A 72089-nucleotide genomic window follows, 5' to 3' on the forward strand; every position below is an offset into this window, starting at 1 on the left:
AGTTTATAATATATATATATATATATGAATAAGAAATAAAAGTAACAAGTAATTAAAGAGCAGCAGTAAAATAACAATAGTGAGACTATATACATGGGGGTACCGGTACAGAGTCAATGTGTGGGGGCACCGGTTAGTTGAGGTAATATGTACATGTAGGTAGAGTTATTAAAGTGACTATGCATAGATGATAACAACAGAGAGTAGCAGAAGTGTAAAAGAGGGGGGGGGGGGTGCAAATAGTCTGGGTAGCCATTTGATTAGATGTTCAGGAATCTTATAGCTTAGGTGGGTAGAAGCTGTTTAGAAGCCTCTTGGACCTAGACTTGGCACTCCGTTACCGTTTGCCGTGCAGTAGCAGAGAGAACAGTCTATGACTTGGGTAGCTAGCGTCTTTGACAATTTTTAGGGCTCTCCTATGACACCGTCTGGTATAGAGGTCCTGGATGACAGGAAGCTTGGCCCCAGTGATGTACTGGGCCGTATGCACTACCCTCCGTAGTGCCTTGCGGTCGGAGGCCGAGTAGTTGCCATACCAGGCAGTGATGCAACCAGTCAGGATGGTCTCGATTGTGCAGCTGTAAAACCTTTTGAGGATCTGAGGACCCATGGACCCAGTCCATGGGTCTCAGTCTCCTGAGGGGGAATAGGTTTTGTCGTGCCCTCTTCACGACGTTGAGGGAGAGGTTGTTGTCCTGGCACCACAAGGCCAGGTCTCTGACCTCCTCCATATAGGCTGTCTCATCTTTGTCGGTGATCAGGCCTACCACTATTGTGTCATCGGCAAACTTAATGATGGTGTTGGAGTCATGCCCGGCCGTGCAGTCATGAGTGATCAGGGAGTACAGGAGGGGACTGAGCACACACCCCTGAGGGGCCCCTGTGTTGAGGGTCAGCGTGGCGGATGTGTTGTAACCTACCCTTACCACCTAGGGGCGGCCCCTCAGGAAGTCCAGGATCCAGTTGCAGAGGGAGGTTTTTAGTCCAAGGGTCCTTAGCTTATTGATGAGCTTTGAGGGCACTATGGCGTTGAACGCTGAGCACAAGTTGGCCCATTGTCTGGCATGATCGGCAACATCTGTATTTTTACAGGGGCTAGTTTGTTCTTTGAACCTTCCACACTTGTGACCTTTAATTCAATAAGTTGCCTCATTCCTGTCACAACATCCATCATAATTTCACTCAATGCAGATACCTCTACTATTAGGGTAAGACTAAACATTAGTCCATTTACGTGACAGCTGATGTGTGAGATGTGAGATGTGAACCCAGTCTGCCTCTCCTCTCCTCTACAGGGATCAGGGTGGGTGATGACATGTTAAACCTGATGGCTCTGCGCTACGGTGGATGTTCTGGAATCATCAGCCTGGAGACTTTCATCAGCCTCGTCCTACGCATGGACTGCATGGCCAGTAAGTCCACAACTAAAGAATAGTTCACAATACATCTTTGTGCATGCACACAAGACACATTCCTCATTATGTCTGTCATGGCACTCACAGGTTTGATCTTAGTTAGTTTGCTATATCAGTGTCCCGTCCCCCCATCCGTCCTTCAGTGCACGTTTTGGTTTTTACCATAGCACTACACCGTTTATTTCAATAATCAACTCATGATCAAGCTTGGATTATTTCAATAAGCTGTGAAGTGCTATGGCAAAATCTAAAACGTGCACAGAGGGGGGAGGGGGGGGACCGAGTTTGGAAAAACCCTGATCTAGAAAACTAATTAGGATCACCCTGTGAGTGCCATGGCAGACATCATGAGGAATGTGGAAACCCTATGCTAGATGAGGGTTTGAAGCCATGGTACTGTGTTTATCTACATTGTATTATAATGTAATTTGTGTCCTTCTCAACAGAAATATTCAGACAACTCAATGATGGAGGGGTCATATCTCTTCAAGAGAATGAGGTAATGAACAGTTAATAAAGCTACTTCATCACCAGGGGGTTTTCAACTCCAGTCCTACAGTACGTTTTGAACTCCAGTCCTACAGTACGTTATGAGATGGCACACCTTTCTAGTTGTCAAGACAACGGAGAACAGCGCAATTTTTTTTTATTGCATTTCATTTGGGGACATTTCTTATTGGAAGAGGTCCACTCAGAGGTCAAACCCAACTTGATACTATTATATACACTTAATATACACTACATGACTACATGATTTGTCTTTTCTTCCAGTGGATGTACATCTCTATGTATACGTAAACCGAGGACCAAATAGGACGGACAGAAGACTGCAGTTGGAATCGTGAGATTTGGAAGAGGGGGAGGGGGGGGGGGAAGCGTGCTGAGGTGATGCTTTGCTGGACAAACCATTCCTTTGCACTGCAGCAGTTTCAGGGGGATTTGTTGCACTTTGAGATGTGATGCTCCTGCAGTTCAAAGAGAACAGTCAAAAGATTGGGTGCTTAGCAAGTGACTGTACTCTTCAAAAGATTGGGTGCTTAGCAAGTGACTGTACTCTTCAAAAGATTGGGTGCTTAGCAAGTGACTGTACTCTTCAAAAGATTGGGTGCTTAGCAAGTGACTGTACTCTTCAAAAGATGGGGTGCTTAGCAAGTGACTGTACTCTTTAAAAGATTGGGTGCTTAGCAAGTGACTGTACTCTTCAAAAGATTGGGTGCTTAGCAAGTGACTGTACTCTTCAAAAGATTGGGTGCTTAGCAAGTGACTGTACTCTTCAAAAGATTGGGTGCTTAGCAAGTGACTGTACTCTTGAAATTGATGGGTTCATAGGCTATAAAACATAATGGGTTACATTCTGGTACATTATATTTTATATCTGTTAATGTGGTAGTTTGTGTTTCTGGGTATATACTGTAAGGGTTAGTAAGGTCCTAACTGTAGTATGAGTAGGGCAGTGGTGTCCATCTCTAATAGTTCTGGAGAGCTACTTAAAAAATAAAACATTTCAAATGTAACCTTTTATTTAACTAGGCAAGTCAGTTAAAGAACAAATTCTTATTTACAATGACAGCCAACACCGGCCAAACCCGGAGGACGCTGGGTCAATTGAGCGCCGCACTTTTGGACTCCCAATCAGAGCCGGTTGTGATACAGCCTGGATTCGAACCAGGGTGTCTGTAGTGCCTTAAACTACTGCGCCACTCGGGAGCCCACTTGGGAGCCCACTACTGTAGGTGTTCCGTCTTTTGGTCCAGCCCTGCACTAACACAACTGATTAGACTGACGATGGTCCAGACTGGGGATCACCTGGAAACAGGTGTGTTAGTGCAACAAAATACAACATAGAATAACTAGACTATTAACTATTCAAAACTCAAAACTTTTTGTCTATACTAGCAACTAACATCCATTCGATTTTATAATTGCCTAGTAGTGTATTCTCTGCATATTTAGATTGTCTACTACCTTTCATTATCCATGTAACCGTGGTGATATATCGGTTGTTGGGTTTTATATTCGTTTTTTTTTGTTAAATAGAAATGCAGTCAAACACAACTTCTCCTATGATGGTTTGAAGCAATGTTCTATTGTCTACACAAGTATTGGATTAGTAATGTGAATAAAAACTAAAGGGGGGGGACTCGTTGTTCCACTCTTTATAACACCTTCATTATATTGCCTTGTATTCATTAAACAAGGTTACATGCTCTTCAATGATTATGTCATCCAGGGAGATTCTAAATGGACACAAGCTTTGACAACAGACTTTAATCAAATGATCCCTGCTGTGCTTTGTTGCTCGAAACCAGAGAGCGAGAGGCAAAACGAGTGTTCACTCTGGCCAAAATCTGTCCATGTTAAGTAGATCATTAATTATTATCCGGTTGCGGATTTTCTGGAAACTGATTTGCCGATGCTATTGATATGGTGATTTGTGCGCATGTGCAGGATATTTGTTTACGTTTCTGCTGCCTACAGAGCTGCTGCTTCGTGCTCCAGCCTAAGCTAAATAAAGTCTTCATGTTCGACCTATGCGTACCATGCCTCAGGTGCGATTTCACGTTGTAGCCTACACAAAAGACATGATCGTCATGTTTGTACACACGTTGTTGTAACATATTTTGGCAAGCATATCAAACATGAGCCGCTCCTACACGCCCTTCCTGAACGCGCACGCCACAGCTCGTGCAGGGCTACATATATCAAACACAAGCGAGACACATCCAGGCAGTGAAAATGACGATTATTTTCTCATTGTCATTGCAAATACAAGTATTTTTCTTCCCAGCAACTCTCGCTACGATATGGCAGCATAACTATGAACAATATCATCACAGATAGTAGGCAGTCTAAAGCGGTAGTTGACAAATGACATAAGGAATAATAACGCGCCAGGTTCGGCGTGGTGAGATAATAGAGCCATGTGATGATAGGACCGTTTTACTTCAGAGCTCTCTATAAACGACGCCCCATTGGGCAGAGCTTGGCATTTTGCACTGGGACAGTTTTAATAGGAGAAAAATAAACTCTAATTTTACAATGGGGTCCACCGTGGTTCTGTGTAGCCTAGTCATGCTAATATATTTGAGACCAGTTCATTTCGTAGTTGACTTAAATAAGTACAATATTTTGAATAGTAAACAGAGAAACAACAATGATTCTAGACAGTTACAATTTACTACCGACATTATTGGGATCATCTAGTTAGCACCAGTGTTTGGAATATAGAAACACAGAGAAATAAATGGTGTTTTGTTTGAAAATATGGGCCTTTCTGAGAATAGAAAATCCAGTTTTCTGCCTGAGTGTGGCGCTGTTTGTATAATTTCTCTGGAAAATGTACTTACAGGTACACAGCTCTTGATCTGTTATCCTACCTACTACTGCAACAACTTGTCACTTATTTTCCCTTTGAGAGAATACCCTTTTTTTTTTAAACTAATGACTCAATGGTGACCATTAACATTAGCTCTATATCCAATGGTGACCATTAACATTGGCTCTATATCCAATGGTGACCATTAACATTAGCTCTATATCCAATGTGACCATTAACATTGGCTCTATATCCAATGGCGACCATTAACATTAGCTCTATATCCAATGGTGACCATTAACATTGGCTCTATATCCAATGGTGACCATTAACATTAGCTCTATATCCAATGTGACCATTAACATTAGCTCTATATCCAATGGTGACCATTAACATTGGCTCTATATCCAATGGTGACCATTAACATTAGCTCTATATCCAATGGTGACCATTAACATTAGCTCTATATCCAATGTGACCATTAACATTAGCTCTATTTCCAATGTGACCATTAACATTAGCTCTATATCCAATGGTGACCATTAACATTAGCTCTATATCCATGGTGACCATTAACATTAGCTCTATATCCATGGTGACCATTAACATTAGCTCTATATCCAATGGTGACCATTAACATTGGCTCTATATCCAATGGTGACCATTAACATTAGCTCTATATCCAATGGTGACCATTAACATTAGCTCTATATCCAATGGTGACCATTAACATTAGCTCTATATCCAATGTGACCATTAACATTAGCTCTATATCCAATGGTGACCATTAACATTAGCTCTATATCCAATGTGACCATTAACATTAGCTCTATTTCCAATGTGACCATTAACATTGGCTCTCTATCCAATGGTGACCATTAACATTAGCTCTATATCCAATGGTGACCATTAACATTGGCTCTATATCCAATGGTGACCATTAACATTAGCTCTATATCCAATGGTGACCATTAACATTGGCTCTATATCCAATGGTGACCATTAACATTGGCTCTATATCCAATGTGACCATTAACATTAGCTCTATATCCAATGTGACCATTAACATTAGCTCTATATCCAATGTGACCATTAACATTAGCTCTATATCCAATGTGACCATTAACATTAGCTCTATATCCAATGTGACCATTAACATTAGCTCTATATCCAATGGTGACCATTAACATTAGCTCTATATCCAATGTGACCATTAACATTAGCTCTATATCCAATGTGACCATTAACATTGGCTCTATATCCAATGGTGAACATTAACATTAGCTCTATATCCAATGGTGACCATTAACATTAGCTCTATATCCAATGTGACCATTAACATTAGCTCTATATCCAATGTGACCATTAACATTAGCTCTATATCCAATGTGACCATTAACATTAGCTCTATATCCAATGTGACCATTAACATTAGCTCTATTTCCAATGTGACCATTAACATTAGCTCTATATCCAATGGTGACCATTAACATTAGCTCTATATCCATGGTGACCATTAACATTAGCTCTATATCCATGGTGACCATTAACATTAGCTCTATATCCAATGGTGACCATTAACATTGGCTCTATATCCAATGGTGACCATTAACATTAGCTCTATATCCAATGGTGACCATTAACATTAGCTCTATATCCAATGGTGACCATTAACATTAGCTCTATATCCAATGTGACCATTAACATTAGCTCTATATCCAATGGTGACCATTAACATTAGCTCTATATCCAATGTGACCATTAACATTAGCTCTATTTCCAATGTGACCATTAACATTGGCTCTCTATCCAATGGTGACCATTAACATTAGCTCTATATCCAATGGTGACCATTAACATTGGCTCTATATCCAATGGTGACCATTAACATTAGCTCTATATCCAATGGTGACCATTAACATTGGCTCTATATCCAATGGTGACCATTAACATTGGCTCTATATCCAATGTGACCATTAACATTAGCTCTATATCCAATGTGACCATTAACATTAGCTCTATATCCAATGTGACCATTAACATTAGCTCTATATCCAATGTGACCATTAACATTAGCTCTATATCCAATGTGACCATTAACATTAGCTCTATATCCAATGGTGACCATTAACATTAGCTCTATATCCAATGTGACCATTAACATTAGCTCTATATCCAATGTGACCATTAACATTGGCTCTATATCCAATGGTGAACATTAACATTAGCTCTATATCCAATGGTGACCATTAACATTAGCTCTATATCCAATGTGACCATTAACATTAGCTCTATATCCAATGTGACCATTAACATTAGCTCTATATCCAATGTGACCATTAACATTAGCTCTATATCCAATGTGACCATTAACATTAGCTCTATATCCAATGGTGACCATTAACATTAGCTCTATATCCAATGTGACCATTAACATTAGCTCTATATCCAATGTGACCATTAACATTGGCTCTATATCCAATGGTGACCATTAACATTAGCTCTATATCCAATGTGACCATTAACATTGGCTCTATATCCAATGGTGACCATTAACATTAGCTCTATATCCAATGTGACCATTAACATTGGCTCTATATCCAATGGTGACCATTAACATTAGCTCTATATCCAATGTGACCATTAACATTAGCTCTATATCCATGGTGACCATTAACATTGGCTCTATATCCAATGGTGACCATTAACATTAGCTCTATATCCAATGTGACCATTAACATTAGCTCTATATCCAATGGTGACCATTAACATTGGCTCTATATCCAATGTGACCATTAACATTGGCTCTATATCCAATGGTGACCATTAACATTAGTTCTATATCCAATGGTGACCATTAACATTGGCTCTATATCCAATGGTGACCATTAACATTGGCTCTATATCCAATTGTGACCATTAACATTAGCTCTATATCCAATGGTGACCATTAACATTGGCTCTATATCCAATGTGACCATTAACATTAGCTCTATATCCAATGGTGACCATTAACATTAGCTCTATATCCAATGTGACCATTAACATTGGCTCTATATCCAATGGTGACCATTAACATTAGCTCTATATCCAATGTGACCATTAACATTAGCTCTATATCCAATGTGACCATTAACATTGGCTCTATATCCAATGGTGACCATTAACATTAGCTCTATATCCAATGTGACCATTAACATTAGCTCTATATCCAATGTGACCATTAACATTAGCTCTATATCCAATGGTGACCATTAACATTAGCTCTATATCCAATGTGACCATTAACATTGGCTCTATATCCAATGGTGACCATTAACATTAGCTCTATATCCAATGTGACCATTAACATTAGCTCTATATCCAATGTGACCATTAACATTGGCTCTATATCCAATGGTGACCATTAACATTAGCTCTATATCCAATGTGACCATTAACATTAGCTCTATATCCAATGTGACCATTAACATTAGCTCTATATCCAATGGTGACCATTAACATTAGCTCTATATCCAATGTGACCATTAACATTGGCTCTATATCCAATGTGACCATTAACATTGGCTCTATATCCATTGTCCTTCTCCCAAAGTATGGATTTACACATTTCTTCTCATCTCAGGGATTTAACCACGGTATAAAATATTGAAGCCAATGCTTACACCCATCTAATGCTTGGATATCGACGAGGAGAGGGATGGACAATTGGTATGCAGCCATTGATTTCAGGTGGCTTCATCAACAGTTTAAATTGTGTCCCAAATGGTGCCCTATTCCATGTACATAGTACACTAATGTAGAGCTCTGGTCAAAAGTAGTGCATTATTCAGGGAAACGTTATATACACATGCAATCTGTTGATCCCTACTCTGCCTATTGTAAACCATTTCTCCATTCCATTCACCCTGTTACACAAATGAAGGGGAGCGGTTGTGACTATAATTGATGTAGTAAATTACTTTTCCTGTCAATGACTTTATTTGATAAACTTCCTTTATTGTGTGTGTGTGTGTCCCTTTTGAAGGTTTAATAAAACCCTCATTCAGCCAAGAAATCAATCTTTTCATTGATGGAATATTCAACAGACTGAACAGTCTTGTACCAATGAGATTAATTGTGGGGCTTGCGAAGCAAGAGCCCCAGCTTAGATATTCGACATACTTCTTCTTCTTCTGCACGCCAGAAACGCCGCTCGATATTCAAAACGTCCGGAATGGTCTCTGTTAAACTTTTTTACATTATTAATCTTCTTTTTTGTTGTTGGCCTAAATCCGCTTTCATTTCATCAACATTCTAAAGATCCCCATTGTGACATCATCACTTCCAACTTGTCATTGTCTTTGAGAAATCACACAAATCAGCTAATTTTTCCACAACTCAGACAAAAAGCAAAAAATGTATATTCGGATGAAAAGTTACAACAGTTTATGTAACCGCACACAGCATGGAACAGCCTTCATTTCTCAGAACAAGAATAGACTGACAAGTTTCAGAAGAAAGGTCTTTGTTTCTGGCAATTTTGAGCTTGTAATCAAACCTACAATTGCTGATGCTCCAGATACTCAACTAGTCTAAAGAAGGCCCGTTTTATTGCTTCTTTAATCAGAACATAATTGCAAAGGAGTTTTCTAATGATCAATTGGCCTTTTAAAATGATAAACTTAGATTAGCTAACAAAACGTGCCATTGGAACACAGGTGTGATGGTTTCTGATAATGGGCCTCTGTACGCCTATGTAGATATTGTAGACAGTCACTTACAACATTAATAATGTCTACACTGTATTTCTGATCAAGTTGATGTTATTTTAATGGACGGGAAAAAAAGGTTTTCTTTCGAAAACAAGGACATTTCTAAGTGACCCCAAACTTTTGAACGGTAGTGTATATATACAAGCCCTTAAACAACAATGAAGTTTTAAGAAAAATACGAGTTAAGAAAATGTAAAATAGCAATAACGAGGCTATATACTGGGGTCAATGTTTACTACAGGTTAGTAGAGGTAATTGAGGTAATATGTACAGTACATGTAGGTAGGGGTACAGTGACTATAAAATAGACAGTGAGTAGCAGCAGTGTAAAAAAGGTGGGGGTGGGGTCAATGCAAATAGCCCAAGTAGCCATTAGATTGACTGTTCAGCAGTCAATGATTATGATAAAAATGTCAGACAAGCCAGCAGAATTACTGGCGGCGGCCAATTGTCTGTCTCTGAGCTCTACACAAACCTGATGGACGATGTATCAGCTACACTAAAAGGAGGACCCAGCCTTCTGCAGCTCAAAATCCACACCATGGGAGTTCCTTTAACCAAAAGACATGGGAGTTCCTTAAAACCAGTTGAGCTGACAGACGTTTTGCACTGTTTCGCTATGGTTTTAGTCATCAGTCTAGCAAGAGACTAATATTTGATTAATGTAGTGGTGATCATATGCAATGTTTCTGCTAGCAACGTAAAACAAATGTTTGATATCCACACACAATTACTTCTTTACTTATTTTAGGTTTAGGGAAGTGTGTAGGTCACATTGTTTATCGAAGAGCTATGAAAGTTATGTATTAAGACCCACCTGCTTGAGACAAATTCAGCGATTATTTTGCCAAGTCTGTGCCATGAAGCAGTAGAGCTGGTTAAGTGTTTTTCTAAGGACCGCCCCTGTGACGTAACGTTGAAGTGACGTGATATAAACTGATGTAATTGATGCAGCCGACCACCAGAGGGAGGCAAATACAAGTTTATTCGACAGAGGACGGTTAAATGGTGTTTTGACAAATAAAATGGTGAGAAATCAATAATATAATCATGAAAGCATATTTTTTAAGTAATTCTTGGGCCGTTTTGGGGGGACTGTCAAGACATGGGAGTTCCTTTAACCAAAATACATGGGAGTTCCTTTAACCAAAGAACATGGGAGTTCCTTTAACCAAAGAACATATGAGGTCCTTTAACCCAGCAACTATAAAACAATGACATATTACTAAGCAAGTCAGATACTGTATACTCACTTCAGGCGGTCTGATGTAATGGTCATCAGCATGTAAACGTCCAGAGAACACTGATTAGAGACAATGGCATTTAACGCAGAGATTCCATAATTACACAAGATTTTCCATTAGAATAGCCTAACCAATGGAAAGCTGTGGTGATAAGGGACACGGCTCACAGCCAAAGCAATGTGTGTGTGTACTGTGGGTGGTGCCTGTCCACACAGGCACCACCCAAAACGGCAGCAATCAAGTATATAAGAAGACTATTACGTCATAGCCTACTGTACAGTGCAAAACGGCAGCAATCAAGTATATAAGAAGACTATTACTTGAATTGGTTGACAGAAGACGAAAACCCTGGTTAAAATAGTGATATTCTGAGGTAAGTAACTTTAACCAACTTTGATAGTTAATGTCCTTGGGGGAGTAAGATTTCAATACCGTAGTACATCTTACTACTGCTTTGTTATGCATCAGAAGTGATCATGTTTCCATTTGCAATTATTGAATAAATTATAATTGATTAAAGACCAATTTAATTAATCTAGATAGCACGAAAAAGGATCATTTTTATATTTATTTAACTAGGCAAGTCAGTTAAGAACAAATTCTTATTTTCAATGACGGCCTAGGAACAGTGGGTTAACTGCCTGTTCAGGGGCAGAACGACAGATTACAATGACGGCCTAGGAACAGTGGGTTAAATGCCTGTTCAGGGGCAGAACGACAGATTACAATGACGGCCTAGGAACAGTGGGTTAACTGCCTGTTCAGGGGCAGAACGACAGATTACAATGACGGCCTAGGAACAGTGGGTTAACTGCCTGTTCAGGGGCAGAACGACAGATTACAATGACGGCCGAGGAACAGTGGGTTAACTGCCTGTTCAGGGGCAGAACGACAGATTACAATGACGGCCTAGGAACAGTGGGTTAAATGCCTGTTCAGGGGCAGAACGACAGATTACAATGACGGCCTAGGAACAGTGGGTTAACTGCCTGTTCAGGGGCAGAACGACAGATTACAATGACGGCCTAGGAACAGTGGGTTAACTGGTCTAGGAACAGTGGGTTAACTGGTCTAGGAACAGTGGGTTAACTGGTCTAGGAACAGTGGGTTAACTGGTCTAGGAACAGTGGGTTAACTGGCCTAGGAACAGTGGGTTAACTGGTCTAGGAACAGTGGGTTAACTGGTCTAGGAACAGTGGGTTAACTGGTCTAGGAACAGTGTTAACTGGCCTAGGAACAGTGGGTTAACTGCCTTGTTCAGGGGCAGAATGACAGATTTGTAACTTGTCGGCTCGGGGATATGAACTTGCATCCTTCCAGTTACTAGTCCAACTCTCTAACCACTAGGCTACATGCTGGTTACTAGTCCAACTCTCTAACCACTAGTCTACCTGCTGGTTACTAGTCCAACTCTCTAACCACTAGTCTACCTGCTGGTTACTAGTCCAACTCTCTAACCACTAGGCTACCTGCTGGTTACTAGTCCAACTCTCTAACCACTAGGCTACATGCTGGTTACTAGTCCAACTCTCTAACCACTAGGCTACATGCTGGTTACTAGTCCAACTCTCTAACCACTAGGCTACATGCTGGTTACTAGTCCAACTCTCTAACCACTAGTCTACCTGCTGGTTACTAGTCCAACTCTCTAACCACTAGTCTACCTGCTGGTTACTAGTCCAACTCTCTAACCACTAGGCTACCCTGCCGGTTACTAGTCCAACACTCTAACCACTAGTCTACCTGCTGGTTACTAGTCCAACTCTCTAACCACTAGTCTACCTGCTGGTTACTAGTCCAACTCTCTAACCACTAGGCTACCCTGCCGGTTACTAGTCCAACACTCTAACCACTAGTCTACCTGCTGGTTACTAGTCCAACTCTCTAACCACTAGTCTACCTGCTGGTTACTAGTCCAACTCTCTAACCACTAGGCTACCCTGCCGTTTACTAGTCCAACTCTCTAACCACTAGTCTACCTGCTGGTTACTAGTCCAACTCTCTAACCACTAGGCTACCCTGCCGGTTACTAGTCCAACTCTCTAACCACTAGGCTACCTGCCTCTAACCACTAGGCTACCTGCTGGTTACTAGTCCAACTCTCTAACCACTAGGCTACCCTGCAAGTTACTAGTCCAACACTCTAACCACTAGGCTACCTGCCGGTTACTAGTCCAACTCTCTAACCACTAGGCTACCCTGCTGGTTACTAGTCCAACTCTCTAACCACTAGGCTACCTGCTGGTTACTAGTCCAACGCTCTAACCACTAGGCTACCTGCTGGTTACTAGTCCAACGCTCTAACCACTAGGCTACCCTGCTGGTTACTAGTCCAACTCTCTAACCACTAGGCTACCTGCCGGTTACTAGTCCAACACTCTAACCACTAGGCTACCTGCCGGTTACTAGTCCAACTCTCTAACCACTAGGCTACCTGCCTCTAACCACTAGGCTACCTGCTGGTTACTAGTCCAACTCTCTAACCACTAGGCTACCCTGCCAGTTACTAGTCCAACACTCTAACCACTAGGCTACCTGCCGGTTACTAGTCCAACTCTCTAACCACTAGGCTACCCTGCCGGTTACTAGTCCAACTCTCTAACCACTAGTCTACCTGCTGGTTACTAGTCCAACTCTCTAACCACTAGGCTACCCTGCCGGTTACTAGTCCAACACTCTAACCACTAGTCTACCTGCTGGTTACTAGTCCAACTCTCTAACCACTAGTCTACCTGCTGGTTACTAGTCCAACTCTCTAACCACTAGGCTACCCTGCCATTTACTAGTCCAACTCTCTAACCACTAGTCTACCTGCTGGTTACTAGTCCAACTCTCTAACCACTAGGCTACCCTGCCGGTTACTAGTCCAACTCTCTAACCACTAGGCTACCTGCCTCTAACCACTAGGCTACCTGCTGGTTACTAGTCCAACTCTCTAACCACTAGGCTACCCTGCAAGTTACTAGTCCAACACTCTAACCACTAGGCTACCTGCCGGTTACTAGTCCAACTCTCTAACCACTAGGCTACCCTGCTGGTTACTAGTCCAACTCTCTAACCACTAGGCTACCTGCTGGTTACTAGTCCAACGCTCTAACCACTAGGCTACCCTGCTGGTTACTAGTCCAACTCTCTAACCACTAGGCTACCTGCCGGTTACTAGTCCAACACTCTAACCACTAGGCTACCTGCCGGTTACTAGTCCAACTCTCTAACCACTAGGCTACCTGCCTCTAACCACTAGGCTACCTGCTGGTTACTAGTCCAACTCTCTAACCACTAGGCTACCCTGCCAGTTACTAGTCCAACACTCTAACCACTAGGCTACCTGCCGGTTACTAGTCCAACTCTCTAACCACTAGGCTACTCTGCCGGTTACTAGTCCAACTCTCTAACCACTAGTCTACCTGCTGGTTACTAGTCCAACTATCTAACCACTAGGCTACCCTGCCGGTTACTAGTCCAACACTCTAACCACTAGGCTACCTGCTGGTTACTAGTCCAACACTCTAACCACTAGGCTACCCTGCCGGATACTAGTCCAACACTCTAACCACTAGTCTACATGCTGGTTACTAGTCCAACTCTCTAACCACTAGGCTACCCTGCCGGTTACTAGTCCAACACTCTAACCACTAGTCTACCTGCTGGTTACTAGTCCAACTCTCTAACCACTAGGCGACCCTGCCGGTTGCTAGTCCAACTCTCTAACCACTAGTCTACCTGCTGGTTACTAGTCCAACTCTCCAACCACTAGGCTACCCTGCCGGTTACTAGTCCAACTCTCTAACCACTAGGCTACCTGCCTCTAACCACTAGGCTACCTGCTGGTTACTAGTCCAACTCTCTAACCACTAGGCTACCCTGCCGGTTACTAGTCCAACACTCTAACCACTAGGCTACCTGCCGGTTACTAGTCCAACTCTCTAACCACTAGGCTACCCTGCTGGTTACTAGTCCAACTCTCTAACCACTAGGCTACCTGCTGGTTACTAGTCCAACGCTCTAACCACTAGGCTACCTGCTGGTTACTAGTCCAACTCTCTAACCACTAGGCTACATGCTGGTTACTAGTCCAACTCTCTAACCACTAGGCTACCTGCTGGTTACTAGTCCAACGCTCTAACCAATAGGCTACCCTGCTGGTTACTAGTCCAACTCTCTAACCACTAGGCTACCTGCCGGTTACTAGTCCAACACTCTAACCACTAGGCTACCTGCCGGTTACTAGTCCAACTCTCTAACCACTAGTCTACCTGCCTCTAACCACTAGGCTACCTGCTGGTTACTAGTCCAACTCTCTAACCACTAGGCTACCCTGCCAGTTACTAGTCCAACACTCTAACCACTAGGCTACCTGCCGGTTACTAGTCCAACTCTCTAACCACTAGGCTACCCTGCTGGTTAATAGTCCAACTCTCTAACCACTAGGCTACCTGCTTGTTACTAGTCCAACGCTCTAACCACTAGGCTACCTGCTGGTTACTAGTCCAACTCTCTAACCACTAGGCTACATGCTGGTTACATTTACATTTACATTTAAGTCATTTAGCAGACGCTCTTATCCAGAGCGACTAGTCCAACTCTCTAACCACTAGGCTACCTGCTGGTTACTAGTCCAACGCTCTAACCACTAGGCTACCCTGCTGGTTACTAGTCCAACTCTCTAACCACTAGGCTACCTGCCGGTTACTAGTCCAACACTCTAACCACTAGGCTACCCTGCCGGTTACTAGTCCAACTCTCTAACCACTAGGCTACCCTGCTGGTTACTAGTCCAACTCTCTAACCACTAGGCTACCTGCTGGTTACTAGTCCAACGCTCTAACCACTAGGCTACCTGCTGGTTACTAGTCCAACTCTCTAACCACTAGGCTACATGCTGGTTACTAGTCCAACTCTCTAACCACTAGGCTACCTGCTGGTTACTAGTCCAACGCTCTAACCACTAGGCTACCCTGCTGGTTACTAGTCCAACTCTCTAACAACTAGGCTACCTGCTGGTTACTAGTCCAACGCTCTAACCACTAGGCTACCTGCTGGTTACTAGTCCAACTCTCTAACCACTAGGCTACCTGCCGGTTACTAGTCCAACTCTCTAACCACTAGGCTACCTGCTGGTTACTAGTCCAACTCTCTATCCACTAGGCTACATGCTGGTTACTAGTCCAACACTCTAACCACTAGGCTACCTGCTGGTTACTAGTCCAACTCTCTAACCACTAGGCTACATGCTGGTTACTAGTCCAACACTCTAACCACTAGGCTACATGCTGGTTACTAGTCCAACTCTCTAACCACTAGGCTACCTGCTGGTTACTAGTCCAACACTCTAACCACTAGGCTACCTGCCGGTTACTAGTCCAACTCTCTAACCACTAGGCTACATGCTGGTTACTAGTCCAACTCTCTAACCACTAGGCTACCTGCTGGTTACTAGTCCAACACTCTAACCATTAGGCTACCAGCTGGTTACTGGTCCAACTCTCTAACCACTAGGCTACCCTGCCGCCCAGTGGGTAACATTACCTAGTTAGTATGATAGAGAATCATGTGGGTAACATTACCTAGTTAGTATGATAGAGGCTCATGTGGGTAACATTACCTAGTAAGTATGATAGAGAATCATGTGGGTAACATTACCTAGTTAGTATGCTAGAGGCTCATGTGGGTAACATTACCTAGTTAGTATGATAGAGGCTCATGGGGGTAACATTACCTAGTTAGTATGATAGAGAATCATGTGGGTAACATTACCTAGTTAGTATGATAGAGGCTCATGTGGGTAACATTACCTAGTTAGTATGATAGAGGCTCATATGGGTAACATTACCTAGTTAGTATGATAGAGGCTCACATGGGTAACATTACCTAGTTAGTATGATAGAGGCTCATGTGGGTAACATTACCTAGTTAGTATGATAGAGGCTCATATGGGTAACATTACCTAGTTAGTATGATAGAGGCTCACATGGGTAACATTACCTAGTTAGTATGATAGAGGCTCATGTGGGTAACATTACCTAGTTAGTATGATAGAGGCTCATGTGGGTAACATTACCTAGTTAGTATGATAGAGGCTCATGTGGGTAACATGACCTAGTTAGTATGATAGAGGCTCATGTGCGTAACATTACCTAGTTAGTATGATAGAGGCTCATGTGGGTAACATGACCTAGTTAGTATGATAGAGGCTCATGTGGGTAACATTACCTAGTTAGTATGATAGAGGATCATGTGGGTAACATTACCTAGTTAGTATGATAGAGGCTAATGTGGGTAACATTACCTAGTTAGTATGATAGAGGCTCATGTGGGTAACATTACCTAGTTAGTATGATAGAGGATCATGTGGGTAACATTACCTAGTTAGTATGATAGAGGATCATGTGGGTAACATTACCTAGTTAGTATGATAGAGGATCATGTGGGTAACATTACCTAGTTAGTATGATAGAGGCTCATGTGGGTAACATTACCTAGTTAGTATGATAGAGGCTCATGTGGGTAACATTACCTAGTTAGTAAGATAGAGGATCATGTGGGTAACATAGTTCCTAGTTAGTATGATAGAGGCTCATGTGGGTAACATTACCTAGTTAGTATGATAGAGGTTCATGGGGGTAACATTACCTAGTTAGTATGATAGAGGCTCATGGGGGTAACATTACCTAGTTAGTATGATAGAGAATCATGTGGGTAACATTACCTAGTTAGTATGATAGAGGCTCATGTGGGTAACATTACCTAGTTAGTATGATAGAGGCTCATATGGGTAACATTACCTAGTTAGTATGATAGAGGCTCATATGGGTAACATTACCTAGTTAGTATGATAGAGGCTCATGTGGGTAACATTACCTAGTTAGTATGATATAGGATCATGTGGGTAACATTACCTAGTTAGTATGATAGAGGCTCATGTGGGTAACATTACCTAGTTAGTATGATAGAGGCTCTTGTGGGTAACATTACCTAGTTAGTATGATAGAGGCTCATGTGGGTAACATTACCTAGTTAGTATGATAGAGGATCATGTGGGTAACATTACCTAGTTAGTATGATAGAGGCTCATGTGGGTAACATTACCTAGTTAGTATGATAGAGGCTCATGTGGGTAACATTACCTAGTTAGTATGATAGAAGCTCATGTGGGTAACATTACCTAGTTAGTATGATAGAGGCTCATGTGGGTAACATGACCTAGTTAGTATGATAGAGGCTCATGTGGGTAACATTACCTAGTTAGTATGATAGAGGATCATGTGGGTAACATTACCTAGTTAGTATGATAGAGGCTAATGTGGGTAACATTACCTAGTTAGTATGATAGAGGCTCATGTGGGTAACATTACCTAGTTAGTATGATAGAGGCTCATGTGGGTAACATAGTTCCTAGTTAGTATGATAGAGGCTCATGTGGGTAACATTACCTAGTTAGTATGATAGAGGTTCATGGGGGTAACATTACCTAGTTAGTATGATAGAGGCTCATGGGGGTAACATTACCTAGTTAGTATGATAGAGAATCATGTGGGTAACATTACCTAGTTAGTATGATAGAGGCTCATGTGGGTAACATTACCTAGTTAGTATGATAGAGGCTCATATGGGTAACATTACCTAGTTAGTATGATAGAGGCTCATATGGGTAACATTACCTAGTTAGTATGATAGAGGCTCATGTGGGTAACATTACCTAGTTAGTATGATATAGGATCATGTGGGTAACATTACCTAGTTAGTATGATAGAGGCTCATGTGGGTAACATTACCTAGTTAGTATGATAGAGGCTCTTGTGGGTAACATTACCTAGTTAGTATGATAGAGGCTCATGTGGGTAACATTACCTAGTTAGTATGATAGAGGATCATGTGGGTAACATTACCTAGTTAGTATGATAGAGGCTCATGTGGGTAACATTACCTAGTTAGTATGATAGAGGCTCATGTGGGTAACATTACCTAGTTAGTATGATAGAAGCTCATGTGGGTAACATTACCTAGTTAGTATGATAGAGGCTCATGTGGGTAACATGACCTAGTTAGTATGATAGAGGCTCATGTGGGTAACATTACCTAGTTAGTATGATAGAGGATCATGTGGGTAACATTACCTAGTTAGTATGATAGAGGCTAATGTGGGTAACATTACCTAGTTAGTATGATAGAGGCTCATGTGGGTAACATTACCTAGTTAGTATGATAGAGGCTCATGTGGGTAACATTACCTAGTTAGTATGATAGAGGCTCATGTGGGTAACATTACCTAGTTAGTATGATAGAGGCTCATGTGGGTAACATTACCTAGTTAGTATGATAGAGGCTCATGTGGGTAACATTACCTAGTTAGTATGATAGAGGCTCATGTGGGTAACATTTGGAATCAAGAGTCAAAGCCAAATGAAATAGCCAACATTTAAGGTTGTCAGTTGTAATTCGTCAATTTTCAACATTGACTTCCCTGAAACCATTTTTAGTGTGTTCAAGGAGTCAAGTTGTACTTGGACTTTTAATTACACTGGTGAACTTACTGCACCCACCTTTATATATATACTACATGTGTTACCATATTTCATCACTTTCAATTACATTTTTGATTTGGTGGTTAACATTTATTGCGTGAATAAAATATTGAAAAAAATATAAAGCACTTTCTGGAAAGGCACTTTTGCAAAACTAGGGAGCCTACGATATGCAGAAGTATGGACTTTATTAATAGTGTTGCATAGTTGTTTTGCATAGCTGTTACATTGCTAATTGTCATCAACACTTAATAATGTGATTTATAGTTAGGCTCCATCTAGTAACTCAGAGTATTTCATCATTTCGCCCTGCTAACAGATCCTGCATACAGTACAACAATGCCTCCTCCCGGTGTGTGTATGAGTATAATGCAGGAGCGCCACAAGAAAGAGGGTGTTGGGAGTCTTGCCAACCCAGAGAAACACAGCAACCAAGACTTTCAGCAGCTGACGCAGTACTGTTTGGCCAGGGGAGTGAGGTACATCGATGAGATGTTCCCCCCAGACCATAACTCCATTGGTGATGGGCTACTTTCCCCTGATGACATGGGCAGAGTGGTGTGGTTGAGACCAGCGGTATGACATCATCCCGATCTGCACACATTACAGCACAGAGTGTTAACTGATTTTAATGTGTAATTATGAATAGAAATGATAAACATTAGTAATAGGTGTAATGTGTGCATTCACTCTTACAGAAAATGGTACAGTATCCAGATTTGATCCTTGATGGACTTTCAAGGTTTGACTTTGGGCAAGGAATGGTTGGTAAGTGGATTTGGTTGTAAGCAAGCATCAACACCACACCATGCCCCCACCACACCATGCCCCTACCACACCATGCCCCCACCACACCATGCCCCCACCACACCATGTCCCCACCACACCATGCCCCCACCACACCATGCCCCTACCACACCATGTCCCCACCACACCATGTCCCCACCACACCATGCCCCCACCACACCATGCCCCTACCACACCATGCCCCCACCACACCATGTCCCCACCACACCATGCCCCTACCACACCATGTCCCCACCACACCATGTCCCCACCACACCATGTCCCCACCACACCATGCCCCTACCACACCATGTCCCCACCACACCATGTCCCCACCACACCATGCCCCTACCACACCATGTCCCCACCACACCATGCCCCTACCACACCATGCCCCTACCACACCATGTCCCCACCACACCATGCCCCTACCACACCATGCCCCCACCACACCATGTCCCCACCACACCATGTCCCCACCCCACCATGCCCCCACCACACCATGTCCCCACCACACCATGCCCCCACCACAACATGTCCCCACCACACCATGCCCCTACCACACCATGCCCCCACCACACCATGCCCCCACCACACCATGCCCCCACCACACCATGTCCCTACCACACCATGCCCCCACCACACCATGTCCCCACCACACCATGTCCCCACCCCACCATGTCCCCACCACACCATGTCCCCACCACACCATGCCCCCACCACACCATGTCCCCACCACACCATGTCCCTACCACACCATGTCCCCACCCCACCATGTCCCCACCCCACCATGCCCCCACCACACCATGTCCCCACCACACCATGTCCCCACCACACCATGCCCCCACCACACCATGCCCCCACCACACCATGTCCCCACCCCACCATGCCCCTACCACACCATGCCCCACCTCACCATTTCCCTACCCCACCATGCCCTTTGCATTACAAATGTCATGATGTGCATAAACTTGCCTTTTTTTTTAGGAGATTGCTGGTTTCTTGCTTCCATTGGGGCTTTGACGTTCCAGAAGCACATCCTGGAAGAAGTAGTACCCCTAAACCAAAGCTTTAAAAAGGATTACTGCGGAATATTCCACTTCAGGGTAAATTACCTCAGGCTCAGTATAATATCTTTGTGAGAAATGCGTTGACCTATTGCAATAACTGTCATTCGTAAAGGGTTATTAAGTAATGAAAAGGTTCTCAGTGGTATTGAGAACAATACTGAATAATGACTCTCCTCTACTTAGGCTACGTCTTTCTCTAGCCACGTAGAGAATATTCTCTGTAGGAATCTTTGTCATCTCCTCCTATCTTTCAGTTCTGGAGGTTTGGGAGGTGGGTGGACGTTGTGATCGATGACAAGCTACCAACAGTTGACGGCAGGCTCATTTTCGTTCATTCAAAAACTCCCAATGAGTTTTGGCCCGCCTTGCTGGAGAAAGCCTATGCCAAGTATGTGAGCCACATCAGTTGGTTATAAAACAGTTTAACACCTCCTTGATGTAGGACTTAATGACCTGTCTTCTTCTGGCAGGGTGTGTGGCTCCTACGCAGACATGAATTTAGGGACCCCTGCAGAGGCTATGATGGACTTCACTGGAGGGGTTCACATCACATTCAAGCTCACTGACGCTCCACCAAATCTGTGGGACCTCCTGTTCAGAGCTGTCCAATCCAAATCTCTGATGGGGTGTAACACACCTCAAGGGGTGAGCAGCACGACCCCCCCCTGAAACACCACAATGGCTCTTTAAACAAGCCAGTTAGTAGAGCAGAAATGTAGTGTATCTCAAAGTTACCATGAATCATGCACCGATGTCAAGATATACGAGAATATGATAAGTTACCATGAATCATGCACCGATGTCAAGATATATGAGAATAATCAAATCAAATCAAATCACATTTATTTATATAGCCCTTCGTACATCTGCTGATATCTCAAAGTGCTGTACAGAAACCCAGCCTAAAAACCCAAACAGCAAGCAATGCAGGTGTAGAAGCACGGTGGCTAGGAAAAACTCCCTAGAAAGGCCAAAACCTAGGAAGAAACCTAGAGAGGAACCAGGCTATGTGGGGTGGCCAGTCCTCTTCTGGCTGTGCCGGGTGGAAATTATAACAGAACATGGCCAAGATGTTCAAATGTTCATAAATGACCAGCATGGTCGAATAATAATAAGGCAGAACAGTTGAAACTGGAGCAGCAGCACAGTCAGGTGGACTGGGGACAGCAAGGAGTCATCATGTCAGGTAGTCCTGGGGCACGGTCCTAGGGCTCAGGTCCTCCGAGAGAAAGAAAGAGAGAATTAGAGAGAGCATATGTGGGGTGGCCAGTCCTCTTCTGGCTGTGCCGGGTGGAGATTATAACAGAACATGGCCAAGATGTTCAAATGTTCATAAATGACCAGCATGGTCGAATAATAGTAAGGCAGAACAGTTGAAACTGGAGCAGCAGCATGGCCAGGTGGACTGGGGACAGCAAGGAGTCATCATGTCAGGTAGTCCTGGGGCATGGTCCTAGGGCTCAGGTCAGTTGAAACTGGAGCAGCAGCATGGCCAGGTGGACTGGGGACAGCAAGGAGTCATCATGTCAGGTAGTCCTGGGGCATGGTCCTAGGGCTCAGGTCAGTTGAAACTGGAGCAGCAGCATGGCCAGGTGGACTGGGGACAGCAAGGAGTCATCATGTCAGGTAGTCCTGGGGCATGGTCCTAGGGCTCAGGTCCTCCGAGAGAGAGAAAGAAAGAGAGAATGAGAGAATTAGAGAACGCACACTTAGATTCACACAAGACACCGAATAGGACAGGAGAAGTACTCCAGATATAACAAACTGACCCCAGCCCCCCGACACGTAAACTACTGCAGCATAAATACTGGAAGCTGAGACAGGAGGGGTCAGGAGACACTGTGTATATGATAAGTTACCATGAATCATGCACCGATGTCCAGATATACGAGAATATGATAAGTTACCATGAATCATGCACCGATGTCAAGATATATGAGAATATGAGTTATTAAGCGTAGTTGAAGTTAAGACATTAACATCTCTTAACCCAAAAGAGATGAAGGCTGTGTTCATATTGGGTCATATTTTGTGACTGAAACCTGTGTTCTGTTACGGTCCAGTTACTTCACTTTATAATTCCTGTAATAACCTGTGTCTATTGTTCTGTAGGAAACATCAGCAAACACGGTGGCACCCAACGGATTAGTGAGGGGTCATGCTTACGCCGTCACAGGGGTCAAACAGGTACTGTATGGAACTAACAATCTGAGAGAAATGCTTTGGAGCTGATATCTTTTGGCCATATGCTCTCTTTCCTTTATTGCCAAGAAGAAACATTGTTTGCTTTGTCAGAATAGAGCCAGCTATTTACTTTAGTTCCACCTGGAGGGAAATGGGAGAGGAAGTGTGGTATAATTCTGCCATGAACAATTTACCCTATCCCTGTGTAGCGAACATGAGTTGGACTCGTGGTCTTGTGATGAGGCAGCCTTGCCTGAGACTTCTAAAATAGTGCCAGCATTCGGTCCGCTATGGAATTCCTCTTGGTCTAATGGTCAAGATGCTGGTTTGTCACATCGGGGACCCAGATTCATTTCCTGCTCTGAGATTACAGCTGGTGTTCATTCTGGTTTCTTCCACAGATCATGAGCCAAGGCAGGCCAGTGAATCTGATCCGCCTCTTCAACCCCTGGGGCCGGGGAGAGTGGAAGGGAGGCTGGAGCGATAAGTATGAACTAGCTATTCACAATAGATAACTTTGTTCATTAGATTCTTCCTCAGGATGTGTAATTGTTCTGTTTTGCTGTATCAGCAGTATAGTCTACATATTTTGTTTATATATACACTACCTGTCAAAAGTTTTAGAACACCTACTCATTTAAGGGTTTTTCTTTATTTTTACTATTTTATACATTATAAAATAATAGTGAAGACATCAACACACTCAAATAACAGATATGGAATGATGTAGTAACCAAAAATCTAATCAAACATATATTTTATATTTGAGATTCTTCAAATAGACACTCTTTGTCTTGACGACAGCTTTGCACACTCTTGGCATTCTCTCAACCAGCTTCACGAGGTAGTCACCTGGAATGCATTTCAATTACTTTCTTAAGAGTTAATTTGTGTATTTTCTTTCCTTCTTAATGCATTTGAGCCAATCAGTTGTGTTGTGACAAGGTAGTGGTGTTTACAGAAGACAGCCCTGTTTGGTAAAAGACCAAGTCCATATTATGGCAAGAACAGCTCAAATAAGTAGAGAAATGACAGTCCATCATTATTTTAAGACATGAAGGTAAGTCAATAGGGAAAATGTCAAGAACTTTGAAAGTTTCTTCAAGTGCAGTCGCAAAAACCATCAAACGCTGTGATGAAACTGGCTCTCATGAGGACCTCCACAGGAAATGAAGACCCAGAGTTACCTCTGCTGCAGAGGATATGTTCATTCAAGTTACCAGCCTCAGAAATTGCAGCCCAAATAAATGCTTCACAGAGTTCAGACACAACTCAACATCAACTGTTCAGAGGAGACTGTGCGTCAGGCCCGCTGCAAATAAACTACTACTAAAGGACACCAATAAGAATAAGGGACTTTCTTGAGCCAAAAAACACAAGCAATGGACATTAGACCTGTGGAAATCTATCTGGAGTCCAAATTGGAGATTTTTGGCTCCAACCACCGTGTCTTTGTAAGACACAGAGTAGGTGAACGGATGATCTCCGTATATTTCCCCACGTAAAACATGGAAGAGGAGGTGTTATGGTGTAGGGGTGCATTGCTGTTGACGATGTCTGTGATTTATTTAGAATTCTATGTACACTTAACCAGAATGGCCACCACAGCATTCTGCAGTGATACACCATCCCATCTGTTTTGCGCTTAGTGGGACTATAATTTGTTTTTCAACAGGACAATGACCCAACACACCTCCAGGCTGTGTAAGGGCTATTTGACGAAGAAAGAGAGTGATAGAGTGCTGCATCAGATGACCTGGCCTCCATAGTCACCCGACCTCAACCCAATTGAGATGGTTTGGGATGAGTCGGACAGCAGAGTGAAGGAAAACAGCCAACAAGTGCTCAGCATATGTGGGAACTCCTTCAAGATTGTTGGAAAAGCATTCCAGGTGAAGCTGGTTGAGAGAATTCCAAGAGTGTGCAAAGCTGTCATCAAGGCAAAGTGTGGCTGTTTGAAGAATCTAAAATCTAAAATATATTTTGATTTGTTTCAGTCTTTTTTTGGTTACTACATGATTCCATGTGTTATTTTATAGTCTTGATGTCTTCACTATTATTCTACAATGTAGAAAACATTAAAAAAAAAAAAAATTATTAGTTGTTTTAAAACTTTGGACCGGTAGTGTCCAGAGCCTAGTCTCTGGAGCACTTACCACTAACTAACCAGTGGCCTTACCGCATCCAAACTATTGACATGTTTGTACTTCAATCAGGTCTTCCATGTGGCAAACAGTGAGTCCTGACGATCGGAAGATGTGTCTGTCAGTGAAAGAGGATGGGGAATTCTGGTAAACCATATTATAATGCATAAATTTGTTTTGCAGACCTTGTTAATATTTTGTTGTAAGCGATTAACACATACAGTACAGTGTCAGTACACGTCTATACTGATATTTCAATACCAGAACCAATTCACAATTTTGGTTGTCTTCTCAGGATGACAATGGAAGACTTCTGTAGGCACTTCACAGATGTGACTATCTGCTGTCTGTGCCCTGATTTTCTCGACGGCAACTCTAAAGGTCTTTGGACACACTCCTTACATGATGGCAGATGGGTTGCTGGAACCACTGCTGGAGGTTGCATGAATTTCCCAGGTAAATCTTACCTTGATTGACACAGAATTATATGCCGTTCATGAATTTCCCAGGTAAATCTTACCTTGATTGAAAGGTTTTGCTTTCATCAAGGAATTATTTGCAGTTGATGACTATAAATGACCAGAATTTACCGTCAACATGTCCATATTTTTGTGTCTCCCAGACAGTTTCTGGACCAATCCCCAGTATCGGGTGAAGATCGAGGGATTAGACAGGGACTGCTCTGAGACACAGGGCGACAACAACATGTTGGTGTCTCTGATGCAGAAGCCTGACAAGAGAAACAGACGCCTGGTCAAAAGTCTCCACATCGGCATCAACATCTTCGAGGTCGGTGCCTTTCTTTAGTGCACGCCTTTCGTTATGTTACATACTGTAGTTTATCTCAACTTTATCCCCCAAAAAACATGTACAGATTGAAGCAAAGCTACATGCTTCCTCTGAGGACTTTGTTTCACTGTTATTGTGCCATAAACTGTCATGTCAGTAGTTAAACGGGAGATCTCTTTGTAAGGTCCTCTTACGTATGTTGGCACTGTGCAGTTCTCAATGCAAATATGCCCATTTGTGAACCTACATGTAGGATGTTATCCCAGAACAATACATTCAACTGGCCCAGGTATGCTATTGTTCCTGCAATTTAATTGTCTTTGTTTTACTTTCTAACAGGTGCCTGCCCAAGTAAGTCACTTTTAAACATACATTTCACAAATAACGTTATAAAAGTTAGAGCGGCCACTAGACTATCTGGCCAATATAATGGATCATCACATGTGGTAGAAATGGCTTCAAGGTCCAGATTTGAATTGGAAATGATCTGCAGCCTTATGTAAAACATTCTATGATTGTGATCTCAGTTCAAAGGACAGAGGGGGAAGTTTCCTGCCTCCTTCTTCAACAACAATGTGCCTGTCGCCCAAACAAAGAACTACCTGAATGCTCGGGAAGTGGTGGTGTTCTCCAGGCTGAAACCTGGTGAATACCTGATCGTGCCATCAGCCTTCAACCCAAACGAAACCGCCTCCTTTATCTTGTCCATCCTCTCCAAGGTGGAGGCCCACATCCAGTAAGCACAGCTCCTCCCCATTCATAATGAAAGGGTTGTTTATCCAAGTTACATCATTTCATATTGGTTTCCTTACAAAAAAAGTTAGTTTAAGATGATTTGGACATAAAGCGTGAAGAATGTATCCAAAGCATGGATTGCGGTCCCAGCTTATCCATAGATTGCTTTCAGGGAAACCAATATGGAATTTTGTAACTTGCGTGAACTATAATTAATGTCACATATTTTTTTTCAGTCAGTGATCATAGCAAATATTAGGACCGGGATTCAATCCGTTTGCGCCTGTAAACAATGCACCAAAGGTCATTTTCAATTGAGCCAATATCTGCAATGTTTTACTGTGAATGCAATCTCTGCGAACGCTGTAGCTTTGACTTTAAAATCTGCATTATCAACAAGGATTGAATCCTGGGCTGAGTTTCACTATCATTTATGTTTTCCTAACAGAAACAACAGTGTTCATTTTTTTCCTCAGTGAAAACTCAAATGACCAAGATATTGTGGAAATCCCCAAGGTATTTAAGGAAAACCTTATTTCATCCCATATGTAGATATGTAGATATTGAGGGAATCCCCAAGGTATTTAAGGAAAACCTTATTTCATCCCACATGTAGATATGTAGATATTGAGGGAATCCCCAAGGTATTTAAGGAAAACCTTATTTCATCCCATATGTAGATATGTAGATATTGAGGGAATCCCCAAGGTATTTAAGGAAAACCTTATTTCATCCCATATGTAGATATGTAGATATTGAGGGAATCCCCAAGGTATTTAAGGAAAACCTTAATTCATCCCATATGTAGATATGTAGATATTGAGGGAATCCCCAAGGTATTTAAGGAAAACCTTAATTCATCCCATATGTAGATATGTAGATATTGAGGGAATCCCCAAGGTATTTAAGGAAAACCTTATTTCATCCCATATGTAGATATGTAGATATTGAGGGAATCCCCAAGGTATTTAAGGAAAACCTTATTTCATCCCATATGTAGATATGTAGATATTGAGGGAATCCCCAAGGTATTTAAGGAAAACCTTATTTCATCCCATATGTAGATATGTAGATATTGAGGGAATCCCCAAGGTATTTAAGGAAAACCTTATTTCATCCCATATGTAGATATGTAGATATTGAGGGAATCCCCAAGGTATTTAAGGAAAACCTTATTTCATCCCATATGTAGATATGTAGATATTGAGGGAATCCCCAAGGTATTTAAGGAAAACCTTATTTCATCCCATATGTAGATATGTAGATATTGAGGGAATCCCCAAGGTATTTAAGGAAAACCTTATTTCATCCCACATGTAGATATGTAGATATTGAGGGAATCCCCAAGGTATTTAAGGAAAACCTTATTTCATCCCACATGTAGATATGTAGATATTGAGGGAATCCCCAAGGTATTTAAGGAAAACCTTATTTCATCCCATATGTAGATATGTAGATATTGAGGGAATCCCCAAGGTATTTAAGGAAAACCTTATTTCATCCCATATGTAGATATGTAGATATTGAGGGAATCCCCAAGGTATTTAAGGAAAACCTTATTTCATCCCATATGTAGATATGTAGATATTGAGGGAATCCCCAAGGTATTTAAGGAAAACCTTATTTCATCCCATATGTAGATATGTAGATATTGAGGGAATCCCAAGGTATTTAAGGAAAACCTTATTTCATCCCATATGTAGATATGTAGATATTGAGGGAATCCCCAAGGTATTTAAGGAAAACCTTATTTCATCCCATATGTAGATATGTAGATATTGAGGGAATCCCCAAGGTATTTAAGGTGAACCGTGTATTTTTTATTTATCTTCTGATATTGTCTTCCTTTTTAAAAACGTATATTTCATTTTTTTTTAGCCCATGCCTACTCACAATAGAGCAGATATGGACAACAAACAAACTCTGTTTCGGCAATATTCTGATCAGGCAAGTTCCTAATATGTTTCATTTGAACACAAAACAAGGCCATGTGAAATTAAAACACAAAAACAAATAAAAATTATAGCATTTGAGAATATTACTACTTTTTAACAATTGTTAAACTATATATATATATATATTATATATATATAATAATAATATGTGTTTTATTTTCACTGAAAAGTTTGAGGAGGTGGATGCTGAACAGCTTCAGAGGATTCTACATGAAACTCTCCTCCAAGGTATATAGAGAGAAAATCAATCACCACGGAGATTCCCAGTCATTTGTCACCAAAAGCAGGAGTTTGAACAGACATACATTAGTTGTGATGAGATCAGAATCACACACAAGGATACGGTGTGTGTTTGCTGAGCAATGTGTTGCTTGGTGGAATCCGTAGGATGTTTTTTGATGTGCCAGCCTTTTTCCCATTCTATACAGGATATGCAAAGAAAACACAAGGCTTCAGCTTGGAGTCCTGTCGCAGCATGTTGGCCTTAATGGATGTATCCTTCATGAGCTTAGTGACAGTCTCCCATTATGTTTTCTGTCGTGAAACATCTTGAAGAGTACTTTACAAGAGTACATTGTTCAAAACTCCCATGTAGCAGTAAAATCTGTGAATGAATGTAGAAGTTTTGACCCTTAGGCCCCGTTTATAGCTGGTGCTAACATGCTTTGTCCTGATTGTTTCTACATCCTGATTGTGCCCACCTTTGTAGACAGGTATACAGTCGTGGCCAAAAGTTTTGAGAATGACACAAATATTAATTTTCACAAAGTCTGCTGCCTCAGTTTGTATGATAGAAATTTGCATATACTCCAGAATGTTATGAAGATTGATCAGATGAATTGAAATTCATTGCAAAGTCCCTCTTTGCCATGCACATGAACTGAATCCCCCCCCAAAACATTTCCACTGCATTTCAGCCCTGCCACAAAAGGACCAGCTGACATCATGTCAGTGATTCTCTCGTTAACACAGGTGTGAGTGTTGACGAGGACAAGGCTGGAGACCACTCTGTCATGCTGAGTTTGAATAACAGGCTGGAAGCTTCAAAAGGAGGGTGGTGCTTGGAATCATTGTTCTTCCTCTGTCAACCATGGTTACCTGCAAGGAAACACGTGCCGTCATAATTTTTTGCACAAAAAGGGCTTCACAGGCAAGGATATTGCTGCCAGTAAGATTGCACCTAAATCAACCATTTATTGGATCATCAGGAACGTCTAGGAGAGCGGTTCAATTGTTGCCAAGAAGGCTTCAGGGCGCCCAAGAAATTCCAGCAAGCGCCAGGACCGTTTCCTAAAGTTGATTCAGCTGCTGGATCGGGGCACAACCAGTACAGAGCTTGCTCAGGAATGGCAGCAGGCACGTGTGAGTGCATCTGCACGTGTAACAGTATAACTTTAGACCGCCCCCTCGCCCATACCCGGGCGCGAACCAGGGACCCTCTGCACACATCAACAACAGTCACCCACAAAGCATCGTTACCCATCGCTCCACAAAAGCCACGGCCCTTGCAAGGGAAACTAGCGTGAACACCGCTAACTAGTTAGCCATTTCACATCCGTTACACACGCACAGTGAGGCAAAGACTTTTGGAGGATGGCCTGGTGTCAAGAAGGGCAGCAAAGAAGCCACTTCTCTCCAGGAAAAACATCAGGGTCAGACTGATATTCTGCAAAAGGTACAGGGATTGGACTGCTTAGGACTGGGGTAAAGTCATTTTCTGGATCTGGACAGTGATTTTTTTTTTTTTTTTTTTTCACCTTTATTTAACCAGGTAGGCTAGTTGAGAACAAGTTCTCATTTACAACTGCGACCTGGCCAAGATAAAGCATAGCAGTGTGAACAGACAACACAGAGTTACACATGGAGTAAACAATTAACAAGTCAATGATCAGGAAACAAAGCATCAATATTTTGGGTCCATGGCCAGGAAACTCCCCAGACCTTAATCCCATTGAGAATGATTTAAATCATAATTATAACGCCTTCTTAAATAATTGACATGTGGCACCATTGACTTATGACATCAATATGTGTTTTAAAAGAAATAACTGCATATTATTTGTAAAGACTACCAGTGAAATAATTAGTATACAGTTAGGGACCAGGAAATCTGTCCTCAATGCAGACACAGTGGACAGATAAGAGACAATACCATTCCACTGGGTACAAACTGGATAATAATCAACATCATTTGTCAATGTATTGTGACGTGGAATCTATGTGGAAAATACATTGGATTTAAAAAAAAAAAGGTCAGTTGCACTGTTATTTTGAGGGTCAAATTTCCACAGGATTATGTCATCATGGTGACCAAATTTCCACAGGATTATGTCATCATGGTGACCAAATTTCCACAGGATTATGTCATCATGGTGACCAAATTTCCACAGGATTATGTCATCATGGTGACCAAATTTCCACAGGATTATGTCATCATGGTGACCAAATTTCCACAGGATTATGTCATCATGGTGACCAAATTTCCACAGGATTATGTCATCATGGTGACCAAATTTCCACATAGACAAACCTTATATACGATATTTTGAATTTGTTTTCATAAAAAAAAAAATCAGATCTTCAACGTGATATCCACTAATACAAAAAAAAAAACAATAGGCTGGGCAGCACCTCCTTGAGAGTTGATCTATCTACAGCACCTCCTACTGGAGAGCTGATCTATCTACAGCACCTCATACTGGAGAGTTGATCTATCTACAGCACCTCCTACTGGATAGTTGATCTATTACAGCACCTCCTACTGGAGAGTTGATCTGTCTACAGCACCTCCTACTGGAGAGTTGATCTATCTACAGCTACCCGTTGGTCTACCATTCAGGGTTATAACCAAGCCCTGCTTATCAAATCAAATTTTATTGGTTGTGTATACTGATTTTGCAATGTTATCACGTGTGTCGCAAAATGCTTGCTCCAACTAGCTCCAACAGTGCAGTACTACCTAACTAAATGATTATGCTCCCGGCTCCAACAGTGCAGTACTACCTAACTAAATGATTATGTTCCCGGCTCCAACAGTGCAGTACTACCTAACTAAATGCTTGTGTTCCCAGCTCCAACAGTGCAGTACTACCTAACTAAATGCTTGTGTTCCCAGCTCCAACAGTGCCGTACTACCTAACTAAATGCTTGTGTTCCCAGCTCCAACAGTGCAGTACTACCTAACTAAATGCTTGTGTTCCCAGCTCCAACAGTGCAGTACTACCTAACTAAATGATTATGTTCCCAGCTCCAACAGTGCAGTACTACCTAACTAAATGATTATGCTCCCAGCTCCAACAGTGCAGTACTTCCTAACTAAATGCGTGTGTTCCCAGCTCCAACAGTGCAGTACTACCTAACTAAATTATTATGTTCCCAGCTCCAACAGTGCAGTACTACCTAACTAAATGCTTGTGTTCCCAGCTCCAACAGTGCAGTACTACCTAACTAAATGATTATGCTCCCAGCTCCAACAGTGCAGTACTACCTAACTAAAAGATTATGTTCCCAGCTCCAACAGTGCAGTACTACCTAACTAAATGATTATGCTCCCAGCTCCAACAGTGCAGTACTACCTAACTAAATGATTATGTTCCCAGCTCCAACAGTGCAGTACTACCTAACTAAATGCTTGTGTTCCCAGCTCCAACAGTGCAGTACTACCTAACTAAACGCTTCTGTTCCCAGCTCCAACAGTGCAGTACTACCTAACTAAATGCTTCTGTTCCCAGCTCCAACAGTGCAGTACTACCTAACTAAATGCTTCTGTTCCCAGCTCCAACAGTGCAGTACTACCTAACTAAATGATTATGTTCCCAGCTCCAACAGTGCAGTACTACCTAACTAAATGATTATGTTCCCAGCTCCAACAGTGCAGTACTACCTAACTAAATGATTATGTTCCCAGCTCCAACAGTGCAGTACTACCTAACTAAATGATTATGTTCCCAGCTCCAAAAGTGCAGTACTACCTAACTAAATGCTTGCGTTCCCAGCTCCAACAGTGCAGTACTACCTAACTAAATGATTATGCTCCCAGCTCCAACAGTGCAGTACTACCTAACTAAATGATTATGCTCCCAGCTCCAATAGTGCAGTACTACCTAACTAAACGATTATGTTCCCAGCTCCAACAGTGCAGTACTACCTAACTAAATGCTTCTGTTCCCAGCTCCAACAGTGCAGTACTACCTACCTAAATGCTTATGTTCCCAGCTCCAACAGTGCAGTACTACCTAACTAAATGCTTATGTTCCCAGCTCCAACAGTGCAGTACTACCTAACTAAATGCTTGCGTTCCCAGCTCCAACAGTGCAGTAGTATCTAACTAAATGCTTGTGTTCCCAGCTCCAACAGTGCAGTACTACCTAACTAAATGCTTGTGTTCCCAGCTCCAACAGTGCAGTACTACCTAACTAAATGCTTGTGTTCCCAGCTCCAACAGTGCAGTACTACCTAACTAAATGCTTGTGTTCCCAGCTCCAACAGTGCAGTACTACCTAACTAAATGCTTGTGTTTTTTTTTTCTGCCCACTCTCCCGTAAAGCCCAGCTCTGTGGATTGTACGGCTTAAAGTGGTCCTACGGACAGATACTCCAATCTCCGCTATAGAGCTTTGCAGCTCCTTCAGGGTTATCTTTGGTCTCTTTGTTGCCTCTGATTAATGCCCTCCTTGCCTGCTCCGTGAGTTTTGGTGGGCTGCCCTCTCTTGGTAGGTTTGTTGTGGTGCCATATTCTTTCCATTTTTTAATAATTCGATTTAATTGTGCTCCGTGGGATGTTCAAAGTTTTGGATATTTTTTTATAACCCAAACCTGATCGGTACTTCTCCACAACTTTGTCCCTGACCTGTTTGGAGAGCTCCTTGGTCTTCATTGTGTCACTTGCTTGGTGGTGCCCCTTGCTCAGTGGTGTTGGAGACTCTGGATCCTTTCAGAACAGGTGTATATATACTGAGATCATGTGACAGATCATGTGACACTTAGATTGCACCCAGGTGGACTTTATTTAACTAATGATGTGACTTCTGAAGGTAATTGGTTGCACCAGATCTTATTTAGGGGCTTCATATCAAAGGGGGTGAATACATGCACGCACCACTTTTCTGTTTTTTATTTTAGATAATTTTTTGAAACAAGTTATTTTTTAAATTTCACTTCAACAATTTGGACTATTTTGTGTATGTCCATTACATGAAATCCAAATTAAAATCCATTTAAATTACAGGTTGTAATGCAACAAATTAGGAAAAATGCCAAGGAGGGTGAATACTTTTGCAAGGCACTGCAGTTAGTTCCACCAACATAACAAAGACCACATAACTAAACATATGGCTTTAGCAACATTTAGCAACATTTACAGGGCAAAATGTACAGACTTTTTATATTTTGCCTTTGTAGATTTCCTTAACCATTCCTTCTCCAGACATCAATCACTGGAAAACTGAACAGTTCTGAATTTCTACGTCTATGGAGAAAAGTTACCGTGTACAAGGTAAATTAATTAGTAAGTGTGGTAAAAGGTTATTAAACATCTAAATACAGCCTCCCGGGTGGCGCAGTGGTCTAAGGCCAGTGAGACTCTGGGTTTGAGCCCAGGCTCTGTCGTAGCCGGCCGCGACCGGGAGGTCCATGGGGCGATGCACAGCGTACAGCGTCGTCCGGGTTAGGGAGGGTTTGGCCGGTAGGAATATCCTTGGCTCAACGCGCACTAGCGACTCCTGTGGTGGGCCGGGCGCAGTGCACGCTGACCAGGTCGCTAGGTGCACTGTGTTTCCTCCGACACATTGGTGCGGCTGGCTGCTGGCTAGGATGCGTGTTAATTAAGAAGCAGTGCGGCTTGGTTGGGTTGTGTTTCGGAGGACGCAAGACTTTCGATCTTTCGTCTCTCCCGAGCGAGCCCGTACCGGAGTTGTAGTGATGAGACAAGATAGTAACTACTAAAAACAATTGGGGAGAAAAATCGGGGAGAAAAAAAGGGGGTAAAATTTATTTAAAAAACAAACAAACAAACAAAAAAAAACTATTTTTTCCAGAATATTTGAAAATATGAATATTTTCTTATATCTTCCAGGACATCTTCTTACGTTCAGATGTGAACCGTTCCGGAATGTTGTCATTGAGTCAACTGAGGAACGCAATCATGGCTTCAGGTAACTTCTGGCTAGACCAACAAACAGGGCCTGCCACTGACCTTACATAACCGTACCTGCTTATAGGGACTCATGTAAAAATCTGGCCACCTAACTAGCAATCTCCGACTGACATCAACGCATGACTGAAGAGTTAGGACTGTCAAATTAGGATGACCAGAAGGATTAAAGTAACCTCTGCCGTTAGGACTAAACAGCATGACTGAAGAGTTAGGACTGTCAAATTAGGATGACCAGAAGGATTAAAGTAACCTCTGCCGTTAGGACTAAACAGCATGACTGAAGAGTTAGGACTGTCAAATTAGGATGACCAGAAGGATTAAAGTAACCTCTGCCGTTAGGACTAAACAGCATGACTGAAGAGTTAGGACTGTCAAATTAGGATGACCAGAAGGATTAAAGTAACCTCTGCCGTTAGGACTAAACAGCTTGACTGAAGAGTTAGGACTGTCAAATTAGGATGACCAGAAGGATTAAAGTAACCTCTGCCGTTAGGACTAAACAGCATGACTGAAGAGTTAGGACTGTCAAATTAGGATGACCAGAAGGATTAAAGTAACCTCTGCCGTTAGGACTAAACAGCATGACTGAAGAGTTAGGACTGTCAAATTAGGATGACCAGAAGGATTAAAGTAACCTCTGCCGTTACGACTAAACAGCAGTCTGTTTGCTGCTCAATAGTTTAAAGTTTAACGTTTTTTTATTAGTCGCATGTATACAGGAAACACATGGTATACACCGTCCAATGAAATGCTTCCTGGCAGGTTCCTTCTCTACCATGGAACAATAACAAGGAATAATAAAGGATAAGAATACCAACATAAAGTAAGTGGCTCAGTAGAATAGAATAAACAGTTTAGCATGAGTATAATACAGGAAGGCACAATTTATAGTCCAATATTTACACGTGGTTTGGGGAAGGAGGAATTTGGGGGGGGGGGGCAAGTGTTTAATTTGTGCAGTGATTAGTATTTAGCAATCATAATAAGAGTCTGGTCGCATGTGATATGTGTGTAGCGTGTGTGTGTATCGTGTCTGTTTGTGCGTGCGTGCGTGTGTGTGTGTGTGTGTGTGTGTGTGTGTGTGTGCATGAGTGAGTGCTTGTGTTCTACGGTGCGGAGAATCAGAGCAGGTGGTCGGTCCTGTTAGGGTTAGAATCAGAGCAGGTGGTCAGTCCAGTTAGGGTGAGAATAAGAGCAGGTGGTCAGTCCTGTTGGGGTTAGAATAAGAGCAGGTGGTCAGTCCTGTTAGGGTTAGAATCAGAGCAGGTGGTCAGTCCTGTTAGGGTTAGAATCAGAGCAGGTGGTCAGTCCAGTTAGGGTGAGAATAAGAGCAGGTGGTCAGTCCTGTTGGGGTTAGAATAAGAGCAGGTGGTCAGTCCTGTTGGGGTTAGAATCAGAGCAGGTGGTCAGTCCTGTTGGGGTTAGAATCAGAGCAGGTGGTCAGTCCTGTTAGGGTTAGAATCAGAGCAGGTGGTCAGTCCTGTTAGGGTTAGAATCAGAGCAGGTGGTCAGTCCTGTTAGGGTTAGAATCAGAGCAGGTGGTCAGTCCTGTTAGGGTGAGAATCAGAGCAGGTGGTCAGTCCTGTTAGGGTTAGAATCAGAGCAGGTGGTCAGTCCAGTTAGGGTTAGAATTATAGCGGATGGTCAGTCTAGTTCAAGTGTTCAGCAGTCTGATGGCTCGTAGATACCAACAGGCTCTGAGAGTTTCTATCAGACCTCATGCTCTGATACCATCTGCCTGACGGTAAGGGAGAGAACAGCTCGTGGCTGGGGTGTGTGGGGTCCTTGATGATGCTTACTCAGGCAACTTTTCGAGTAGATGTCCTGGATTGGTGGGCGCACGGTCCCAGTGATGTACTGAGCAGTCTTCATCACCTGCTGGAGGGCCTTGCAGACATGGACTGAGCGATTCACGCACCAGGCTGTGATGCAACCAGGTCACGATGCTGTCAATGGTGCAGAGGTTGAATTTGGAGAGAAGCTAAGGTGGCATACCACATATCTTCAGCAGCCTAAGGAAGTAGAGACGCTGTTGCTCCCCCTTGACAAGAGTGGTGGTGTCCATGTCCTCTGTGATGTGGATGATGAGGAACTTAAAACTTCAGACTCTCTCTACTGCATTCCCATTGATGTGGATCGGGGCATGTTCCCTCCTCTGCTTCCTAAAGTCAACAATCAACTCCTTTGTTTTTCTGACATTGAGGGAGAGGTTGTTGTCTTGACACCACAATGCCAGTTCACTTACCTCCTTCCTATAGGCTGACTTGTCGTTGTTGGTTATCAGGCCTACAACCGTGGGGTCATCAGCAACCTTATGATGGAGTTGGTGTCGTGGAAAGTCACACAGTGGGTGAACAGGGAGAGACAGTGTCGAGGAAGTGTTGCTTCCAATTGTTACAGACTGTGGTCTGTCCATCAAGAAATCCAGGATCCAGTTGTGTTGGTTGTTATCCAGACCCTGAGCTCTGAGCTTCGTGTCGAGTTTGTAGGTAGAAATAGTGTTGAATGCTGAACTATAGTCAATGAACAGCATTCTCACGTAGGTGTTTCTCTTGTCCAGATGTGTTACAGCCGCGTGAATAGCGATGGACATGGCATCTTCTGTGGATCTGTTGGAGCGGTAGGCTAATTAGAGTGGATGCAGTGTACATGGCATGCTGGCTTTGATGTGGGCCATTTACCAGCCTCTCAAAGCACTTCATTAGGACTGGGGTGAGAGCAACAGGGTGATAGTCATTGGGCACCTTGTTTTTCTTGGGCACTGGGACGATGGTGGTCTCCTTGAAGCAAGGTGGGCAATACAGCCAGGGATAGGGACAGGTTGAAGATGTCCGAGAAGACCCCTGCCCAGTGGTCAACACACTCTGAGGACGAGGCCAGGGATGCCTTTTGGGCCGGAGGCTTTGTGAGTGTTCACTCTTTTGCAGAGTCTTCCTCACGTCAGCCTCGGTGAGAGAAAGACCCTGGTTGTTCAAAGCAGCGAGTGTCTTCCTGGATGGCTCGGTATTGACTGCCTTGGTATTGACTGGCTCGGTATTGACTGCCTTGGTATTGACTGGCTCGGTATTGACTGCCTTGGTATTGACTGGCTCGGTATTGACTGCCTCGGTATTGACTGGCTTGAAGCGAGCATATAATGTGTTAAGCTTGTCTGTGAGGGAGGCAAAAATGTCTAAAAACCTATTTTCACTTTGTCATTATAGGGTATTGTGTGTAGATTGATGTGGATTGTATTTTAATTTAATCCGTTTTAAAATTAGGCTGTAATGTAACAACATTTGTAAAAAGTCAAGGGGTGTGAATACTTTCCGAATGCACTGTATATTCCCCAATGTTGATGGATTAGACATGGGTGGGTGAGTCTTTGAACATATTCTAATCAGTATTCTCAAAACAGTCCTACATCATTTTTTCTTGTGGGGCAGGATACATGTTGGTGATATGCCTATTACATTTTTATTTGAAATGTGCTTGGTTAAAATCATCTGTGACAATAAATACTGCTTCCAGGGAGAGGACTTTTTCTGGCTAATTATCTTGTATAGTTCGCTGAGTGCCAACTTGGTGTTTGTACACAGCTTTAATAACACACGTGAATTCTCTCGGCATATAGTGGGGTCAGTATTTTAACATTTTAACATTAGAAACTCCATGTCGGATGAACGAGATCTTTTCAACTTCGGTACACCAGGAATTGTTGACGAGGAAACATACCCCTAACCTTACTCTTAACAGAAGCTGCCGCTCGATCGATATGGAAAATTGAAAAGTTGTCTGGTTGAATAGCAGAGTTGAGTGTAACGTCCATAAGCCACATCTCCGTAAAAACAAAGACACAGCATTCCCTGATGTCCCTCCGCGATTGAAGCCTTGCTCTGAGTTCAAAGTTTATTTTCCAGCGATTGGACATTAGCCATCAGGATGCTAGGAAGAGGAGGACATGTAGCCAGTGTTTACAGCCTAGCTTGGAGTCCCCCAGTGATTGGACATTAGCCATCAGGATGCTAGGAAGAGGAGGACATGTAGCCAGTGTTTACAGCCTAGCTTGGAGTCCCCCAGTGATTGGACATTAGCCATCAGGATGCTAGGAAGAGGAGGACATGTAGCCAGTGTTTACAGCCTAGCTTGGAGTCCCCCAGTGATTGGACATTAGCCATCAGGATGCTAGGAAGAGGAGGACATGTAGCCAGTGTTTACAGCCTAGCTTGGAGTCCCCCAGTGATTGGACATTAGCCATCAGGATGCTAGGAAGAGGAGGACATGTAGCCAGTGTTTACAGCCTAGCTTGAGTCCCCCAGTGATTGGACATTAGCCATCAGGATGCTAGGAAGAGGAGGACATGTAGCCAGTGTTTACAGCCTAGCTTGGAGTCCCCCAGTGATTGGACATTAGCCATCAGGATGCAAGGAAGAGGAGGACATGTAGCCAGTGTTTACAGCCTAGCTTGGAGTCCCCAGTGATTGGACATTAGCCATCAGGATGCTAGGAAGAGGAGGACATGTAGCCAGTGTTTACAGCCTAGCTTGGAGTCCCCCAGTGATTGGACATTAGCCATCAGGATGCTAGGAAGAGGAGGACATGTAGCCAGTGTTTACAGCCTAGCTTGGAGTCCCCCAGTGATTGGACATTAGCCATCAGGATGCTAGGAAGAGGAGGACATGTAGCCAGTGTTTACAGCCTAGCTTGGAGTCCCGCAGTGATTGGACATTAGTCATCGGGATAACAAAGGAGCGAATGTAATATAGAGATAGAGATAAAAGTGTGTAGCTTCCGATTTCATGATCCATAAGGCTTTTCGTTCCTAGAAAATTATTGCGCAAACATTCTGAGCCAAAAACAATGGAGTAATTCATGTAAGAATAAAGCAATAAAAAAAGCATAGTTGAGCAGGAACCGTCAAGACACACGCCTTCCTCAGGGCCGACATCTTAATACCTGTGAAATAACTGTGGCATAAAAGTGTGAGGTCTGTCTGTCCTCCACAGGGGTCAGGCTGAGTGACAGTCTGTTGAACCTCATTGCTCTGCGCTACGGTGGATCTTCTGGAAACATCAGCCTGGAGAGTTTCATCAGCCTCGTTCTACGCGTGGACCGCATGGCCAGTAAGTCCACAACTAAAATGAAAAGGAGCAATTTTTTTTCTGCTGGGATTTTTAATTTTCCATCAGTGGCATTCTAATGAGCGCGTACAGTTAGGCTTTCGTGGCACTCACAGGATCATCCTAGTTAGTTTGCAGGATGAGTGTTTGAAGCCATGGCCTTTGTATAATTTAAAGAAATTTAAAATTGTGTAATTCATGCCACTTTCAACAGAAATATTCAGACAACTCAACGTGGGAGGGGCCATATCTCTTCGAGACAATGAGGTAATAAACTGTTAATAATGCACCAGGGACTTTCAACTCTGATCCTGCAGTACGAGGTGTACGGGCTTTCACTCCAGCCCTGCAGTAACACACCTGATTCCGTTAATCACGGTCCAAACTGAAGGCCATAATTGGCTGAACATTTTGCATCAGGTGTGTTAGTTCTAGGCTGTGCTGGGCTGCAACAACAGCCCTAAAGTCTTGCTTCGATTGGTCTAAATCGCAGCAAACCTTCCGATGATTGATTGTAGACAACATAAAACGTTGCCTTAAACCAAAGGTCACGTTTGTGCAAGCAGCATATTCTTATCTGAGAGATGCCAAAGATTGTGCAAAAATGTCATCAAGACAACAAAAAAAGGGTGGCTATTTGAAGAATCTGAAATATAAAAAATATCTTGATTGTTTAACACTTTCTTGGCCACTACGTGATTTCATATGTTTCATAGTTGTGATGTTTTCATTATTATTCTACAATATAGAAAATAGTTCAAATAAAGAAAAACCCTTTAATGAGTACAGTAGGTGTCCAAACTTTTGACTGGTCCTGTATATACACAGAAACATATGTGGACACACCTTCAAAATAATGGACTAAGCGATTCCAGCCACAACCGTTGCTGACAGGTGTATAAAATTGAGCACACAGCCATAAAATCTCCATAGACAAACATTGGCAGTAGAATTGGCCCGTACTGAAGAGCTCAGTTACTTTCAACACGTGACACTATTGAAAGGATGCCACCTTTTCAACAAGTCAGTTTGTCAAATTTCTGCCCTGCTTGAGCTTCCCCGGTCAACTGTAAGTGCTGTTATTGTAAAGTGGAAACGGCTAAGAGCAACTACGGCTCATAGAACGGTACCGCCGAGTACTGAAGCGCGTAGCCTGTAAAAAATAGTCTGTCCTTAGTTGCAACATCAGCACGAGAACTGGTCGTTGGGAGCTTCGTGAAATGGGTTTCCATGGCCGAGCAGCCGCACACAAGCCTAAGATCACCATGCGCTATACCAGGCGTCGGCTCGAGTGGTGTTAAGCTCGTCGCCATTGGAAACGTGTTCTCTGGAGTGATAAATCACACTTTAATCAATCATATTTATTTATAAAGCCCTTTTTACATCAGCAGATGGCACAAAGTCGTTAAACAAAAACCCAACCTAAAACTCAAAACAGCAAGCAAGCAATGCAACGCATCTAGCAAGTCCGAAGGGCGAATCGGTGCTTGGCGGATGCCAGTAGAACGCTTCCTGCCCCAGTGCATAGTGCCAACTGTAAAATTCGGGGGAGGAGGAATAATGCTCTGGGGCTGTTTGCCATGGATCGGACTTGGCCCCTTTGTTCCAATAAAGGGAAATGCTACAGCATACAATGATATTCTAGACTATTCTGTGCTTCCAACTTTGTAGCAACATTTTGGGGAAGACCCTTTCCTGTTTCAGCATGACAATGCCCACTTACACAAAGCGAGGTCCATACAGAAATTGTTTGTCAGTGTGGAAGAACTTCACTGGCCTGCACAGAACCCTGACCTCAACTGACCTTTACTTACAGAACCCTGACCTTTAACCTTTATTTAACTAGGCAAGTCAGTTAAGAACAAATTCTTATTTACAATGATGGCCTAGGAACAGTGGGTTAACTGCCTTGTTCAGGGGTAGAATGACAGATTTTTACCTTGTCAGCTCGGGGATTTGATCTAGCACCCTTTCAGTTACTGGCCCAATGCTCTAACCACTTGGCTACCTGCCGCCCCATATACAAATCCTTCCCATAAGAGTGGAGGCTGTTACCGCAGCAAAGTGGGGGGACCAACTCCATGTTAAAGCCCATGATTTTGGAATGAGATGTTCGACAGATCAGGTGTCCACATACTTTTGGTCACGTAGTGTAAGAACCTGAAATACACCGTCTGAGATGCAGTTATCCAGATGTCCACATACTTTTGGTCACGTAGTGTAAGAACCTGAAATACACTGTCTGAGATGCAGTTATCCAGATGTCCACATACTTTTGGTCACGTAGTGTAAGAACCTGAAATACACTGTCTGAGATGCAGTTATCCAGATGTCCACATACTTTTGGTCACATAGTGTAAGAACCTGAAATACACCGTCTGAGATGCAGTTATCCAGATGTCCACATACTTTTGGTCACATAGTGTAAGAACCTGAAATACACCGTCTGAGATGCAGTTATCCAGATGTCCACATACTTTTGGTCACATAGTGTAAGAACCTGAAATACACCGTCTGAGATGGAGTTATCCAGATGTCCACATACTTTTGGTCACGTAGTGTAAGAACCTGAAATACACCGTCTGAGATGCAGTTATCCAGACGTCCACATACTTTTGGTCACGTAGTGTAAGAACCTGAAATACACCGTCTGAGATGCAGTTATCCAGATGTCCACATACTTTTGGTCACGTAGTGTAAGAACCTGAAATACACTGTCTGAGATGCAGTTATCCAGATGTCCACATACCTTTGGTCACGTAGTGTAAGAACCTGAAATACACTGTCTGAGATGCAGTTATCCAGATGTCCACATACTTTTGGTCACGTAGTGTAAGAACCTGAAATACACTGTCTGAGATGCAGTTATCCAGATGTCCACATACTTTTGGTCACATAGTGTAAGAACCTGAAATACACCGTCTGAGATGCAGTTATCCAGATGTCCACATACTTTTGGTCACATAGTGTAAGAACCTGAAATACACCGTCTGAGATGGAGTTATCCAGATGTCCACATACTTTTGGTCACGTAGTGTAAGAACCTGAAATACACCGTCTGAGATGCAGTTATCCAGACGTCCACATACTTTTGGTCACGTAGTGTAAGAACCTGAAATACACCGTCTGAGATGCAGTTATCCAGATGTCCACATACTTTTGGTCACGTAGTGTAAGAACCTGAAATACACTGTCTGAGATGCAGTTATCCAGATGTCCACATACCTTTGGTCACGTAGTGTAAGAACCTGAAATACACCGTCTGAGATGCAGTTATCCAGACGTCCACATACTTTTGGTCACGTAGTGTAAGAACCTGAAATACACCGTCTGAGATGCAGTTATCCAGATGTCCACATACTTTTGGTAACGTAGTGTAAGAACCTGAAATACACTGTCTGAGATGCAGTTATCTAGATGTCCACATACTTTTGGTCACGTAGTGTAAGAACCTGAAATACACCGTCTGAGATGTAGTTATCCAGATGTCCACATACTTTTGGTCACGTAGTGTAAGAACCTGAAATACACCGTCTGAGATGCAGTTATCCAGAACAACTTTAGCAATGTGTTAAAATGTCATTTCATTGTTTCTATTTTATATGACCAATGAACGTGTTATTCAAATCTCACTGTTGTTTTTTCCTTTCCTTTTTCTTCCAGTGGATGTACATTACTATGTACGCATAAACAACAGACCAAATAGGCTGGACAGAAGACCGTTAGAATCGTAAGGTTTGAAAAAGTTCTACGACAGTGCTTTGCTGGACAAATCAATAAACTTCTCCGTGACAATTTCAGAGTATTTCGTTGCACTTAAAAAAACTTGATAGAGCATCTTGATTAATAATCCTGAAGCACCTTCTTTGCACCACACGCTTGTCTTTTCTTACGAGCACTGACTTTGCTGATAGCTACTTTAAAGGAAGAAATGTATTTAGGCTACTATGACTGAGGTGTGGTTGTCTCCCCTAGCCATCTTAAGATGGATGCACTAACTGTAAGTCTGATAAAGGACTAAAAGCCGTCATGAAGGCAAAGGATAGCTACTTTGAAGAATCTCAAATAGAAAATATATTTTGATTTGTTTAACACTTTTTTGGGAGGGTTACTACACGATCCCATATTTGTTATTTCATAGAAAACAGTAAAAAATAAAGAAAAACCCTTGAATGAATATGTGTATTGAAACATTTAACTGGTACTGCATATATATATATATGACATACTTTAGAAACAGATTAATGTAATTAATATAACGTAAAGTAATGGCTTATACAGCTTTTAAATACTTTGAACCAAATACAGCCTATTAATAGCGTAGCTGCATACTGAGAGAAAGCATGCCAACCTATAGTATAGGCCCTGCATTTAGAAACTACACCATGTCCGGGCCAGTAGTAATTCTGTTCACGCTAGTAGATTTTTGGCCAACTGGCCCAGACGGGCCAGGGAGAAAAGAAAGTTAACGTTGGAACCTAGCCTACGAATAGGACCCAGAGTTTAACCTTACCAGGTCATGAAATCAGGAAAAACTTCCAGGCCCCAGAAAAAAAACACATACAGTTTGCCACAACACGTTTGGAACCTGTGGTGCAACCTCTGAACAGTACTCTAGACATCGACTGGTTCATAGTCTATAAAACATTACGGGTTACTTTCTGGTACATTACATGAGATTTTCTATATACGGAATCCAATTGGTGATTTTTTTTGGGGGGGGGGGTTTGTTTTGTTTCTTACTTCTTGGTTTAAGTGCAGAACAAAGCAGATTCTATCATTTGATTGGAACATTACAGCTCACCACATATCAGATTATCAGACAGATTGAACCTAGTGTTTCCTTTTTGTTTTTAATAGGAGGCAGACATTGACATCAGTCATCGAACGCTTGTTCTTCTGCAGAACTATGCAGAACATACTACACTGTCACCATATTGCTAACCTGAAGTACTGCAAGCAGAACATACTACACTGTCACCATATTGCTAACCTGAAGCACTGCAAGCAGAACATACTACACTGTCACCATATTGCTAACCTGAAGTACTGCAAGCAGAACATACGAGTAACAGTGATGTGCACTATACAGAAATGTATTACATTGTTTAAACACTTTATAATCCAGTACAGCGCTATGAGCACCAATGAAACATTTGCATATTATTAATTCAAAGAAAAAATATGATTTTACTTTACATAGTTCATATTTGTGGGTTAAGTACAAGGAAATATGTACATATTTCATGAATTGTACATTAAACCAAAACAGATCATTTAAATGTGTAAAGTGTTTTGTGCAATCTTATGGAATACACCTATAATAACACACACAGATACATACTTGTGATAATTACATATAAGAGTGATACAATATCTGATGCTAAACAAGAATGATTAAATACATTATTTAAACATGATTGGTTAGATGAAATACATGTACAATTGTCTATAAGTAACGTGAGTACAAGACGATTCAACAATTCTAAAAGACAGACATGTTGCTGTTAGCATCAGATGGTAACGTTAGGCCAACACTATGGTCTATGGCCAACACTATGGTCTATGGCCAACACTATGGTCTATGGCCAACACTATGGTCTATGGCCAACACTATGGTCTATGGCCAACACTATGGTCTATGGCCAACACTATGGTCTATGGCCAACACTATGGTCTATGGCCAACACTATGGTCTATGGCCAACACTATGGTCTATGGCCAACACTATGGTCTATGGCCAACACTATGGTCTATGGCCAACACTATGGTCTATGGCCAACACTATGGTCTATGGCCAACACATTCACCAAGTAAAATACTACTTGAGTAAAAGTCTAAAAGTATTTGGTTTGAAATATACTTAAGTATCAAAAGTAGATGTCATTTCGAAAACGGACATACGTAAAAAATATGTACAAATTCCTTATTAAGCAATATATATATATAAATATATATGATGGGATATATAGACATTATGGTTAGTATGTGGATAGAATATTTAGTATCTGTAAAATACGTAGTATAGGATATATCCAGCAATAGTTTAATAGGATTGCATTGACTAGAATACAGTATATACCTTTGAAATTAGTAAAACAGTATTTAAGCATGATTAAAATGACCAGTGATTCCATGTCTATGTACATAGGTGCAGGGTTGAGTAACCAGGTGGTAGCCGACTAGTGATAGTGACTCAATTCATGGCAGGGTACTGGGTGGAGGTCGGCTAGTGATGATGGCTATTTAACAGTCTTATGAGTGAGCTGTTTTTCAGTCTCTCAGTCCCAGCTCTCAGTCCCAGCTTTGTTGCACTTGTACTGACCTCGCCTTCTGAATGATAACGGGGTGAACAGGCAGTGGCTTGGGTGGTTGATGTCCTTGATGATCTTTTTGGCCTTCCTGCGACATAGAGTTCTGTAGGTGCCCTGGAGGTCAGGCAATGTGCCCCCCGGTGACGTGTTGGGCAGACCGCACCACTCTCTGGAGAGCCCTGCGGTTGCGGGTGGTGCAGTTGCCGTACCAGGCGGTGACACAGCCCAACAGGATGCTCTCAATGGTTCCACTGTAAAAGTGTGTGAGGGTCTTAGAGGCCAAGCCGAAATTCTTCAGCCTCCTGAGGTTGAAGAGGAGCTGTTGTGAGCTCTTTCACACTGTCTGTGTGGGTGGCCCATTTCAGATTGTCAGTGATGTGTACGGCGAGGAACTTGAAGCTTTTCACCTTCTCCACTGCGGCCCTGTCGAGGTGTGTTCCCTCTGCAGTATCCTGATGTCCACAATCAGTTTCTTCGTTTTGTTGACGTTGAGGGAGAGGCTATTTTCCTGGCACCAATCTGCCAGGTAACTCACCTCCTCCCTGTAGGCTGTCTCGTCATTGTTGGTAATCAGACCTACCACCGTTGTGTCGTCTGCAAACTTGATGATTGAGTTGGAGGAGTGAGTGGCCACACAGTCATGGGTTAACAGGAGGGGGCTGAGCATGCACCCTTGTGGGCCCCCTGTGTTGAGGATCAGCGTAGTCGAGGTGTTGTTTCCTACCTTCACCACCTGGGGGCGGCCGGTCAGGGAGTCAGACCCAGGTCCCAGAGATTAATGATGAGCTTGGAGAGCACTATGGTGTTGAAGGCTGAGCTGTAGGCAATTAAACAGCATTCTGATGTAGGTATTCCTCTTGTCCAGATGGGACAGGGCAGTGGGCAGTGGGCAGTGGGCAGTGAGCAGTGGGCAGTGGGCAGTGGGCAGTGAGCAGTGGGCAGTGAGCAGTGGGCAGTGGGCAGCGGGCAGCGGGCAGCGGGCAGCGGGCAGCGAGCAGCGGGCAGTGGGCAGCGGGCAGCGAGCAGCGAGCAGCAGGCAGCGGGCAGCGGGCAGTGGGCAGTGGGCAGTGGGCAGTGGGCAGTGGGCAGTGGCCAGTGGGCAGTGAGCAGTGGGCAGTGGGCAGCGGGCAGCGGGCAGCGGGCAGTGGGCAGTGGGCAGTGTGATCGCATCGTCTGGATCTATTGGGGCGGTACACAAAATTGAAGTGAGTCTAAGCTGTCAGGTAAGGTGTCAAGTGATATGATCCTTGACTAGCCTCTCAAAGCACTTTATGATGTCAGAAGTGAGTGGTATGGGGCGATGGTCATTTAGTTCAGTTACCTTTGGTTCCTTACCAACAGTAGCATTCCCCCCTTATGGCAACTATCCTCCTGTTCTACATATTCGCTACAACACTGCTATATTGCAGCCCATTAGTACAATAAAGTGAGAATCCATCCATGAATATACTCAAACAGTGCCTCAGATTAGCTGCTTTGCGGAAGCAGGACGGGTCCTTGAGTTGCCTCTGCTCCCACAGACACGTTTGTGTAAAATCCCTTCTTCATTGTTCATTCCTCCTGCAGCCGTTGGATAGGCCTATAATTTACTTTCACTTGCCCACTGTAATGCACAATTAGTCTACCGGTTAGGGTACTCAATCTAGTGGGCCTGTATGTTTATAATGGGCTGTAATCTAGGGGGCAACTGTATGTTTATAATGGGCTGCAATCTAGTGGGCCGCTGTAGGATTATAATGGGCTGCAATCTAGTGGGCCTGTAGGTTTATAATGGGCTGCAATTTGGTGGGCCGCTGTAGGTTTATAATGGGCTACAATCAGGTGGGCCGCTCTAGGTTTATAATGGGCTGCAATCTAGGGGGCCGCTGTAGGATTATAAAGGGCTGCAATCTAGGGGGCCGCTGTAGGTTTATAATGGCTGCAATCTAGTGGGCCTGTATGTTTATAATGGGCTGCAATCTAGTGGGCCGCTCTAGGTTTATAATAGGCTGCAATCTAGGGGGCCGCTGTAGGATTATAAAGGGCTGCAATCTAGGGGGCCGCTGTAGGATTATAAAGGGCTGCAATCTAGGGGGCCGCTGTAGGATTATAAAGGGCTGCAATCTAGGGGGCCGCTGTAGGTTTATAATGGCTGCAATCTAGTGGGCCTGTATGTTTATAATGGGCTGCAATCTGGTGGGCCTGTATGTTTATAATGGGCTGCAATCTAGTGGTGTAGTTGCGAATTTAGAGAGCAACTTGACATGGGACACAGTCACACACACACACACAGCCCCCGGTCTCCTAGGATCCCAATTTAATTAGCTTATATTTGCTGTGCCCATGTAGTTCACTAGGAGAATAGTTGCCTTAAAGGGGAATTTCTACTGTTAGTCAGGAACCATGGATAACGTCATTAATAGTTGCCATTATACACAGATTAGGTGTTCGCCTGGGCTACACAGCAGAACGTTGTAGTGGATTTAGAGGGCGGACTGACAGGGACCCCAGGTCTCTTCACAGTCAGTGACAGGATTTAGAGGGCGGACTGACAGGGACCCCAGGTCTCTTCACAGTCAGTGACAGGATTTAGAGGGCGGACTGACAGGGACCCCAGGTCTCTTCACAGTCAGTGACAGGATTTAGAGGGCGGACTGACAGGGACCCCAGGTCTCTTCACAGTCAGTGACAGGATTTAGAGGGCGGACTGACAGGGACCCCAGGTCTCTTCACAGTCAGTGACAGGATTTAGAGGGCGGACTGACAGGGACCCCAGGTCTCTTCACAGTCAGTGCCAACAGTTGTTTATGATTAACACTTAATGGACAATAGACCAGTGTAGAGGACTAGTCTGAAACTGCCAGGGAAATGCTGGTGTGTGCGTGCAAGTCATTAGATCGATAAGCTTGAGTGCACAGTGACGCCTGTTTGAATTGCATTGTTTTGACCTTACTTTTTACCGCCCACACACCTACACACACACACACACACACACACACACACACACACACACACACACACACACACACACACACACACACACACACACACACACACACACACACACACACACACACACACACACACACACACACGCACACACACACCTGCATACACACACCTGCATACACAAACAGACCTGCATACACAAACAGACCTGCACACACACAGACCTGCATACACAATCAACCCGTCTCTGTCTACTGTATGTACTGTATGAAACCACGGTGTGTTTCCTTCTTCTGAAAAGACCCAATCTGTGGCACAACCTCTTTCAGGTCCTAGTACTTACATGGTGATTGTTTGCTTAAAGAGAAATGATTACCTTCTTACTAAAGCCAATTCTAAAGTATAGTTTCACCAGTCATCTAACTCAGGCATTTCAACGGTGGCGTGCACAGCCACAGGGAGCCAGGGAGACAAATCCTCTGCTTTCATATTGAAATATAACTGTGACTTTATTCCCAAAATGTGACTATTCTCAAAATAAAATGTTAGTTTATTCTCAAAATATTGCCACTCAAAACATTGACTTTAGTCCCAAAAATGTTTTAAATACTTTATTCTGGAAATATCTACTTTATTTACAAAGAATTTCACGTTTTTAAAGTACTATTCATGCAAAATAAAAATCCAACTACCACCACCCATCACTGTTTATTTCCTCTTCACTTGTCCCTGATACTCTTCCTGTAGTGTTTGTGTTAGGTGGGGACTGATCAGTTGGTAATGTGCTGTATTAGCCCTACGCTGTCCCTGATACTCTTCCTGTAGTGTTTGTGTTAGGTGGGGACTGATCAGTTGGTAATGTGCTGTATTAGCCCTACGCTGTCCCTGATACTCTTCCTGTAGTGTTTGTGTTAGGTAGGGACTGATCAGTTGGTAATGTGCTGTATTAGCCCTACGCTGTTCCTGATACTCTTCCTGTAGTGTTTGTGTTAGGTAGGGACTGATCAGTTGGTAATGTGCTGTATTAGCCCTACGCTGTTCCTGATACTCTTCCTGTAGTGTTTGTGTTAGGTAGGGACTGATCAGTTGGTAATGGGCTGTATTAGCCCTACGCTGTTCCTGATACTCTTCCTGTAGTGTTTGTGTTAGGTGGGGACTGATCAGTTGGTAATGTGCTGTATTAGTCCTACGCTGTTCCTGATACTCTTCCTGTAGTGTTTGTGTTAGGTAGGGACTGATCAGTTGGTAATGGGCTGTATTAGCCCTACGCTGTTCCTGATACTCTTCCTGTAGTGTTTGTGTTAGGTGGGGACTGATCAGTTGGTAATGTGCTGTATTAGTCCTACGCTGTGAGCTAAAGGAAGTCTTGGTCATATCATATAATTTATCACTCTTCTGCTCAGTGGAGCAGGAGGTCACATCCAGGGAATTGGCATTTCTTAGAAGATAAATGTGAGAAACACAAAAATGTACATAATTTAGTTGACAGGGTTATATGTTTATCAATTAGTTATCGGTCCATCTATGATCATACAGGGTATGTAGGTTTAGTCTTTAGCTACAATATTGTCTCATTGTTATCCAGGACTACTGTTTATTTTCTCATTGTTAACTATGACTACAGTTTAGCTCGCGTATTATCTCATTGTTGTCCATGACTTGATAAACAGAAATGTGAAATAAATCATTAGTGGTTTTTTTCCTAAGCAGGTCAGATATACTCACTTCAGGCAGTCTGATGTCATGTCTTCAGAAAGCTCACGTCCACAGAACACAGACCAGAGCTTATGGTCTTTAACTCAGAGCTCCCCAAGGAGTTTTAACTAACGTGTTCAAGTATGTTGTGATGATTGCCTTACTCTGAATGCATCCACAGAGAGAGACCAGTATTAGAGTGAAGCAACATAGAAAGAAAAGTAGAAAGTACAACACATCTCTTCCCCAAATATACCTTCGCTGCTTCCCATGAACCATCGTTGGAGTCGATCAGCGCTGACAGTGTAGTGATTTTGGTGGCTCTCCACTTTGTGATGTCATCAAGAGTGGCCACACGAGACACGGGCCCCAGCACCTGGAGCTGATAGTCAACAATGCCCGATGAAGAAGCCTGTAGAACACGATTTTTCACAGATGAATTCATCCTCAAGTCATTTTATCTAATGAATCAAGGAGTCAGTTTAAAAACTGGACTGTTCTTCCTAGAGTAGAGACGTGCACGGCCATAGTCATAGTTTCCATTCTGTTTCTAAGAGGCAAACGTCAAACGGCCACATTGATAACATTATTAGCTGGATATAGTTTAGCTAAAATCATCATCATCCAATGTTTCAGTGATCACATCAAGATTGTCTCAAAACGTTGGTGTCCGAGATCAAACTGGGTCACGTCAAAGCCGAAGGGGAACTAGGCGTCTGCGATGTTTCAGTGATCGCATCAAGATTGTCTCAAAACGTTGGTGTCCGAGATCAAACTGGGTCACGTCAAAGCCGAAGGGGAACTAGGCGTCTGCGATGTTTCAGTGATCGCATCAAGATTGTCTCAAAACGTTGGTGTCCGGATCAAACTGGGTCACGTCAAAGCCGAAGGGGAACTAGGCGTCTGCGATGTTTCAGTGATCGCATCAAGATTGTCTCAAAACGTTGGTGTCCGAGATCAAACTGGGTCACGTCAAAGCCGAAGGGGAACTAGGCGTCTGCGATGTTTCAGTGATCGCATCAAGATTGTCTCAAAACGTTGGTGTCCGGATCAAACTGGGTCACGTCAAAGCCGAAGGGGAACTAGGCGTCTGCGATGGTCGACTGGTTGATGCTGCCAGGGGTGCATCCTGTTGAAACGCAGCCAATGGTGAGAAAGAGAAGTTACACACGAACGTAGACACCCACCAGCACACAAGCATGCTACCCATCAAAATCTCATAGCTAATGATCAATTAGTCTTTTTTTAAAAGCTGTTTCTCCAAGATGATTAGGGCATAGTCGGTTTACCTGCTCCTCGTTAGGATCTCCGGAGTGAGTTGAGCTGCTCTTCAGCTTCCTCTTCGGGGTTCCCTTCTTCCTCAGCTGGCGCATAAAGAACTTGAGGAATGTTCTTTCCACCTCCTGTGAATACCAAACCCCCCAAAAATTAAATTTTAATAAATTTTTCATCAATATGAATACGCACCTTTTTACAAAGATCACAAGTGTAAACTTGCTCTTGTGAACAGGCTCCAGAAGTGTTGGGGGTCAGATACAATGGTAGGGTTCCAAGGTCTTCCAATGTTTGTTGACAACATGGCGTTTCTGAAAAGTTCAAGATTGTGAATTGTATTCTTAATGCATGTACAGCGTGTGATTTTATTTTGATAAAAAAAAGTTTTCATACCCATACTGTGTTGTCCATGAAAGCAGGAGGGTTTCCATGGCAGTGACCTGAGCGTGACCTGAGTCGCTGTAGAATGAAAGGGGTCAGAGTTTGGGATGTAGGAGCCGTCCATAGTGTACACCATGTTACCCAGTACCTCAACATTGTCTTTGTAACACTCACTCCCCGAATTCCCCGAATATTACACAGCAAAGTGATGCATTAATTAATGAAAGGTGATTCATAATCATATGTTTCTATATAACTGCATTGACCTCCCAACATTCTGTACTTGTGATTGGCTATAGCCTAGGGGATATATTTTGTTTTAATTAGGCAAATCAGTTAAGAACAAATTCTTATTTACAATGACGGCCTACCCCAGTCAAACCCGGACGACGCTGGGCCAATTGTGCGCCGCCCTATGGGACTCCCAATCACAGCCGGATGTGATACAGCCTGGATTCAAACCAGGGACTGTAGTGGCACTGAGATGCAGTGCCTTAGACCACTGCGCCACTCAGGAGCTATCAAAACCACAACCTTTCCAGAAATCCATTGCAAAAGAAAAAAGTGTGCTGAAGGTGTGATAGTGTTGGTCTTGGTTTGTATGATTAGTGTTGGTCTTGGTTTGTATGATTAGTGTTGGTCTTGGTTTGTATGATTAGTGTTGGTCTTGGTTTGTATGATTAGTGTTGGTCTTGGTTTGTATGATTAGTGTTGGTCTTGGTTTGTATGATTAGTGTTGGTCTTGGTTTGTATGATTAGTGTTGGTCTTGGTTTGTATGATTAGTGTTGGTCTTGGTTTGTATGATTAGTGTTGGTCTTGGTTTGTATGATTAGTGTTGGTCTTGGTTTGTATGATTAGTGTTGGTCTTGGTTTGTATGATTAGTGTTGGTCTTGGTTTGTATGATTAGTGTTGGTCTTGGTTTGTATGATTAGTGTTGGTCTTGGTTTGTATGATTAGTGTTGGTCTTGGTTTGTATGATTAGTGTTGGTCTTGGTTTGTATGATTAGTGTTGGTCTTGGTTTGTATGATTAGTGTTGGTCTTGGTTTGTATGATTAGTGTTGGTCTTGGTTTGTATGATTAGTGTTGGTCTTGGTTTGTATGATTAGTGTTGGTCTTGGTTTGTATGATTAGTGTTGGTCTTGGTTTGTATGATTAGTGTTGGTCTTGGTTTGTATGATTAGTGTTGGTCTTGGTTTGTATGATTAGTGTTGGTCTTGGTTTGTATGATTAGTGTTGGTCTTGGTTTGTATGATTAGTGTTGGTCTTGGTTTGTATGATTAGTGTTGGTCTTGGTTTGTATGATTAGTGTTGGTCTTGGTTTGTATGATTAGTGTTGGTCTTGGTTTGTATGATTAGTGTTGGTCTTGGTTTGTATGATTAGTGTTGGTCTTGGTTTGTATGATTAGTGTTATCAGTTTTAAAGAACCAGACATGTCAAATCAAATCAAATCAAATCAAATTTTATTTGTCACATACACATGGTCAGCAGATGTTAGTGCGAGTGTAGCGAAATGCTTGCGCTTCTAGTTCCGACAATGCATTAATAACCAACAAGTAATCTAGCTAACAATTCCAAAACTACTACCTTATACACACAAGTGTAAGGGGATAAAGAATATGTACATAAAGATATATGAATGAGTGATGGTACAGAGCGGCATAGGCAAGATACAGTAGATGGTATTGAGTGCAGTATATACATATGAGATGAGTATGTAAACAAAGTGGCATAGTTAATGTGGCTAGTGATACATGTATTACATAAGGATGCAGTAGATGATATAGAGTACAGTATATACGTATACATATGAGATTAATAATGTAGGGTATGTAAACATTATATTAAGTAGCATTGTTTAAAGTGGCTAGTGATATATTTTACATAATTTCCCATCAATTCCCATTATTAAAGTGGCTGGAGTTGAGTCAGTGTGTTGGCAGCAGCCACTCAATATTAGTGGTGGCTGTTTAACAGTCTGATGGCCTTGAGATAGAAGCTGTTTTTCAGTCTCTCGGTCCCAGCTTTGATGCACCTGTACTGACCTCGCCTTCTGGATGATAGCGGTGTGAACAGGCAGTGGCTCGGGTGGTTGCTGTCCTTGATGATCTTAATGGCCTTCCTGTGACATCGGGTGGTGTAGGTGTCCTGGAGGGCAGGTAGTTTGCCCCCGGTGATGCGTTGTGCAGACCTCACTACCCTCTGGAGAGCCTTACGGTTGTGAGGAAGAGATGACAAACAGGAGGAGATGACAAACAGAAGGAGATGACGAACAGGAGGAGATGACGGACAGGAAGAGATGACAAACAGGAAGAGATGACAAACAGGAGGAGATGACAAACAGGAAGAGATGATGAACAGGAAGAGATGACGTTCAGGACGAGATGACAAACGGGAGGAGATGACAAACAGGAAGAGATGACGAACAGGAAGAGATGACGGACAGGAAAAGATGACAAACAGGAGGAGATGACAAACAGGAGGAGATGACAAACAGGAAGAGATGACGGACAGGAAGAGATGACAAACAGGAGGAGATGACAAACAGGAGGAGATGACAAACAGGAGGAGATGACAAACAGGAGGAGATAACAAACAGGAAGAGATGTCGAACAGGAGGAGATGACAAACAGGAAGAGATGACAAACAGGAAGAGATGACAAACAGGAGGAGATGACAAACAGGAAGAGATGACAAACAGGATGATATTTACTTGTAATAGAGTAGCATGTTTAAGAGATAATCTGCAGAGTTCAGGTAGAGGTTGTCTTTCAGTAAATTGTACATGCAGGTCAACTGTGGAGAAATGAGTCAATCATGTCCAAGATGTATTAGCTAAGTGATGTTCATAAGTGATGTGGAGACCATAACAGTCTCCTGAGAAAAGGTCAGGAGAGCTCCGGGGATCAGTATGAGCATGGCATCAGGTATGTTTACAACCAACACATTGGGGTTTTGATTGATGATGATTATCTAACAGGGAATGACAGTGGAAAGACAACCATTTTGTTATAACAAAGACTGTGTCCCCTTCGTCATGTTGAGGAATTTAGGTGCAAATACAGTATCTTATATCAGTGTGACCCACAAAACTGTTACTGTAGCCAATACAACATCCTCAGATCCACCTGGTACCTTGCTGATGTAGACTTCCTGAACAATCTGTTGGGCAGCCAGCATGTTGGTGACAAACAGAGCTCTGGGATGTTCATTATCATCGCTGACAAAATGCCCCCAAGGACAGTGCCCAGTGAGATCAGGGAGGAGGCAGTGTTTTATCTGTCAATTAAATAGTAAATCAGATCAGGCTCATTCAAGTGTGATTATAGGCTCATTTAAGTGTGATTATCAATTAAAAATATGTGTTATTTTATTAACCCATTGCGACACAGGGAGACGTTTTATATTTTCTTATCAAACATACTTTGATCGATCCAAACAATGCAGTAGAACATCGGAGTCAAAATAGAAGGCTGAGACTATGATTCTATGAGTATAAAGGAGATGGCGCCCTCACCTGGAAGCCTCCGGTAGTGATGACTGCACTGGCTTGGCCCAGGTTCCAGGCACTCACAGAGCGACCGAGGAGATCTGGGTGGTCGTCCGGCCAGTGCTGCAGTTCCCCATAGTTACCGTTAGACAACAGTGCAGTAGATACATGCCGGGAAAACATTGTTATGTCTTGAAGCAAAGTAGGGTTGAGGTCATATCATGAGCAGTGTCGACCAGTGTCGACCAGTGTCGACCAGTCATTCAGGGCTGTTTGGATCCCCATATTTTTAGCGAAAAAATGTACTTTGTTTTTGTTTTGGGGGGATGCCTGTTCTGTTTGTTATTTTGGCATTAATACATGTCACTTATCAGTTTGAAAACAATGTAAAAAATATACAAATAATTGAGTTAATAAAGCCTTTTTTGCTTTCTTGAGTAAGGCAGCTCCACAATGGAGGTGGTTCAGCCTCAGTGCTTTCTGTGGTGGTGGTTCAGCCTAGCTCAGTGCTTTCTGTGGAGGTGGTTCAGCCTAGCTCAGTGCTTTCTGTGGTGGTGGTTCAGCCTAGCTCAGTGCTTTCTGTGGTGGTGGGGCAGCCTAGCTCAGTGCTTTCTGTGGAGGTGGTTCAGCCTAGCTCAGTGCTTTCTGTGGAGGTGGTTCAGCCTAGCTCAGTGCTTTCTGTGGAGGTGGTTCAGCCTAGCTCAGTGCTTTCTGTGGAGGTGGTTCAGCCTAGCTCAGTGCTTTCTGTGGTGGTGGTTCAGCCTAGCTCAGTGCTTTCTGTGGTGGTGGTTCAGCCTAGCTCAGTGCTTTCTGTGGAGGTGGTTCAGCCTAGCTCAGTGCTTTCTGTGGAGGTGGTTCAGCCTAGCTCAGTGCTTTCTGTGGAGGTGGTTCAGCCTAGCTCAGTGCTTTCTGTGGAGGTGGTTCAGCCTAGCTCAGTGCTTTCTGTGGAGGTGGTTCAGCCTAGCTCAGTGCTTTCTGTGGAGGTGGTTCAGCCTAGCTCAGTGCTTTCTGTGGAGGTGGTTCAGCCTAGCTCAGTGCTTTCTGTGGAGGTGGTTCAGCCTAGTTCAGTGCTTTCTGTGGTGGTGGGGCAGCCAGCGGGAAATATGGAGCGTAGGGTATGGTAATGTTCTCTAGTTGCGCCGTGATTGGCTCAGTGTTCTATCACTCATTGGGACACCACGTCACTGCCAAATCTAAGGGTGAGCTCGAAAATTCAAGCCCCTTGGGTGCTGCCATAGAGTTACATTAGAAGTGCCCGTCCAAGAAGTCTCAAGGTCATTGGCCACAGATAAAATGACGTCAAATCTACAGTAGCTTTGATTGGACTGATCATGTCAACATCATACTTTCAAAATCTTAGCTATCAGTCATCATCATAAATCAAATCAACAATCTACTGGCAAATTCTTTTTAATCCTTGTCATATGAAGAGAAATAATGAAGAGAAATGACAGATAAAACGTATTGGTGCTCATCGGCCATTTCACATAAACATTACACAACAAGTTGGAAATTGCAAATTTAACAATGAGTGGTTTGGAAGAAATCAGTGGATAACTGCAGGCTTTACAAGCATTCATTAGTTTGCTATTCAGGGGAGAGGGTGTGTGGTCCCAATTCTAGGTTTAAGGTTATTTTTTCCAAGTTTAAAATGATAAACATTCAACATTGGCCATGCTGTTAATCCTGGGTGATTTTTGCCGCGCTCAAAACAACAGTTAACTCAGAAATGGTCAATCTGACTTCGGTGAGTTCAAGACAAATGGAAACCCATTTTGAACGGTCATCCAACTTGGAATTGTAAATCAGGACCTGAAGATCACTGATTCAACCATGATTTGACCTTGTTTTTTGTTTTTTTTGAGTTTCCAGTTGTCTTGAAAGAACCATAAATCCAGAGAATTCCAGACTTTGATGACAAAGTTTGATGACAAAATTTCCCTTGAAAGACTGCCCTGCCACCTTCCTGTTCAAGTGAGCACAGCACAACAAGGTGAGTCCAAAAATGGCCTGTACTCTGCTGCATACATGACGTAATATGCCAGGAAGATACGTATACTGTAGCTAAGAAAGCAATAACAAGTGTATGTTGTGTAGTAAGCTGTTATTAGCCCATCTGCCTCATCCTAATAATTTGGTCTATTTTCACCTCTTAATTTCACCTACTGTTTTGACTTGGTGGTGCACATGGAGCCTATAACCTGTTTTTAGAGAAATGTAATAATTGAATATTGTGAGAGCTTTCATTGTCTGCTTATATGCTCCCTTTATTTATCCTACGGTTCTGACTTGGGGTACAGGGAGAACACTGTAAGAATGGCCCATGTTCTGAATTCTGTTGCTGTACATTTCAAAAGTGCTAAACAAAGTTACATTACCTACATCCGTCCTCGCTCTCTCATTAATGTATTAATTGAAATTACGGATTGTCTCTTATCGTATTGTCTTCCATAGTTTGTACACCTCAATTGTCAGTAGAAGCCACATTTGTTTACGCATGTCAGCCGTATCAGCTATGTTTGTTTTTTTAAAGGCAGTAAATAAGGCTGATTGAACTGTTTCGCTGCCAGACAAGGCTCCGCTGATAGCCAGGTGTAGCAGTGGTAAGGTGTTGGGACTACTGTTGGGACAGCTTTCTGTAGGCCCTAACAGTTTGTGGGCACCGTTTGTCACCATTATAGTGCAACTCATGTATTGTTTAGTGTTGTGTCGTGGCTTTGCTGGCATGCATCCCCTCTCTGTTGTTTGGTTGCCCCACCAAGATGTACATTATAAAATGCCACTTATCATGAGAAACTCAGAACAATGACGCTCTCCTTGTTCCATTTCTAAACATGAACCTGAGGGTCCTCCGTTCCATTGCAGAATATCTTCAGATGGTCCAGGATATCCATACTGTCTGTCTTGCCCAGAGAGTCACAGGCCGTACTTGGGACCTCACACAAGAAAGGAAGTCTGAAGGAAAACAAAATATCAAGACCAACTATTGTTAGTGTCTTTTCAGTTTGGTTCTAACCATTATCGACACGATGCTATCAAAGGGGGGGACACTCTTGACCCAAACTGCTACAGACCTACCTACCTATCCTACCATGCCTTTCTAAGGTCTTCGAAAGCCAAGTCAACAAACAGATTACCGACCATTTCGAATCTCACCATACCTTCTCTGCTATGCAATCTGGTTTCAGAGCTGGTCATGGGTGCACCTCAGCCACGCTCAAGGTCCTAAACGATATCTTAACCGCCATCGATAAGAAACATTACTGTGCAGCCGTATTCATTGATCTGGCCAAGGCTTTCGACCACCGCTTTCGACCACCACATCCTCATCGGCAGACTCGACAGCCTTGGTTTCTCAAATGATTGCCTCGCCTGGTTCACCAACTACTTCTCTGATAGAGTTCAGTGTGTCAAATCGGAGGGTCTGCTGTCCGGACCTCTGGCAGTCTCTATGGGGGTGCCACAGGGTTCAATTCTTGGACCGACTCTCTTCTCTGTATACATCAATGAGGTCGCTCTTGCTGCTGGTGAGTCTCTGATCCACCTCTACGCAGACGACACCATTCTGTATACTTCCGGCCCTTCTTTGGACACTGTGTTAACAACCCTCCAGGCAAGCTTCAATGCCATACAACTCTCCTTCCGTGGCCTCCAATTGCTCTTAAATACAAGTAAAACTAAATGCATGCTCTTCAACCGATCGCTACCTGCACCTACCCGCCTGTCCAACATCACTACTCTGGACGGCTCTGACTTAGAATACGTGGATAACTACAAATACTTAGGTGTCTGGTTAGACTGTAAACTCTCCTTCCAGACCCATCAAACATCTCCAATCCAAAGTTAAATCTAGAATTGGCTTCCTATTTCGCAACAAAGCATCCTTCACTCATGCTGCCAAACATACCCTTGTAAAACTGACCATCCTACCAATCCTCGACTTTGGCGATGTCATTTACAAAATAGCCTCCAATACCCTACTCAACAAATTTGATGCAGTCTATCACAGTGCAATCCATTTTGTCACCAAAGCCCCATATACTACCCACCATTGCGACCTGTACGCTCTCATTGGCTGGCCCTCGCTTCATACTCGTCGCCAAACCCACTGGCTCCATGTCATCTACAAGACCCTGCTAGGTAAAGTCCCCCCTTATCTCAGCTCGCTGGTCACCATAGCATCTCCCACCTGTAGCACACGCTCCAGCAGGTATATCTCTCTAGTCACCCCCAAAACCAATTCTTTCTTTGGCCGCCTCTCCTTCCAGTTCTCTGCTGCCAATGACTGGAACGAACTACAAAAATCTCTGAAACTGGAAACACTTATCTCCCTCACTAGCTTTAAGCACCAACTGTCAGAGCAGCTCACAGATTACAGCACCTGTACATAGCCCACCTATAATTTAGCCCAAACAACTACTGTACCTCTTTCCCAACTGTATTTAATTTATTTATTTATTTTGCTCCTTTGCACCCCATTATTTTTATTTCTACTTTGCACATTCTTCCATTGCAAATCAACCATTCCAGTGTTTTACTTGCTATATTGTATTTACTTTGCCACCATGGCCTTTTTTTGCCTTTACCTCCCTTCTCACCTCATTTGCTCACATTGTATATAGACTTGTTTAGGATAAAAATGTAATTGCTTTGCCACATTTTTTGCAGTATTAATTTAGTGCCTTGTTGCAAACAGGATGCATGTCTTTAGAATATTTTCTCATCTGTACAGTCTTTCTTTTCACTGTCAATTAGGTTCGTATTGTGGAGCAACTACAATGTTGCCATTAAACTCTGTAACTGTTTTAAAGTCACCACTGGCCTCATCGTGAAATACCTGAGCGGTTTCTTTCCTCTCCGGTAACTCAGTTAGGAAGGGCGCCTGTATCTTTGTAGTGACTGGGTCTATTGATACGCCATCCACAGTGTAATTAATAACCGCACCAGGCTCAAAGGGATATTCAATGTCTGCTTTTTTTACCCATCTACCAATAGGAGCCCTTCTTTGTGAGGCATTGGAAAACCTCCCTGGTCTTTGTGGTTGAAACTGTGTTGGAAATACACTGCTCGACTGAGGGACCTTACATGGGTGTGTGGGGTACATAGATGAGGTAGTCATTCAAAAATCATGTTAAACACTATTATTACACACAAAATTAGTCCATGCAACTTAAACACATTTTTACTCCTGAACGTATTTAGGCTTGCCATAACGAAGGAGTTGAGTACTTCACTCAAGACATTTCAGCTTTTAATTTATTGGTAAATATCTCAAAAAGCCTAATTCCACTGACATTATAGGCCAGTAACAAAAACAAAATCTCAGTTCAATCCATTTGAATCCCCATGTTTAAAGACATGTTTAAAAAGTCACTATGTCATGTGAGGAGCATTTCATATAAACAACTGTGTAGGGTAGAGGCCTAACATAGTTTACTTAATAAAAACGGATACAAAAATTAGTCATTTCCACACTTCCCCTTCCATCAAGTCCTCTAGGACCCATCACTAACATTAGAGACAAGGAAAGAAAAAAAGTTGTCTTTGAGGTGTGTGAATACTTTCTCAAGGAACTGTAAACTGTACTACTAACATCCTTATCTTAGCACTACTACAGCTACTGTTGCTACCACTATAAAAGGATACCCACCGCAGAGGGTTGAAAGTGGGCGCTCAGTGTGTGTGTGTGTGTGTGTGTGTCAGAAATCAAGGTAAGACCCAGATGTAGACATGTCAATTTGACAATGGTTTAAATATTCCAACAGGGGCAGGCGATAGACAGGTCAAGGCAGGCAGGGGTCAGTTAACCAGAGTTGGGGCAACGGTACCGGACGGCAGGCAGGCAACAGGGTCAGCAGAGGTCAGTTAACCAGAGTTGGGGCAACGGTACCGGACGGCAGGCAGGCAACAGGGTCAGCAGAGGTCAGTTAACCAGAGTTGGGGCAACGGTACCGGACGGCAGGCAGGCAACAGGGTCAGGGTCAGCAGAGGACAGTTAACCAGAGTTGGGGCAACGGTACCGGACGGCAGGCAGGCAACAGGGTCAGGGTAGGCAGAGGTCAGTTAACCAGAGTTGGGGCAACGGTACCGGACGGCAGGCAGGCAACAGGGTCAGCAGAGGTCAGTTAACCAGAGTTGGGGCAACGGTACCGGACGGCAGGCAGGCAACAGGGTCAGCAGAGGTCAGTTAACCAGAGTTGGGGCAACGGTACCGGACGGCAGGCAGGCAACAGGGTCAGGGTAGGCAGAGGTCAGTTAACCAGAGTTGGGGCAACGGTACTGGACGGCAGGCAGGCAACAGGGTCAGCAGAGGTCAATTAACCAGAGTTGGGGCAACGGTACCGGACGGCAGGCAGGCAACAGGGTCAGGGTAGGCAGGGGTCAGTTAACCAGAGTTGGGGCAACGGTACCGGACGGCAGGCAGGCAACAGGGTCAGCAGAGGTCAGTTAACCAGAGTTGGGGCAACGGTACTGGACGGCAGGCAGGCAACAGGGTCAGCAGAGGACAGTTAACCAGAGTTGGGGCAATGGTACTGGACGGCAGGCAGGCAACAGGGTCAGCAGAGGACAGTTAACCAGAGTTGGGGCAACGGTACTGGACGGCAGGCAGGCAACAGGGTCAGGGTAGGCAGAGGTCAGTTAACCAGAGTTGGGGCAACGGTACTGGACGGCAGGCAGGCAGGCAACAGGGTCAGCAGAGGACAGTTAACCAGAGTTGGGGCAATGGTACTGGACGGCAGGCAGGCAACAGGGTCAGCAGAGGACAGTTAACCAGAGTTGGGGCAATGGTACTGGACGGCAGGCAGGCAACAGGGTCAGGGTAGGCAGAGGACAGTTAACCAGAGTTGGGGCAACGGTACTGGACGGCAGGCAGGCAACAGGGTCAGGGTCAGCAGAGGTCAGTTAACCAGAGTTGGGGCAACGGTACCGGACGGCAGGCAGGCAACAGGGTCAGCAGAGGTCAGTTAACCAGAGTTGGGGCAACGGTACCGGACGGCAGGCAGGCAACAGGGTCAGCAGAGGTCAGTTAACCAGAGTTGGGGCAACGGTACCGGACGGCAGGCAGGCAACAGGGTCAGCAGAGGTCAGTTAACCAGAGTTGGGGCAACGGTACCGGACGGCTCGCAGGCAACAGGGTCAGCAGAGGTCAATTAACCAGAGTTGGGGCAACGGTACCGGACGGCAGGCAGGCAACAGGGTCAGGGTAGGCAGGGGTCAGTTAACCAGAGTTGGGGCAACGGTACCGGACGGCAGGCAGGCAACAGGGTCAGGGTAGGCAGAGGTCAGTTAACCAGAGTTGGGGCAACGGTACTGGACGACAGGCAGGCAACAGGGTCAGCAGAGGTCAGTTAACCAGAGTTGGGGCAATGGTACTGGACGGCAGGCAGGCAACAGGGTCAGCAGAGGTCAGTAAACCAGAGTTGGGGCAATGGTACTGGACGGCAGGCAGGCAACAGGGTCAGCAGAGGTCAGTAAACCAGAGTTGGGGCAATGGTACTGGACGGCAGGCAGGCAACAGGGTCAGCAGAGGTCAGTTAACCAGAGTTGGGGCAAAGTTACAGGTCGGCAGGCGGGCTCAGAATCAGGACAGGCAAGGGTCAAAACCAGGAGGGTGAGAAAAAAGGCGAGACTGGTACAAGCAGGAGCTGAGAACAGAAACGCTGGTTGACTTTACAAAAAAGCCGAACTGACAACAAACAGACAGAGAACACAGGGTATAAATACACAGGGGATAATGGGGAAGATGGGCGACACCTGGATGGGGGTGGAGACAAGCACAAGGACAGGTGAAACAGATCAGGGTGTGGCTGTGTGATGTTAGGAGGTGACGTTAGTATAGCTGAGTTGATAAAGAACTGGTTCTCCAAGTAGATAATCTTCTAACCCAATGACACAGATATTCACACACTGTCTTATTTACACTTCTAGTGTACGATTCCTGTATCATTCATAATAGGTCAACATTTATATTTACACCTAAATAGACATTACCAAACATAATTATTTTTCATGAGATGGCCATGAACAATGACGTTGCATAATTTTGGAAAGGTCTGAGGCTCAACTTTCTGGTAAATAAAATAGTTATAAATTACTGAGGTGTACTCATTTGAAGTCAGCGCTGCTGAGAGAGTTGGAGGAGAGAGCAGACAGATAGGCTTTGTGAGACTGTAAGTCATTACGGCGTTCACAGGGCGCTTTCTTTGTACACCAAAATGTCAGTTTGAACCGGTCCAGAACCGCTTAAAAGTCCACCATATTGGGGACTGAACATCTAAAAACGTTGTTTCAAGGGGTGTCGAGGTCCTCCAGAGAGAGAGAGGTAAAGTCAAACACACTGATGTAGTTCAGAAACATGTCGGTGAAGGTCAGCTCTGGGTCTTTGGCACTTAGGTCCAAAGCCTTACAGAGAAACAGAAGAACGAGCATCTGTCAATGCACTTACGTCATACAGTACCATCACATGCTGGCATCATTCGCAAATAAATGTTAGTCAACAACCGGCAATGGATAAACACATCCTATGACAGATGAATCATCTCAGTGGAGGATTTACAGGAGATAATCATATCCACAGGAATATGGCTGTGTGCTTAGTGGAGGTGTTTTAGCCTGTGTCAAACCTTTGTGATAGGAACAAAGGCTGTGCATGGTGTCAAGAGTATTACGTTTTATATAATCTAACGTGCAAAGAAAAGATTCAGGATTCTCTCAGTCAATTAACAAAAGGGGGGTTAAGGGGGTTTTGTACTTCAGATGATCTCTGACCTGTCGCCGCTGTTCAGGGCTAAAGACCAGACACGGGGGGAAAGGTCAGCTGTGTCACAGCATCAGGGACATCCTCCTGAGGAGAGAAACGGGATGGGTTGGGCTGAAAATGCCCCATGTTCTCAACACTTTTCTTTTCATTTCAAAATTTGGGCCGAAGAAGAAAATGTGTCAAATACTCATACCAAGTACCTTCAAAAACAAGAATACAATTCAGGAAGTAGAATAGCTGCGTCCTAGTACATGTGTTGGAACCGTTGCCAACCACGTCAGGTTGACTGAGGATGTGACTCTGCGCCGAGGAGGTTATGGAATTCAGGAGCTGCAACGCCGGGAGAATTACTGATTACCGATCGATTACTAAAGACACTTGAAGTTGTACTAAATCCAATGTTCTAAACTGGGTGGTTCAAGCCCTGAATGCTGATTGGCTGTGTTCTACTATTGGATACAAAGAAGAAGATTTAAAAAGTCCTCATTACTTCAGGTTTGGCGTGCGTCTGAACTTTCGAGTGAAAAGCATTGACAGGTCGGGGGAATCCGAAGACAAGGGACGTGGTTCTCAAAAATGAGTGGAAGCTTCCGTTTCCATAGCGTTGCAGTGGTGTAAGACAAAAGGAATTTTTTTATCACTATGGCCCAGTGTTAAACACCTGAATTACTGTAGGTCCCTAGAAGCAGATAGAGGTACAGTTTCAGACTCCAATCCATACCATCCAGGAAGAGTAGAGGATTGCTGTATATTTCCCTCGGTCCCACTGAGCAAAAACTGGTTGAATAAATGTTGATTCCATGTTACTTCAACCCCCAAAAAATGCAATGCGAATACCTTGAATTAACATTGAAAATTGTGTAATGGCATTCTGAGAGTTACTCTACGCAGTGTAATGACATTCTGAGTGTTACACTAGTCAGTGTAGAGAGCAGTGTAATGACATTCTGAGTGTTAATCTAGTCAGTGTAATGACATTCTGAGTGTTACTCTAGTCAGTGTAGAGAGCAGTGTAATGACATTCTGAGTGTTACTCTAGTCAGTGTAATGACATTCTGAGTGTTACTCTAGTCAGTGTAGAGAGCAGTGTAATGACATTCTGAGTGTTAATCTAGTCAGTGTAATTACATTCTGAGTGTTACTCTAGTCAGTGTAATGACATTCTGAGTGTTACTCTAGTCAGTGTAGAGAGCAGTGTAATGACATTCTGAGTGTTACTCTAGTCAGTGTAATGACATTCTGAGTGTTACTCTAGTCAGTGTAGAGAGCAGTGTAATGACATTCTGAGTGTTAATCTAGTCAGTGTAATGACATTCTGAGTGTTACTCTAGTCAGTGTAGAGAGCAGTGTAATGACATTCTGAGTGTTAATCTAGTCAGTGTAATGACATTCTGAGTGTTACTCTAGTCAGTGTAGAGCGCAGTGTAATGACATTCTGAGTGTTACTCTAGTCAGTGTAGAGAGCAGTGTAATGACATTCTGAGTGTTAATCTAGTCAGTGTAATGACATTCTGAGTGTTAATCTAGTCAGTGTAGAGAGCAGTGTAATGAGATTCTGAGTGTTACTGTAGTCAGTGTAGAGAGCAGTGTAATGAGATTCTGAGTGTTAATCTAGTCAGTGTAATGACATTCTGAGTGTTAATCTAGTCAGTGTAGAGAGCAGTGTAATGACATTCTGAGTGTTACTCTATTCAGTGTAATGACATTCTGAGTGTTACTCTAGTCAGTGTAATGACATTCTGAGTGTTTCTCTAGTTAGTGTAGAGAGCAGTGTAATGACATTCTGAGTGTTAATCTAGTCAGTGTAATGACATTATGAGTGTTACTCTAGTCAGTGTAATGACATTCTGAGTGTTACTCTAGTCAGTGTAATGACATTCTGAGTGTTACTCTATTCAGTGTAATGACATTCTGAGTGTTACTCTAGTCAGTGTAATGACATTCTGAGTGTTACTCTAGTCAGTCTAGAGAGCAGTGTAATGACATTCTGAGTGTTAATCTAGTCAGTGTAATGACATTCTGAGTGTTACTCTAGTCAGTGTAGAGAGCAGTGTAATGACATTCTGAGTGTTAATCTAGTCAGTGTAATGACATTCTGAGTGTTACTCTAGTCAGTGTAATGACATTCTGAGTGTTACTCCAGTCAGTGTAATGAGATTCTGAGTGTTAATCTAGTCAGTGTAATGACATTCTGAGTGTTACTCTAGTCAGTGTAGAGAGCAGTGTAATGACATTCTGAGTGTTACTCTAGTCAGTGTAGAGAGCAATGTAATGACATTCTGAGTGTTACTGTAGTCAGGGTAATGAGATTCTGAGTGTTAATCTAGTCAGTGTAATGAGATTCTGAGTGTTAATCTAGTCAGTGTAGAGAGCAGTGTAATGAGATTCTGAGTGTTACTGTAGTCAGTGTAGAGAGCAGTGTAATGAGATTCTGAGTGTTACTGTAGTCAGTGTAGAGAGCAGTGTAATGAGATTCTGAGTGTTAATCTAGTCAGTGTAATGACATTCTGAGTGTTAATCTAGTCAGTGTAGAGAGCAGTGTAATGACATTCTGAGTGTTACTCTAGTCAGTGTAATGACATTCTGAGTGTTTCTCTAGTTAGTGTAGAGAGCAGTGTAATGACATTCTGAGTGTTAATCTAGTCAGTGTAATGACATTATGAGTGTTACTCTAGTCAGTGTAATGACATTCTGAGTGTTACTCTAGTCAGTGTAATGACATTCTGAGTGTTACTCTATTCAGTGTAATGACATTCTGAGTGTTACTCTAGTCAGTGTAATGACATTCTGAGTGTTACTCTAGTTAGTGTAATGACATTATGAGTGTTACTCTAGTCAGTGTAATGACATTCTGAGTGTTACTCTAGTCAGTGTAATGACATTCTGAGTGTTACTCTAGTCAGTGTAGAGAGCAGTGTAATGACATTCTGAGTGTTTCTCTAGTCAGTGTAATGACATTCTGAGTGTTACTCTAGTCAGTGTAATGATATTCTGAGTGTTACTCTAGTCAGTGTAGAGAGCAGTGTAATGACATTCTGAGTGTTAATCTAGTCAGTGTAATGACATTCTGAGTGTTTCTCTAGTTAGTGTAGAGAGCAGTGTAATGACATTCTGAGTGTTAATCTAGTCAGTGTAATGACATTATGAGTGTTACTCTAGTCAGTGTAATGACATTCTGAGTGTTACTCTAGTCAGTGTAATGACATTCTGAGTGTTACTCTATTCAGTGTAATGACATTCTGAGTGTTACTCTAGTCAGTGTAATGACATTCTGAGTGTTACTCTAGTTAGTGTAATGACTTTCTGAGTGTTACTCTAGTCAGTGTAATGACATTCTGAGTGTTAATCTAGTCAGTGTAATGACATTCTGAGTGTTACTCTAGTCAGTGTAATGACATTCTGAGTGTTACTCCAGTCAGTGTAATGAGATTCTGAGTGTTAATCTAGTCAGTGTAATGACATTCTGAGTGTTACTCTAGTCAGTGTAGAGAGCAGTGTAATGACATTCTGAGTGTTACTCTAGTCAGTGTAGAGAGCAATGTAATGAGATTCTGAGTATTACTGTAGTCAGGGTAATGAGATTCTGAGTGTTAATCTAGTCAGTGTAATGACATTCTGAGTGTTAATCTAGTCAGTGTAGAGAGCAGTGTAATGAGATTCTGAGTGTTACTGTAGTCAGTGTAGAGAGCAGTGTAATGAGATTCTGAGTGTTACTGTAGTCAGTGTAGAGAGCAGTGTAATGAGATTCTGAGTGTTAATCTAGTCAGTGTAATGACATTCTGAGTGTTAATCTAGTCAGTGTAGAGAGCAGTGTAATGACATTCTGAGTGTTAATGTAGTCAGGGTAATGAGATTCTGAGTGTTAATCTAGTCAGTGTAATGACATTCTGAGTGTTAATCTAGTCAGTGTAGAGAACAGTGTAATGAGATTCTGAGTGTTACTGTAGTCAGTGTAGAGAGCAGTGTAATGAGATTCTGAGTGTTACTGTAGTCAGTGTAGAGAGCAGTGTAATGAGATTCTGAGTGTTAATCTAGTCAGTGTAATGACATTCTGAGTGTTTCTCTAGTTAGTGTAATGACATTCTGAGTGTTTCTCTAGTTAGTGTAGAGAGCAGTGTAATGACATTCTGAGTGTTAATCTAGTCAGTGTAATGACATTATGAGTGTTACTCTAGTCAGTGTAATGACATTCTGAGTGTTACTCTAGTCAGTGTAATGACATTCTGAGTGTTACACTATTCAGTGTAATGACATTCTGAGTGTTACTCTAGTCAGTGTAATGACATTCTGAGTGTTACTCTAGTTAGTGTAATGACTTTCTGAGTGTTACTCTAGTCAGTGTAATGACATTCTGAGTGTTACTCTAGTCAGTGTAATGACATTCTGAGTGTTACTCTAGTCATTGTAGAGAGCAGTGTAATGACATTCTGAGTGTTTCTCTAGTCAGTGTAATGACATTCTGAGTGTTACTCTAGTCAGTGTAATGATATTCTGAGTGTTACTCTAGTTAGTGTAGAGAGCAGTGTAATGACATTCTGAGTGTTAATCTAGTCAGTGTAATGACATTCTGAGTGTTACTCTAGTCAGTGTAGAGAGCAGTGTAATGACATTCTGAGTGTTAATCTAGTCAGTGTAATGACATTCTGAGTGTTACTCTAGTCAGTGTAGAGAGCAGTGTAATGACATTCTGAGTGTTACTCTAGTCAGTGTAATGACATTCTGAGTGTTTCTCTAGTTAGTGTAGAGAGCAGTGTAATGACATTCTGAGTGTTAATCTAGTCAGTGTAATGACATTATGAGTGTTACTCTAGTCAGTGTAATGACATTCTGAGTGTTACTCTAGTCAGTGTAATGACATTCTGAGTGTTACACTATTCAGTGTAATGACATTCTGAGTGTTACTCTAGTCAGTGTAATGACATTCTGAGTGTTACTCTAGTTAGTGTAATGACTTTCTGAGTGTTACTCTAGTCAGTGTAATGACATTCTGAGTGTTACTCTAGTCAGTGTAATGACATTCTGAGTGTTACTCTAGTCATTGTAGAGAGCAGTGTAATGACATTCTGAGTGTTTCTCTAGTCAGTGTAATGACATTCTGAGTGTTACTCTAGTCAGTGTAATGATATTCTGAGTGTTACTCTAGTTAGTGTAGAGAGCAGTGTAATGACATTCTGAGTGTTAATCTAGTCAGTGTAATGACATTCTGAGTGTTACTCTAGTCAGTGTAGAGAGCAGTGTAATGACATTCTGAGTGTTAATCTAGTCAGTGTAATGACATTCTGAGTGTTACTCTAGTCAGTGTAGAGAGCAGTGTAATGACATTCTGAGTGTTACTCTAGTCAGTGTAGAGAGCAATGTAATGAGATTCTGAGTATTACTGTAGTCAGGTAATGAGATTCTGAGTGTTAATCTAGTCAGTGTAATGACATTCTGAGTGTTAATCTAGTCAGTGTAGAGAGCAGTGTAATGAGATTCTGAGTGTTACTGTAGTCAGTGTAGAGAGCAGTGTAATGAGATTCTGAGTGTTACTGTAGTCAGTGTAGAGAGCAGTGTAATGAGATTCTGAGTGTTAATCTAGTCAGTGTAATGACATTCTGAGTGTTAATCTAGTCAGTGTAGAGAGCAGTGTAATGACATTCTGAGTGTTAATGTAGTCAGGGTAATGAGATTCTGAGTGTTAATCTAGTCAGTGTAATGACATTCTGAGTGTTAATCTAGTCAGTGTAGAGAACAGTGTAATGAGATTCTGAGTGTTACTGTAGTCAGTGTAGAGAGCAGTGTAATGAGATTCTGAGTGTTACTGTAGTCAGTGTAGAGAGCAGTGTAATGAGATTCTGAGTGTTAATCTAGTCAGTGTAATGACATTCTGAGTGTTAATCTAGTCAGTGTAGAGAGCAGTGTAATGACATTCTGAGTGTTACTCTAGTCAGTGTAATGACATTCTGAGTGTTTCTCTAGTTAGTGTAGAGAGCAGTGTAATGACATTCTGAGTGTTAATCTAGTCAGTGTAATGACATTATGAGTGTTACTCTAGTCAGTGTAATGACATTCTGAGTGTTACTCTAGTCAGTGTAATGACATTCTGAGTGTTACACTATTCAGTGTAATGACATTCTGAGTGTTACTCTAGTCAGTGTAATGACATTCTGAGTGTTACTCTAGTTAGTGTAATGACTTTCTGAGTGTTACTCTAGTCAGTGTAATGACATTCTGAGTGTTACTCTAGTCAGTGTAATGACATTCTGAGTGTTACTCTAGTCATTGTAGAGAGCAGTGTAATGACATTCTGAGTGTTTCTCTAGTCAGTGTAATGACATTCTGAGTGTTACTCTAGTCAGTGTAGAGAGCAGTGTAATGACATTCTGAGTGTTAATCTAGTCAGTGTAATGACATTCTGAGTGTTACTCTAGTCAGTGTAATGACATTCTGAGTGTTACTCCAGTCAGTGTAATGAGATTCTGAGTGTTAATCTAGTCAGTGTAATGACATTCTGAGTGTTACGCTAGTCAGTGTAGAGAGCAGTGTAATGACATTCTGAGTGTTACTCTAGTCAGTGTAGAGAGCAATGTAATGAGATTCTGAGTATTACTGTAGTCAGGGTAATGAGATTCTGAGTGTTAATCTAGTCAGTGTAATGACATTCTGAGTGTTAATCTAGTCAGTGTAGAGAGCAGTGTAATGAGATTCTGAGTGTTACTGTAGTCAGTGTAGAGAGCAGTGTAATGAGATTCTGAGTGTTACTGTAGTCAGTGTAGAGAGCAGTGTAATGAGATTCTGAGTGTTAATCTAGTCAGTGTAATGACATTCTGAGTGTTAATCTAGTCAGTGTAGAGAGCAGTGTAATGACATTCTGAGTGTTAATGTAGTCAGGGTAATGAGATTCTGAGTGTTAATCTAGTCAGTGTAATGACATTCTGAGTGTTAATCTAGTCAGTGTAGAGAGCAGTGTAATGAGATTCTGAGTGTTACTGTAGTCAGTGTAGAGAGCAGTGTAATGAGATTCTGAGTGTTACTGTAGTCAGTGTAGAGAGCAGTGTAATGAGATTCTGAGTGTTAATCTAGTCAGTGTAATGAC

The 72089-nt window shown here is 42.8% G+C and overlaps 2 protein-coding genes across 4 annotated transcripts in view; both read left to right on the forward strand.

The window, feature by feature from the left end:
- Nucleotides 1–3585, forward strand: part of LOC115120433 (calpain-1 catalytic subunit-like) — a 27192-nt gene extending 23607 nt beyond the window's left edge. The window contains exons 19-21 of the mRNA XM_065025880.1: nucleotides 1296–1412; nucleotides 1862–1914; nucleotides 2187–3585. Of these exons, the coding sequence (XP_064881952.1) occupies nucleotides 1296–1412; nucleotides 1862–1914; nucleotides 2187–2213 (197 nt within the window). The 3' untranslated portion in view covers nucleotides 2214–3585. The remainder of the gene's footprint in view (nucleotides 1–1295; nucleotides 1413–1861; nucleotides 1915–2186) is intronic.
- Nucleotides 3586–10965: 7380 nt separating this feature from the next.
- On the forward strand, nucleotides 10966–45457 carry LOC115120435 (calpain-1 catalytic subunit-like). 3 transcript variants are annotated; one of them, XM_065025883.1, is made up of 23 exons: nucleotides 10966–11102; nucleotides 19574–19830; nucleotides 19953–20022; nucleotides 21028–21146; nucleotides 21365–21498; nucleotides 21581–21755; nucleotides 23223–23297; nucleotides 23696–23781; nucleotides 25511–25585; nucleotides 25734–25894; nucleotides 26061–26227; nucleotides 26567–26578; nucleotides 26755–26963; nucleotides 27439–27478; nucleotides 28841–28909; nucleotides 29088–29145; nucleotides 29346–29410; nucleotides 34342–34410; nucleotides 34990–35068; nucleotides 40056–40172; nucleotides 40384–40436; nucleotides 43833–43904; nucleotides 45030–45457. In XM_065025883.1, the coding sequence occupies exons 2-22, from the start codon at nucleotides 19594–19596 to the stop codon at nucleotides 43857–43859; spliced, it is 2097 nt and encodes a 698-aa protein (XP_064881955.1). In that variant the 5' UTR covers nucleotides 10966–11102; nucleotides 19574–19593; the 3' UTR covers nucleotides 43860–43904; nucleotides 45030–45457. The 3 variants fall into 3 exon arrangements, with proteins under 3 accessions (XP_064881955.1, XP_064881954.1, XP_064881953.1); XM_065025882.1 differs by having other exon boundaries at nucleotides 43833–43899; XM_065025881.1 differs by lacking the exon at nucleotides 45030–45457 and having other exon boundaries at nucleotides 43833–44346.
- The last annotated feature ends 26632 nt before the right edge of the window (nucleotides 45458–72089 follow it).

This window comes from Oncorhynchus nerka, linkage group LG12, assembly GCF_034236695.1.
Source record: "Oncorhynchus nerka isolate Pitt River linkage group LG12, Oner_Uvic_2.0, whole genome shotgun sequence".
NCBI lineage: Eukaryota > Metazoa > Chordata > Actinopteri > Salmoniformes > Salmonidae > Oncorhynchus > Oncorhynchus nerka.

Excerpts from the sequence above, each read along its gene's own strand:
- LOC115120435 (XM_065025883.1), top strand. The coding sequence starts at position 19,594 with ATGCCTCCTCCCGGTGTGTGTATGAGTATAATGCAGGAGCGCCACAAG. Across the intron at positions 26,964-27,438 it reads AAGGTGGAGGCCCACATCCA|TGAAAACTCAAATGACCAAG; the intron begins GTAAGCACAGCT and ends TTTTTTCCTCAG. Across the intron at positions 28,910-29,087 it reads TTCGGCAATATTCTGATCAG|TTTGAGGAGGTGGATGCTGA; the intron begins GCAAGTTCCTAA and ends TTCACTGAAAAG.